The sequence below is a fragment of the Arachis hypogaea genome, chromosome 12 (assembly GCF_003086295.3).
Source record: "Arachis hypogaea cultivar Tifrunner chromosome 12, arahy.Tifrunner.gnm2.J5K5, whole genome shotgun sequence".
Taxonomy (NCBI): domain Eukaryota; kingdom Viridiplantae; phylum Streptophyta; class Magnoliopsida; order Fabales; family Fabaceae; genus Arachis; species Arachis hypogaea.
In genome coordinates, this window is record NC_092047.1 from 119091071 (window position 1) to 119146812 (window position 55742).

At 29.2% G+C, this 55742-nt stretch overlaps 5 protein-coding genes and 1 pseudogene across 7 annotated transcripts; 4 read left to right on the forward strand and 2 right to left on the reverse strand.

Moving 5' to 3' along the window:
• The first annotated feature begins 11673 nt into the window (after positions 1-11673).
• On the forward strand, positions 11674-16303 carry LOC112728851 (purple acid phosphatase 22-like). Its single transcript, XM_025779161.3, has 5 exons — positions 11674-12049; positions 13204-13498; positions 14587-15155; positions 15743-15831; positions 15946-16303. The coding sequence occupies exons 1-5, from the start codon at positions 11786-11788 to the stop codon at positions 16163-16165; spliced, it is 1437 nt and encodes a 478-aa protein (XP_025634946.2). The 5' UTR covers positions 11674-11785; the 3' UTR covers positions 16166-16303.
• Positions 16304-17070: 767 nt separating this feature from the next.
• LOC112728852 (zinc finger A20 and AN1 domain-containing stress-associated protein 4) lies at positions 17071-18819 on the reverse strand. Its single transcript, XM_025779163.2, has 2 exons — positions 18674-18819; positions 17071-18251 (listed from the first exon to the last, which is right to left on the reverse strand). Exon 2 carries the CDS (start codon positions 18115-18117, stop codon positions 17587-17589), a length of 531 nt encoding a protein of 176 aa, XP_025634948.1. The 5' UTR covers positions 18118-18251; positions 18674-18819; the 3' UTR covers positions 17071-17586.
• Positions 18820-23137: 4318 nt separating this feature from the next.
• Positions 23138-23857, reverse strand: LOC112730725 (uncharacterized). Its single transcript, XM_025780785.1, has one exon. The coding sequence runs from the start codon at positions 23855-23857 to the stop codon at positions 23138-23140; it is 720 nt and encodes a 239-aa protein (XP_025636570.1).
• A 3361-nt stretch (positions 23858-27218) lies between these two features.
• LOC112728853 (transcription initiation factor TFIID subunit 12-like) lies at positions 27219-30930 on the forward strand (annotated as a pseudogene).
• Positions 30931-32966: 2036 nt separating this feature from the next.
• LOC112728854 (uridine nucleosidase 1-like) lies at positions 32967-36940 on the forward strand. 3 transcript variants are annotated; one of them, XM_025779164.3, is made up of 9 exons: positions 32967-33172; positions 33601-33716; positions 34013-34072; positions 34618-34800; positions 34890-34994; positions 35628-35724; positions 35813-35920; positions 36022-36157; positions 36624-36940. In XM_025779164.3, exons 1-9 carry the CDS (start codon positions 33112-33114, stop codon positions 36733-36735), a joined length of 978 nt encoding a protein of 325 aa, XP_025634949.1. In that variant the 5' UTR covers positions 32967-33111; the 3' UTR covers positions 36736-36940. The 3 variants fall into 3 exon arrangements, with proteins under 3 accessions (XP_025634949.1, XP_025634950.1, XP_025634951.1); XM_025779165.3 differs by having other exon boundaries at positions 33041-33172; positions 33519-33716; XM_025779166.3 differs by having other exon boundaries at positions 33056-33172; positions 33996-34072.
• Positions 36941-49651: 12711 nt separating this feature from the next.
• On the forward strand, positions 49652-49969 carry LOC112730726 (uncharacterized). Its single transcript, XM_025780786.1, has one exon. It carries the CDS (start codon positions 49652-49654, stop codon positions 49967-49969), a length of 318 nt encoding a protein of 105 aa, XP_025636571.1.
• Positions 49970-55742: the final 5773 nt, after the last annotated feature.

Below are 55742 nucleotides of genomic sequence, written 5' to 3' on the forward strand. Positions count from 1 at the left end.
ATAAGTAAAAATTTAAATATAATAATAAAATAATAATATTATAACACATTGTGCAGTTTAAATTTATTTTGAGAAGTAAATTCGAAATTTGATCTACCAATCTATACAGTCTGTCAAAAATAAAATTCAATCAAATCTAACTTAATACAATTTTAATTACTTTTTTGTTTAGATTAAATTGAATACACGGTTTAATTTGAATTGATTTAAATTTAAATACCCTTACCAATATCTAACAATTTTGTATATTATTTTATAATAAAATTGTTGTGAGATTCGCAAATACTATATATAGTCCCCATATTTTGAAAAAGTTTAGTAAGACTAAGTTATATATTATCAAATATAAAACGATTTTATTATAAAAAAATAATTAATACAATTAATATTAAATTATATAAAAGTTTGAGTTCGATTCTCATTGTTACATGAGAAATTATTTTTTGTCATGGATAATTACTAAGTTCTTGAACAACCTCGAAATATATGTCTTGAAGATTAATAAGATGAGTGATCCCTAAGCTATCTAAGCTTTAATTTGAACAAATAAAAAAATATTTAAATTAGTCTCTAATTAATTTTAAATTAAATATTTTAATTTTTAATAAATTTTTACTTCTATCCGACAGATTAATTCCTCTATTATTTTTCATCAAATTTAAAATGCATATTTGACAAATTAAATAAACAACTAACAAATTTTATTCTAAATCAATTTGACATTTAAAATGATAGAAATATCAATTTATCCGATATAAATAATCATATAGGACTTTTAAATAATAAAAATTTATGAAAAAAACGTTTAATTATTCTTTTATTTTTTATAATTTTGTAAAATTTTCAATTAGATCTTTATATTTTTTTTAATTAGATCTCTGCACCAATTTTTTTTCAATTGAATCTCTATACTTTTTTTTTATTTGAGTTCCTATACCAAGTTTTTTTTAAGTTGAGTTCCTAGACAATTAAGTCAATTATTATCAAGAGAGAGCTAATTGAAAAAAATTTTTTGATGTAAAAACCTAATTAAAAATTTTACAAAACTATAAAAACTAAGAGGATAATTAAACAAAACAAAATGCACTATCTAGAATTTCTTGAATATGACTTTAAATATGTAAAATATATATTGAAATTCTAGGTCCATATTGCAATGATATGGGCCCTTCTTTTGACCTCAAAATGACATATATAGCTACCACCAAGTGTATGGTGAAAATAAGCAAAATCAACTCAAAGTTATAGCCTTCATGAGTTGCTATCCTAATTCCTATGATGACATGTTCAATAAAAACATATTCACTATCCCAACATGTGCTTCTGGTCAACAACTCCATATATCACATATCTCATTAAATTAATTTCATAAATCATAATAAATAAATAATAATAATTATATAGTCAAAGAAAGAAATCATAGGGAGGCAAAAGGGTATCTCTTATTATCTAAGGCTAAGGCTAAAAAAATTGTGGCAGTAAATTGGTGTAAATGCGTGAGTGAATCTAATAAAAAAGGGTGTTATAAAATCTCGTCAGAAACAAACAATGATGGCAAAGGCCCAACAATAATGGTTCTCTTCTCCCTTAGTAGTAATAATCCATTCAAACCCCCCTCTTAAATAACCCATTTTCCTTTTACCCCTGCAAAATATTGAGTATTCACTATTCACTCACCCCTTTTCTTATTTTTTTTTAATTTATTATCAATAATTCAACACTTTTTTTTTACCTAATTTAATAATCAAAAGTAAAAGGTTTTTAGGGAATAATAAAAAGATTTAATTACTCTGTTGGTCCTATAATTTCGTGAAATTTTCAATTAGGTCTCTATACTTTTTTTTTTAATTGAGTCTCTATACTAATTTTTTTTTCAATTAAGTCTTTCTTAGTAGTAATTGACTTAATTTTATAGGGACCCAACTAAAAAAAAATTGGTATAAGGACCTAAATAAAAGGAAAAAAAGTGTAGGGACCAATTAAAAAAAAATTGGTGCAAAGACTCAATTAAAAGGAAAAAAAGTATATGAACCTAATTGAAAATTTCGCGAAACTATAGGGACCAACAGAGTAATTAAACCTAATAAAAAAACAAAACAAAATTTTCAATGATGATAAATATATAAATATATGAAGTATATTGAATAAAAATTATACTTTTGAAGTTTTAACAAAAAATGGTCTTAAAATAAAATATCTTTAATTTGAAACACTTGTTAACAAAATCAATAATTTAATTAGTTAGTGTATGTTCTAAAAATATTGATTTTAAAAAATAATTATTTCAATTAGTATTATTAAGAAAAAGTTATATTTATTTATATATATGGTCACATAAATATAACTGGCACTCATGAATACCCATCATCATACACCTTGCTTATAATTACAATTATGCAGAGTGGTAATGACCCATCTTTATTTTTCACCAAAAGGAAAGAAGAAAAAAAGAACAAAAAACATTAAAAGAGAATAGGAGATGATTGCATCAGCCCAGTAGTGATGAGAAACCAAAGGAAACTATTATTATTATTATTATTATTATTATTATTATTATTATTATTATTATTATTATTATTATTATTATTATTATTTTGTGGAGCATCATCAAGCTAAGGACCAACACACGTGAATGCCTTTGAAATTTCATCACCCTTGCTTATATCTTTCTCATCATTCTTCAGCGTGTGATACTATTGGCAATTCAAAGATCTTAATGTGACCCACAGGGTAATGAGTTAATGTGCAACAAAATTAAATTAAAAAAAAATAAAAATGACGGAGAAAATTGCAATCAAATGATCCTGTTATTAAATTAAATTAAATTGTTTATATTTTAATTTTTTTAAAGTGTGTAATTTAATATTCTAAAGTTATCAAATAAAGTAAAAAACAATCTTTTGTCAATTTCTCTGTTAGAATTACCATTTAATTAAAGAACAATTTGTGTAAATTTTAAGAAAATTACCAAAATGTCCTTTTTAAGCTATTTTATAACTTTATGATGTCAAATCCAATTATTATATATTTTAAAAATTTTAAATCTAAATTAAACATGTAAAAAAAATAGTATCCTATTTGTAATATTTCAAAAAAAAGTGAAAAAAGAGAGAAAAATTAAATAATATAAAAAAAGGGCTACAATAAAATATTTAATTTGTTTAAGTAAGTGTTGAGAGTTTAAATTTCGTCTTTTACATGTAATAATTTATTAACTAAAGATAAATTTTTGAATAAAATTTTAATTTACGACAAATTAATTTTTATCTTGTCAAATTAAAAAATATCATTAAAAAAAATTAGGGCATTTAACAAGGGGAAGGGGCAAATGGCATGCATGACTTCATCAATGAATATATATAAATATTTATATTGTTGCAAAGTAGAGCTTTTAAGTCTATCCCTTCATTACTTCTTTTTCTGAGGTCATTTATAATGATTTCACATAATACCAATCCCTGCACTACTAATGATGAATTTTTACATTATTACGGTCCGTAAGTGCATTGAACCCTACACGTGAGCTTATATATAGGCCTTTGATTTTTCTCTTTTTTTTTTTGAAAAAAGAAGAAAAATTAGGGTTGGCATACAAGACTCTCTCTTTGGGGGACCACATACGTAGGAAAAACATACTTCAATATATTGTGTTCACACATGCAAATTGAATAAGTATATTTTAATTAGTTAATATTAATTTTTTATTGTATTTTTAATTATTATGTTTTTGAATAATTTAGAATTTAGAATTATGATTATTTAAGGTTTAAAAATTAGAATAAAAGATAAGTTAAAAAAATTAATTGATATTAAATAAAAAAATAATTCTCTAATTGAATTCTTCCAAATGTTACTAAGATCCTTAAGTAAATTTATCATTTGAATATTTATGAATGAAAAATGATTGAGAGTTATAATTTATTTTTTTTAATTTTAAATAAAAAAGTTTTAAATATTTTTTTAAATATTTAAAACTTTTATTTATTCAAATATTAAAAATATAATTAAAATGATAAATTAAGATTCTTAATTATTACTTTTTTATGTGCTTTTGGTTTTTAAATTGTCATTACCAAATCAAATTTAATATATAAGAGAATATTTATTGGATTAAATTATTTTGCTAAAGTAAATAAGTATGAATAATGAGAGGATCACAAAAAATTCTCTTTACTCAAAACTTTCATCTTATATTTTCTTTGTAAACAAACTACCAACTTGGTTGCATGTGTAGAAAAGAGAGTTTGTTACATTTGTAGATGAACTATCTATAAGTTCTTTTAAAAATAAAATGAAAGATAATTTTCTATATGTTTTTTGTATTTTTTTAATTTTGCATATTTTAGGTAAAAACAAAATTTTGTCTTGTTCTCACCTAGATTTAGCCTTTTCAGATATAAGGCACGCTTTCTTTCCTTCTTTAAGACATGAGCCGCATTTATAGTACAACAAAGGATTAATCTATGCATCACAATCTTGAATACTTTCTATAACTATAAGACTAAGCAATTTATAAGTTGAAATTTGTTAGAAAAAATAAAGTCCTATATTAAACCAATGAATAGGAAAGGGGGAGGGAGATGCCCGGATTTTAAAATAAATTAAAATATGAATTATTTAAAATTTTGAATTTTGTTTTATAAAAAACAAAAAAAAATATTTAAAATAAAAGTTTGAACACTTATTTTAAAGCTTTTGGTTTAAGATAGGATCAACGAGCTCAAAATTGCAAATGAACCCAACTGAGCCTAAATCCATGATACATAAATTCTTCACTCAACCTATTTCAATTCATTTCTTTCTCTTTTTGAGTGAGAGGGATGGTTAGAGAGAAGATAAGTGGGAGCAAACTCTTTTTTATTATTTATCACCATTTTCAATTGCTCACAACTTTCAAACCGTATGTCTGATTGATAAATTGTTTGTAGGTACGCGTCGTTCTCAACTTCCTCTTTATTTTTATCTAACTTTTATGGTGAGTAATTTTAAGTACCCATCTCTAGTTCTTAGTTTGCTTCCGATTCTGAGTTTGGGTTTGAGATATTGAATGAACGGTGATTTTGATGTTTAGGAGAGAATTAATCTTACGTTCTAGCGAAATTTTTGTCCAAATTTTCGTTAGAAAATGTAAGAGGACGTTCTTCCGTTGATTTATCCCATCATATGTGAAACCCTATGATGAAATGTATGAAATTTGGTATTATTAGACTAAATTAAGATGATTGGGAGATTGATTTGCAATGTAGAGCTTTAGTTGAGACTCGGGTTGGATGGTAAAGGAAGTTCAAGAGATTGGAAACCGCCGGCAACAAAGTAGGAGTTTTTTTTTAAACTATTTTATTACCAAGGATTGTTATAAATCGAAATCGATATAAAAATTATATTTTTAATGATTATGTGAGTCTCATGAATTGGTATGTATGATTGATGATGTGTTTGAATGATGAATTAGTGTAAATATTGTGTTTGACAATAGTTGAGAATGTATGTTTGATTAGTAAATAAATGTTGTGATTTGGAATGCTTTGTGATGAGCTATGAAATTGAGTTGAATGATGTTTGATATGAGAGTTTGGACCTAAGGCCAGAATAAGGTGAGAAATCTCCTATTTGATAAATCATGGTAAGTGGTGATTATCATGTGTGAATTGATTGTTAAATTAATGAGTTTTGGATGAATTGAGAAGTGTTATGTATTGTTATTGTCAATGGGTATGTTTGATGAAATGTGCTAAACGAGTTAGAATTGGGTTGACTAGGTTTAGAATGGTTTGAAATTGAATTGGATTTTAAAAATTGGTCAAAATGAGCATCGTGTGAAATTTACTAAAAATAGATTTTTGACCAACTTTGATTGGTCATAATTTGGCGCTCGGAGTATGAAATTGAGTGAAATCTATCTTAAATTAAAGCTAGTTAAATGATCTTCAAAACAGTCTAAGAACAGGTGAAAAATAAGTTTTGTACCAAAAGTTATGAGTTTTGAAAAATTGAGATTTAGAACTGAATTCTGCAGAAGTTACAGAAATTAGGGTCTTGCATACGCATGACTCATGCGTACGCAAAGCCTGCTTTATAGAATTGAATTTTTTTGTTCGCGTCCCATGCGTATGCGCAAAATTTAACTCGTGCGTACGCACGAGGCATGCGTATGCACGACTGTCATATTTTTGAAAAAATATTAATTTTAACTATTTTAGCATATCCAACCAACTTTTTGACCCATGTAACTCTTGTATGAATTTTGAACTGTTTTAAGACTTTATATACATTGGGGTTGAATTTTAATGAATTAAACTGAGTTTTCTATATGAAACTTGAAAGGTCTTGAAGTTAGTTTGAAGTTTTTAGTTGAGTAAAAATTGAGAATTTAACTTGTCTTTTTAAAAAATAAATTTAAAAATAGTTTATTTTTTAATGCGCTAAATTTCTGGATAAAAGTAATTTTTTGGTTGAACTGAAAGTGAGTTTTATTCAATTAATTCTAATTAAGAGTTATGTTTTTGAAAATTTTAAATGAATTTAAAGGAATTGATTATTGAAGTTAGTTTGATAATTCAGTTAAAGAAAACTAGAATATTTATGATTTTGTTAATTCGGAGAATTGATTTGTGAGTTTCAATAATTATAAGGTAAAGGGTGAGAATTTTAGGAGTACTTTAAGTTGAATCTGAGAAGCTTGAAAGTTGAATTTAGTTAGTCCCTAAAATGATTAATTAAAGAATGACATATCAAAGTGAATGAGAAGAATATTAAGATTGATTAGTAATGACTATGATTATGAATTGAGTTTGATTGTGATTGTGAATACAATGAGATTATGATTGATGTTGTGAGGACAGTGATTTTGTACTGCTCATGGATAGGAAAGTTGAGGATGGAGGATTTCCTCTATTGTTGTGGTGTAAATGTTGGAAAGGTGAAAAGGCACACTCCTTCGATGTGAAAAGGCACTCTCCTTCGTATTATTTTTCCAACATCTCTCTCGGGTGGCAAGGTGAAAAGGCACACTCCTTCGATGTAGAAAGACACTATCCTTCGTTTGTATTCCTCTTGGGATGTGCAATCTAGAGACAATGTTCGAATTAACTACCGAATGTGTCAGATTCTGACATTTTAACCGACATGTGAGCTCATGGCCAGTAGGACAGTAATACAACATACTGCATTTGTTTGCATTTTTTTGGGTTTAACTTGACTTGCCTAATTGACATCTTGTTAATTGCTAATTGTACTATTTGCCTTACTTGTTCTCTATGTGTGACTGTCTGTTTGTCTATTTGATTACTTGAGTTTGTGACTTGTTAGTTTGGAGTGTGGTGGCATATAATTGATTATATGTTGGGTCAGAGGTTAAGATTTGATATTACTTTGGGTTGGAGGCCGAGAATTAATATTGATGTGGGCCAGAGGCCAAAATTTGATTATTTGGACCAGAGACCGTGACTGGCTAGGGCAGAGGCCGTAATTTGGTAAGTTGGTAAAGATTGATACGCGCATTGACTTGTGGTGATTTGTGTGTTGATTGATTTTGCTTGGGCCAGGGGTCGTAATTGATTATGTGATGGGCTGGAGGCCGTGATTGATTTATGGTTAAAGCTTGGTAAAGTATGAAAGGTCAAACTGATTCAGCATAGAGTTAATGGAAGTATGAATTTGGATTTTGAATAAGTAACTGTTGGTTTTTGAAAAGATTCATAAGGCGAGCGATAATCACTGCGGTTGAAATCCATTCTTTTTTTTACACATATTCTCTTATGACAATTCTAAACTTTCTGTTGAGACCATGTGGTTAGGTTCTCACCCCCTACAGACTTCTCTTTTTAAGAAGCGGACGAGGAAGCTTATACCGTGATTTCTATACTTTATGGTTGTATTATTGTAGATGTCTTTTGCCTCGCCTTATTATTTGAGATTTATATTTTTGTAAAGAAAGATACGAGTCATCATTGTAATGATGATTAATGTTTGTAAGTTACTTGTTTAAAGGATTTTTGTATGTGTGTGTGTGTGAAGTATTGTGATTGGTATTGTATGTATGCATGCTTGTAGAACGAAAGAAAAAAGTAATTTCGGTTTTCCAAAGAAAACAGCGATACGATTTCGAGTTAAAGACTCCTATTTTATTATTATTATATATATGAAAATGGAAGTCATCATAATATTTGCTCTATCAAAGTAGTGCAGTTGAAAACGTGACATTCTAATAATAAAGATGTTACAAAAAAAGCCTAATTACTAAATCATTATGAGTAGTCTAATGGTAAAAATTTTGAATAGTAGCCTAATTAAATTTTGAATGGTATACCCGAATTATCTGATAGTATATATTTTTTGTTTTTCTATGATATTCTTTAGTTTGATAGGTCAAAAATTAATCTGTCGCGGATTGAAATTTCAATAGACTGTTGCATGCATAAGACAAGATTCAAAACCGCAAGACTTACTTAAGTGAACTTGTAAACTAACTATTATATCAAGTCAAATTGGTTGATTTTATAGCGTATATAACATGGCTAAAAAATTAAAAAATATTAGTATATGTAAGATTATAAGTTTGAATTTTTGTTAAAATTTAATTTTTTAATACATTAATAATTTAAATAAAATATTTCTCATATTACTATATAAATAATATATTTTAAATATATTAAAATTAAACTCTTTTATTATTGTGTTTATAGATTATCTGTATATGGATAGGCTTATCCATGCCCTAAATAATTATAGTTGATGTGGGACTTTTTACCATGTTTATTTATTTCAAGAGAATATTCTTGCTTCTTTGAAAATGTTGTCCCTATGCTAGTTCACCACCAATTAATAAGGGTATATACTATATACAAGAAGTCTTTGGAATTAAAGTATCCTAGAAACGACCATGGTAGGAGTTTCCAAATGAAAAAAATATATATATATTTATAAATTATTGCATCTAAAATAAATATTACCAATGCTTTTCTATTGAAGTATATTGATGCCATAGATTGTTGTAATAATTAAATAATATCCTCCATTATATATTATATATATATATATAAGCCATGCATATGAGGAGGAGGAAGAGAAAATCACCTCTCTTTAATAAAAATGATTCACCCTTTTAATATTATTATGCTTTCGTCCATAATCATCAATGAAAGGGGTCCAATGCAGATTATAATGTTACATTTTTATCCAATTATATTTGGTAGAGTAAACTAGTTGTCAACTCAAAAAGATTTAATGTCACATCAACAGTTAAATAATGCTCAATAACAAAAACAAATTGAAGAACAACAACAATAATAATAATATATATTTGACTTATTTGCAAAACAACATCGTTATAGTACTAAAAGGAAATTTACTAGTGTTTTAGGATGCATAAAGAAAGGAACAAAAATGCCTTTAATTAATTACCACATGGGAAATTATTATTGCAACCCTAGATAGCTATGAATGAATGAATGGCATAGTATTACTAATAGGGAAGCAGGGGAATTATGCTTTATCAACTAGAAACAGTAACTATATTGATGAGAATAATTAATGAGATGAGTAGTGATGCTTCATGTTTTATATTTTAGGGTTCAATAATAATAATGCTTCATTCTTCATTGTTTAAAGGGATTGATATGCCATTTGCTAATTAATGCTTTGAGATATGTTAATTGCTCTCTATCCAAAAAGAACAGAGAAATAGTGTATATATCATCTTTTTGTTGAAGTCAACTCATTTTAATATAATATTATTGGAGAGGATGAGAGAACATTTACTTAATTTATATGTCACACTTTATCATTTATTTTATGTCAAATCATACAATCACCTTTAAATTTACCCTGTGAACAATAAATTAAATATAACTTCGTGCACAGTAATATTTGTTATATATTATTTTTTTATGAATAATAGATTAAAGAGAATATAAGTTAGACTTTCAAAAAAATACACTTTATTGTTATCTAACAGACTAAGGACTAATCTATCGCATATCTTAACTCTATTTGAGAGTCTGACCAAAAGATTGTTGTACACACAAGACAGAATTTAAATTTCTAATATTTGTTTAAAATTTAAACAGACGAGTGAACTGACTACTCGATCAACCTATATTGATTAAAAAATACACTATTGCAGTCTTGGATATCTCATCTATGTTGAGAGGGTTTTTTTTTTTTGTTCAAAATTTCCTTTTTGGTCTGGCATTTTTTGTTCAAGATGATTAGACCTCACCTTTATGCTATAAGTTGTATTTGGGCTTTTACCAAAAATTAAATGTCATGACAAATTATTAGGTTTTTGTTTTGTACACAACCATGTCTATACCAATATACCTATTCATTATTGGTAATACATACCGAAGAAAAAACATTATTTGTTATCAGATATAGTTTTGTTTAAATTGGATTCGTCTAATAATTAGTTTATTAGTTCATTTAAACAAGTGTTGAAAATTCGAATATCGTTTTGCGCTTATAGTAATCTATTGACTACCAACAAATTTTTAAATGAAATTCAAATTTACAACGAATTAATTTTTTATCTATCAGGTGAAAGAATACCAACAACAAAAAAAAAATAATTTGTGCAACAATATTCTCCTTTTCAAAATGTGAACTCAAGATTTTAATATATCAATATTCTAAATATATTAAAATGGACAATTTTCTACTCTAGCTCTTAGTCTCTTTCTGAATAACCATGTGTTTTTCCGGTTATTTATTTCTTGAAGTATATTCGGAAAGATATATGGATATTCCAACAAAATAAATAACGATCTTGTTGAGATTATGTTAATTAACATAGAATTTCCAAAGTCTTTGTTTACATGATACGTAACATGATCTTAAATACAATATTTTACAGTCTTTTTGTACATGTGCTATTGCTACTTAAGCTAATCAAGTAACTAATTAAAAAAAAATAACTAACACAAACTATCACTATATAAAAGAATTATATTTTAGCGACGGTTAAAACCGTGGCTAATATACATTAATAAATATATAAAATTAATTTTTAATTAGTTAATATTAGTCAGTATTTTTTTATCATAAAATTAATTTTTTAACTCTAAGTTTTTTTATAATCTGTTATTTAAAATTTAAATTTAAAAATAAAAAATAATTGATATTAACTGAAAATTAATTAATTTCCTAGTTATATTCATTATAACTTATTTAAAAATGATAAATTATTACATAACCTAATACTTTGGAATAAATCATATTCCTGTTTTATTTTGGTATATTTATATTTAAATAAATGGTCATTTATACTTATAAAAGATAAAAACGCTGACATATGTATTCATATTAAATCGAAACTAAACTTATACCCACGCAAGATGCCTTCCGTGTGACAAAAGTACCCTGCATGTCACTCCAATCCTCCAAAGATAAGGTACTTTTGTCACATGGAAGGCATCTCGCATTGGTACAAGTTTAATTTCGATTTAGTGTGGGTACATATGTCAGTATTTTCATCTTTTATGGATACAAAGGGTCATTTATTCCTTATATTTTATTAATCTCCTTGCATTAAAAGTTAGGGTTTAATTTACAGCAAAAGAAGAACATCATCGTTGGCATTGATTGGCATGCATCACATAATGTTATGTGTGCGTGGAAGAGAAGCAAAGAATAGTAACCCAATGAGGATTATTGATCTTTGCTGTAAGATTATCCAACTCATTTCACCATTTTTTTTTTCAAATTGGAAATTGCTTGACGCCATTGCAATCACACACCCTCCACACAAATTAAACTCAATTTTCAGTTACATTATTTTATTAATTTGATGATACCTTGTATCACTAATACAAGACTACTACAACCTTATATATATACATACAAATTGAAGAGAAAGAATTGGTTAAACAAAATGGAAGGCCAAAACAACAAAATGATTAGGAATAATAATTCTCTTCTCCTTCAATTATTTTCCTTCCTTTTATTATTATTCCCACAGATCATAAAATCACAGGAGAAATCTTTTTCTCGCCAACCTTCTGGTCAATTTATTTTCACTCCTCATGAACGCTCAGATTCTGAACCTCAACAGGTTGGTTTTAATTTATTGTTAAAATCATAAACGATAATTAATCAACATTTCATGTGTCTCTCCAATTTCATGCATTTTTTTTGCTCCCTTGGGTGAGAATTATAGTTTTTAGTACTTTATGCATGTATGTATATCAATTTTTGACATGTGTTACTATATTAATTGTGTAAGTTTGTTAAATTTTTTCTATCTCTTACCTCTTGGCAAAAGTTTGCATATGTCAAAAGATTGATTTATATGTCTAAAGTAAGAAGTGTATTTCCAGTTAGGATCGGATTTTTTTTATATAAATAAATAATATATAAAATTGATTTTTTATAATATATATATAAGTTATATATATAAGTTATAATTTATAGATTATGTTTCTATTATTTGAGCTAACTCATGAGCTTTCGTTGAACCAAACTTGAACTTATAAAATAAGCTCGATTATTAATAAGGCGAGTCGTGAATCAAGCTTAATTTTTTTTAGTTGAACTTGAACTTAATTTAGCTCGACTCAGTTTGCCTCACTTCTAGTCTAATTATAGCTGTTGTCTTATTTCCCATCAAATTAAATAAGATTTTGATTGATTGTGAAGTCATAAATATATCAACATGAGAAATCAATATGTCTCTTCTTTTTTTTTAATAAATATGGACTTTACACAATACATTAAATATTTTTATTTTATTTTTTATTATAATATTTCATAAAAGTGAGAGGATGAAGACAGTATTCTAATGAATAATGTTTAAATAAAATTAATCAAATTACGTATTTTTCAAATTTTAATTAAAAGACCGAAAATATTTTTTTTTCCGTTTTAAAATAACTGTCTCTTTTACTTTTTAGGTTTATTTAAAAATTAGTGTATCTAAATAATAAACATTGATTTTTTAATAAAATTCAAAAGTGGAAACAACAGTTATTTTAAAACAGATAGAGTATTTAAATAGTCAAAAGTATTGGTAAACTATATGAAAGAGCAAGGATACTAAAAGATTACAATAGTATTCTTAGTATAGGCTTGAATCTAGGCAAATAAAAACCCTAATTGAACAAAACAAGAGCAATACACTTTTTATACACTTTAACAATTTATGAACAAACCAAACTTGAATAAGAACCCTAATTATTCATCATATTGTGATATTGATATATGTTGTAGGTTCACATATCATTGGTGGGGAAAGATCACATGAGAGTGTCATGGGTAACAGAAGACAAGCATGCAAGATCAGTGGTGGAGTATGGAACAAAACAAGGAGGAGAATATGAAGCAAAATCAAAGGGGGAACACACTTCATACAATTATTTCATGTACCAATCAGGGAAGATCCACCATGTGGTTATTGGGCCTTTGAAGCCCAATACCAATTACTTCTATAGGTGTGGTGGTTTGGGCCCTGAGTTTTCCTTCAAGACTCCTCCACTCAATTTCCCCATTGAATTTGCGGTTGTAGGTAATTTAATTGCTTCATCCACACATTAATTTGTTTTTGAATCGTGTTATTTGTATTTTATTAGATCATAAAATTATTTTTACAAATTTAAATTTTTATAGAGAGATATATAAATAATTTTAAGAAAATAATTTTTTATTCTTTTATTTATCAATTTGATTTCATAGGAAATAATAATTTTGTTTTGTATGGAATTTTTTAACATCTTCTTTATTTTTAACATGGATAATTGTTAATATAACAATTAAGCCTTTTTTTCTTTATTCGGAGATCAAGCACTTAAATATTCCATTATCAAGTAAAGCTCCTAAATTTGTTCCCTCTAAAAAATAGTTAAGCTCCTAAGTAGCTAAGAAACTTCTTTTGTTTTGTTTTTTTTTTTTGAAAAAAAGGTTTTACGATAATTCTTAATCATTTAGATTCCTTAGAAGGGAGGTGATCAATGTCTGCTTAAATCCAAAGCAAATTAAGGTGGCCTTGGCATTTCAGAAAGGTCACTAGCTAGGACATAGGATATGGTCATCAAAGAATAATAACACTTTAAAGGCTTTAAGGTATTTGTCAGATCATAAAATTAGATGCGGCAAGTACTATATATTACATACAATAATCAACTACTATAGTCATATATAAGTTTAATCCATTTAAATAAATATCATAAATTCAAATATTATCTTATATATACAATAATTTATTAATTAAACTTTTAAATAAAATTTAACTCTACAAAAAATTAGTCATTAATTTACTAAGTTCGAGATATGCTGGTGAAAAAAAATCTATATGCTACTATTTTTGTCTAAGATAATGATTCATTTAGATAAATTAATATAAATTTAATTTTAATATACTATTAGTAATTTTATATACGTATTCAATCACGTAATGTCACATCAGTAAAAATAATTATATTTTATATTGACTGCGTGAATGATCATAAAGAAACATATTATATGAGAGTGTAAAATGTATAAAAATTAACCTCAATTAATATATTATAAATTATTTCAAATGTTTAACATTTTTTTAAAAGAAAATAACTTGGATTGAGTAACATTGAGAACAAAATATTTTCGTGCATGATGTAGGTGACTTGGGACAAACAGAATGGACAGCATCAACCTTAAAACATGTTAACAGCAAAGACTATGATGTGTTTTTATTACCGGGTGACCTATCCTATGCTGACACACAGCAACCACTATGGGACTCCTTCGGTCGCCTGGTGGAACCATACGCCAGCCAGAGACCATGGATGGTCACTCAAGGCAACCACGAAGTTGAGATCTTACCGATTACCGAGCCAACCGGTTTCAAGGCCTACAACTCCCGATGGCCCAATCCCCACAAAGAAAGTGGGTCCAACTCAAACCTCTACTATTCCTTTGAGGTATCTGGGACCCATATTATTATGTTGGGGTCATACACTGATTTTGATGACCAATCAGAGCAGTACACGTGGCTTGTAGATGACTTGGGGAAGGTTGATAGGAAGAGGACTCCATGGGTGGTTGTGTTGTTGCATGCACCTTGGTATAACACCAATGAAGCACATCAAGGTGAAGGTGAAAGCATGAGAAAATCCATGGAGGTCTTGCTTTTTGAGGCTCGTGTTGACTTGGTCTTTGCTGGCCATGTTCATGCATATGAACGCTTTGTAAGTCATAATAATCATACATATATTTCATATGCTCAAAACTCAGGTGAAGTCGACTTCAGATCAGGTAAAGTTGATATTTAAGAGTCGTTAGATGATTTGATTGATTTGACTAAATTTTTATCCAACGGCTCTTAGATATAACTTTATGTAAAGTCGACTTCATCTGAATTTTTACCATGTTATTTCAATATAATCAAAATAAATATAATTTTTGTAATTTTTTTTAATTATTAGTTAACAATAGTCAAACTTTTTATTATTATAAACTTATTTTTTAAATACAATTTACTAATATTAACAAAAAAAGAGTAAGCTCTTTAGTTAAACTCATATAATATTTATTTAGTAGGAAAGAATGTTTTAAAATGAGAAATTAATAAAATAAGAAGTTACTCACCATTAAATTTGTGATTTTTATTATGCGAGATTCATACAATCTTGACTCAAAGATGATATGATAATTAGAGTCTTATTTTTTTATTTTACTAATTTTTTCGAAGGAGCTTGATTCTATATATATTAATACCATAAAAAATTTTGTTGAAATGCCTTTAAATTATGTTTGGGTTATTATTTGTTTACAGACTAGGGTTTATGACAATAATGCGGATCCATGTGGTCCAATGTACGTGACAATTGGAGATGGAGGAAATCGTGAAGGACTTGCATTATCGTGAGATATTGGCTACTACTCTTGATTAATTAATAAGTTAATTTTCCGTAATTTCAAATGATTATTTTTATAGGGTTGTTAATTAATTGTGATTTTTGATGGAATATAATACAGGTATAAGAAACCGGTAAGTCCACTCTCATTGTATAGGGAAGCAAGCTTTGGTCATGGAAGGTTGAGAATAGTGAACGAAACACATGCACACTGGTCATGGCACCGCAACAATGATTCTGATGCTTTTGTAGCTGATGATGTTTGGATTCAGAGCTTAATTAGCTTTAAAGAATGTTGGAACACACAACAACATCACCTTGTTGCTCATCAAGAGCTATGAAAAGATATATACACATAAGAGTAATTAATTTTAATTCTCTTAATTGTATTATACACAGCTAGCTAGGACTTAATTTATTATGTGTATTTTGTATATACACATCCATTTTCCTTCAATAATCAAACTTAGCTTGTATAACTTTCCATATTTCTTTTTTTCTTTTTTATTCTAGCAATACATAGTTTAGAATTGAAGAATAATCCTACCATCCTTGTGTGCCCCAACTAACACAATTTCTTCCTTTTTTTTTCTTTTTGGGATAAGTAGAAGAGTTCTCCTTTCTCAATCATTTGAAAAATTAATGTATTTCAAGTATTTTTACATTTTTTTTCAATAATTCAAAAAATAAAAAAGACACTTTTTTTGTGCTAATATAAAAAAGAAAACATTAGATTCAAAAAAAAGGAAATACAAAAATAGGTCAATCATAAAAACAAATAAAAAAAAATCTACACATACATCAAAAAATCATAAAAAGTTCAAATCAGATAGTATGAAATTTCTACATAAAAAGAGTCATCAAGACATCATATTTGATGACATTTCTTCATGTTCTTAAACTCTAACTAAATATCTCATATTTTTATTATTCCTCTTCACTTGATCAAATTGACTCAAAAATTTTGACTATTGGTAACTGATTACAAATTAATTTTTAAAAAATTTATATTTATTTTGATTATGTTCAAATAACATTGCCAATTTATTACCATCAGTCAAATTTTTGCTATATTGGGAAAGGGGAGCACTAACCCACCAAGCCCAAGCCCAACAACATTTTCTCTCTAAACTTCTTTGTTCAATCCAACATTGACCGCTAACATAGTTGTGAATCGTATTGTATCATAAATCATAATTAACAAGGATATAAAAGTGATGAAAAAAACAAGCCACTTGCGTGCAAATAGCCAAATATGATAACTTCACTTTCGCATTCATTATAGAAAGCAACACAAAACGCTCCACTGGGCTTTTGCCCACTTGTAGACCCAACAACAAAACCACCAAATTCTCATTTTCAACTACCTTTTTAATCCCTAAAGATGGTGGTAGTAGTGGTGGATGAAACTACAATCTTTCATTCATTTTTTTTCTTGCTTTTCACACTTTACAAAAGCTAATACCACATAAATAACCTATGACTTATTCAACCTTTCTAGTCGAGACAGCCAAGCAAGCAAAGCAACCAAACTGCTATTATTATAATATTAAAATTTAATAATAACAACAAAGATAAGATCATTACATCATAATCATATTTTTTTATAGTACATCCCGACAAATCTCTCAGTTGCACCGGATGTCCAGGTGGACGGCCACGATTAACTCATCTAAGAAGGACTTACTCAACAATAACCATCTGCTTTGTGTAGGCCCATACGTCTGATCCAACGGCTGAGAAACAATTCCCATATTTCCCATCAGATCCTATCGAGTTTCTCCGCCTTGATCACGGGGTTGGCACGTGCTATCTCCTCCCTTCCCACCGTCTTAAAATCGAAAGCGCACGCGTGTTTTTCCGGGTACCTGTGGGCCCCGCAGAACGTGACACCGCACCTGCACTTGAACCCGGTCAACCCGACTCGTTTACGGCATGTAGCGCAACGGTTCGGCTGAATCGGAGCTCCGGGATTCGAGCTGGTCGTTACAGAAACCGTTACGGAGCTCGAAGCTTCTAGCTCAACCGGTTGAGGGACAAAGAATTCGACGGCGGCTGGCGTTGGCGCCGGAGAAGACGACGTGGACGGTGACGGAGATGGAAAGGCGGCGACGGAGGAGGTTGCGGTGGCTGTGGCGGTGGAGAGAGCGTTCTCGATCGTAGATTTTGCGGATTCTTGTTCTCTGAAGCATTTGGAGCAGAGATTCATGGTGGCTGAGCTACCGAAAAACCCGCAGTTGTTGACACAGAGCCTGTGACCTTCAGGAGCTTGGCATGGATGTTCTTCCGCCATGGTTACGTTTCTAGATCTGAGCTTGAGCTTTTCGAATTTCTGCTTTTTCTTGTTTTTTTCTGTTTTAATTTTTTCCTCGTCTCCTTTCTTTGATGAGAAAATTCACAATCAGAACCGCTGTGAATGTTTTGAACCTGATCGGAATTTACAGAAGTTCATAAGAAACGTTAGCTATCTAAAATTTAGATTCAGAAAAAAATTGAAAAATCTTATTGAGATTCAGAGACTAGAAATATGATTTTGGTTATGGAGTGTTGGAAATATCTTGAAGATGAAGGAAATTTATAGAGAGAATTGAAGAGGAAAAACAATTGAAAACGTTGAGTTAGTTTGGATTCCGAGAAAATCGAATGGAAAAAATTGGAAAGATAGTTAAGAGTTATAACGAAAAAATACGGTATAAAAAAACTGGAAAAAACAAATACAAGTTGCAAAAACCATATACGGTTTTTTCTTTTTGGGTTATTTTTGAAAATTTTGTGGCCCGTAACCAAATACAGAAAATAAAGAGAACAAAAAACGATATAAATTTAAGAAAAAAGGGAAATTGCGATACCTGGTTGTGGTTTTGTTTGGGAAGAGGTTGAGAATTGAGGTTGAGAATGTGGAGAAAGAGAAGGGAGAAGGAGAAGATAATAAGAATGGTGTGAGAAAGAATCTTAATGGAGAAGGATTATTATTAACCGAGTGGGAAAAGGATTATGAGAGAAGGAGGAAGAAACGGCGAAACTAGACAAAATTGTAATAATTATTTTTAATTTATTAGTGTTAGTATTATTTAATTCTGTTTATATGATGTAGAGACTAGAGAGAATGGTTGATCTTATCAAAATAAAAGAAATGATAAAATAAAAGAAATGGTTGATGATGCTGAGGTGAAGAAAATATGCATTATTAGCAATTTTTTTAATTATACAGTGTAAAAAAAAATATTTTTATTTGAAAGAAAGGGACAGGCTGGTTGTGGTGGTGCTCAATATGGATTTGGTCGCCACTTCAGCAACTTTTTTCTGATTCACAATTTTCTTTTTCTTCTTATTTTGGTTTCTAGAATAAATTCTGCTTTTCTTTATATGCTAATTTTTTTAAAGATGGGTAAAAGTTATAAAATTAATAAAAAATATGATTCTCAGATTTTATAACAATTGAGTTATAGATTTTGTAAATATATAAATTGAAGAATCTGATTTTTGTTAAAATTTAGTGAAACATAAATTTAAAAATCAAATTTAAATACTTATAAAAATTAAAAATTTAAAACCATAAATTTAAAAGTTAAATTTGTGTACTAAAAAAAATCTGATTTTATAATTTGTTGATATTCAATACACATCATGATAAAATATATCAAATTCTAAAATAGCTGAAAAACACAATTCATAGTTCAATATTAAAATTGAAAAGTAGTGTTCTTTATACATATATGACTTTTTTTGGTACAGAGTTAAAAAAGAAAAAGTATATAATTAATTAAGTATTTGAATAATTAATTCATTATTATAACAAATATATTCTCATTGTTCAAAGTAATTTGGAACACAGAAACAAATGGAAGTGGTTGCAGCGTGTCCGTGTCTGCCGCGTAGAGAGGCTGCGATAACGAAAGGAATACCAGTTACTATTACTCTGATGGTTCTTAGTTATTTATTTTTGTTTAAAATATTATCTTTCTAGACATAACTCATTTTATTCATACAAAATTAATTTCAAATATGTAATTATTATGAAAATTTCCAGATCATAGTTACTATTATAAATTTAATTTTAATACATGTCATTTATCCTTTATATTAATTATCTGTATAAAAATATTTTATACTGCTAATACATTAAAATTAAATTTTACTATTATATAATGTCTATGAGTATATTTAGACTTAGTTTAATAAAATTTTTATTTTTTAAAAATAACTTATAAAAATTATTTTTTAAAAGATGACTTTTTAAAAAGTGTAGCATCTATATTTAATGAATTAAATTAAAAATAATTTTTAATAAACACAAATAACAAGCTAACAACAATTATATTTGGTAAAATAGTTTTAAAATTTAAAAATATTATAAAAAACATAAATTTAAGCATTAAATTTTAAAAATTAATTAATATATAAGATTAGACTTTTAAATTTTAAAAAGTACAAGCTAATTTTAAAAAATTTTATCTTAAATACTTTTAAAAATATCTTAATTTTTTAAAAATAAAAAATATAAATACATAAATTTTTTATTTATTAAATACAAAATAAAAAATTTATACTTTTTAAAAATATAAACATCTTTTTAAAAAATGTTACTAAACCAAATCTTAACTTTGTTTGGTTTGGTGGGTGAGAGTGAATTGTCAAGAAGAAATGGAAGTGTAAGGAGGTTGAGGTTCGATGAATACTGCTGTTGTTAAAGGGAACCACGGCTTTGGGTTTAGTTGTGCTTAGCTGGAAGAACGGAACCACATCAAATGCATCCACTTGAGGTAGTGACCCACACCTGTTTCTAACATAGTGTCTATTTCTCCTATTTTTATAAATAAATACCTCTATTATTTTTTAAATTTATTAAAAATTTATCATATAGAAAAATCTTAGATAATTAATATTTTTATTTTTATCTTATATTTAAATTAATACTAATAAATTCTTTTTATTTTTTTATACTAAAATCTTTTATTGTGTAATTTGACAGCAAAATTACTTTTAGTTAATTAGTTCTAATGGATTCTGATTATTTATATTTTCATATTACACCTTTTTAATATAGATTTATGTAAAAACATTACGATTATATAAAAAACAAAAGATGTTTTTGAGATAGATTTAATTAATTTATTAGTTTCTATAATTTTATTGATTTTTTTTATATCTTTACAGTTTAAAAATTTTAAATTAAATTTTTTATATTAGATAAAATTTATAAAATAAATAATAATTCTAGATACTTATTTCATATTATTTTATAATTTTTTATAGTTTATTTTATATCAAACACAAAAATAAATATTTCAAAAATTTTTATTTTTAACAAAAAATAATTAAAAAATATTAAATTGGAAATTTTTAATTTAATAAAAAATTTAATTACAAATTTTTAAATATAAAATTTAAACTAAAAATTTAATAAAAATATAAAAATCAGAATAATTAAACCTTTTGAATATTCATAAACAAAAAATATAATATAAAAAAGTTTTTAAATATACAAGTACATCAATATTTTAGTAAATTTTAATTATTGATCTTAATTATATATATTATATATTTTTTTATAATTAAAATTAATAATTAAAAATGACTGAAACATCAGTATATCATAGATTTTAAAATTTTCTTATAATATAATTTAATCCCAAGTGTTTTATAAAAGAAATAAAAAATTATATTAATATGATCAACTATGATGCATATCATGATGATCCATGTGTCATGTGTGAGGGATGAAGATGGATCATGGGCTTTGGAATTGAAAGGGAACCGCACCTTGTGACTCGTGTTGTGTTCTTTCTGTGGGCTGGGGTCGGCCACCGTCTCCTAAACTTTGCCGCACCCTGTCTTCCATACCACCATGTCATTTCATATGCTTTCATTTTTCTTCCAGAAATAGCATGTTCATGTATTTGTCATCCAATAGCAATTTGACAAATTGTGTTGTCACTATTTAAAAAAAAAATCTCCACGTATGATATATAATTATTTAACACAATATATATGATGGGTTAAGTTAGTACTTTTTTATTAAATGATCATGTGAAGTTTCTTTAATCTGATTACAAATAATTCAACGGAAGGTCTTTTTTTTTTAATTGCAAAAATATATTTTTAACTTCATTACGAGATGAATTGTTTTTTAACACGATCTTTGCTTCTGTTTTTTTTTTTAATAAAATATTATTAATTTTCAAAAAAATATTTTTTTACAAAAAATACATTTATATATTTAAAATTTAATAAAAATACTTTATTTTTTATATTTTTTTTTACTCAAATTAATCCAAACCAATACTAACTAAGTACATGCAACTATATGAAGGGTGGTACAAAAGTTCTACATTAAGCCATTCAACTATGGTTATGTGAAACGAATCCTATTAATCGGTTTAATCGGATTAATTAATTCAAGCAAAATTTGATAGGTAATAAATTGGAATACTCAGTTAAAGAACCAATTAATTTGACCAAATCGGTATTTTTTAAGCGATTAACTGGTTTAAAATAATAAAACAATATATATAATTTTATTATATTCGATTCAATTTAAATTAAATTTTTAATTCTATTAATTCAATGATCGATTTGATTAAGAATTTTGATTCAAATACATAATTAACCTATTTCGCAAGGCATACTTCTTTGCACTAGCTTCATGTCAAATTGGCCAATTCTAATATAAAAACTTGTGAATTCTGTTAACCATGTCATTTTCTTAATATTTTTAAGTTTGTAATTTAAAAAATACAAATATATATATATATATATATGACCATAGTTGTCAAAATTGTATAACTAGAACCGTGAAATAAACTCATAATTATATCAACTAGTCTCCATTTTTAATCATACATTTTAGAATTAAATTGAAAGGTGAACTTAGAAATAATCTTTATAATTATACAAAATTACTTCTGGGTTTGTAGAGAAGAAAATTAGTCAAACAAAAAATTGAAGTCTTCAAAAAGCTTTAGGATATTTATGATTTTTTCCTTCAAACATGTTTACCAAATACACTCTATGAATATCTAAACGTAAGAATAACTAAAAAAAAAATTATAAATTACCAAAACATTTTATTTGAATTAAGGCTAATCTATTTTTTTTTTTCTTTTCGTTGCCCTGAAAAAGTTAGCCATCCAGCAAAACCCTAATTAAAAAATTCAAATACAATTAAAAACTGTTAAACGATATAACAAGTTTAATTAAATCATCATAATATCAACTTCAACTCAATTGTGAGTATTCATTCATCTTAAAAAAATGAACAAAGATTAAAAACTAAACTAAAGTGAATTTGACATATCATGCTACAATGATTTCTAATCGACTCGAATGAGTTGTTTGAAGATTTCAGTGTAAGCGTTGAAAACAAATCTATCTTTAGCTGCAGTTCTATGCAATTTATTGTACTTGCAAAAATACCTCAAATCTTCTAAAGTGCAAAACCCTATGAACTCACCTAACCAAAGAAACAACCAATTAATGGAGTGATCCTTCCAACTTCCAATAACAGGCTTCACACTTTTTTCTTGGCCGCAGAATTTGCATGCAATCGGATTCGGATTCATCCACTCTTTTGGACAGCGACTATGCATGGAAGCTCTGTGATCCTTCAAGAACTTTCCATGCTCTGTAGCCTTTTTCTTTAAATCGAACTCCATTTCGAATTTTTTGCGACAGCTTCCACATTGAACGTCTCCTTTGATTGTTAAGATCTTGTTTTGTTTCAGATATTGGAGTGTGTGGACTTTCGCCGGACGATCAGTGGCCCATGGAAAGGGAGGAGTGATGACTATGTCAAGGTCATCGACGAAGGCCGGTGCCGGTGGTGGTTGTGGTGGTGATGAAAGCTCTGGATCCTGTGAATGATTGGAAGAAGGTGAAGATTGGAATAATGGTCCGGTAGGGAAGAGAGGGAGTGTCTGCAATTCTCTGATTTCTGGATCTTGAGGCTCTGGATTGGGCTTCGGTTTCACATTGCGGCGGTGGTGGTAGTTGGTGGAGGCTGATGAAGGTTGATCCTTTCTCTTGTTCTCCATTGTTTTGGAATTCTTTGATTGTTCTTGAGTTTTCTATGAACTTTTTTTTTTATGATTTTGAGTTTGCAGAGAATGACGGTGTCTAATTTAAAGTAATTAATTTGAAAATTGAAATTTGAACTCTAAAATCGTTTGTAACAACTTTTTAAATTTTAATTTAAAAGGATAAAATGAATAGAATAAGATTAATTACATTTAGTCAATGAATTATAATTCAAATGACATAGTTTTCGCATATTTATTTAAGAGGTTGCGGATTCGAGTCTCCTATTTTAGTAAAAAAATGATTAATTATATTTAGTTATATATGTTATTATTCATACAAAGCGGGTAATAGTAATAAATAATACATTAACTAGATAAATTAGATTTATAAGTTATGCTTTAACAATTAAGTTGGCGTATCTTTTGTAAATTATATCATAACTGTACATTATTATCTAATTATTTAAAATTTAAGTAGTCTAAAAAGATAGAATTAATTAAATAAGTCAATCAATTTAAATTGATTTATTGGTTAGTTCATTTTAAATAGATATCAATAATTTGAATTCAAATCTAAATAATATTAAACAATTATATAATGACAACAAATTTTGTATTTAATTTTTTAAATATAAATATTAAGAGATAAGACTTATTTTTTTTTTATTAAAACATGCGTATGTTACCGATATCATAAAGCAGGTGGATGTTACAAGGTGGATGTTACAATACTCCCTTGATGTTTGGAGTTTTAAAACTCCATATAATTTTAACAAAAAAAACATTATTAAAATTTAAAATTTAATTTACTTTGCGTTGATTTAAGTTAACATTTAATGCATACTGACGAAATCAATAAACAATTAATATTTTTTTTTTGAAAAACTACAAATATATTAATTACAACTTATAAAATATATTTTTAATAAATAATAATTATAATTATTATAAAAAATTTAATATACTCTATTAGTATATAAGTTATTTAATTAGTTAATAAAATCTATTTAATTAATAATTTTATATTTTATTTATTTTAATTATTTATTTAAAATTATAATTTATTTCATAAAATTTATTTAATATACTATCTTTTTTTGTTCATTAAAAATAATGAATTTGTTTACTGACAAACTTATTCCTATTTCTATACAATTTGAATCGTATTCGTATATTTTTTTATTAATCTAATTTTATTCACATATTTTAATTTTAAATTTTTAAAATTTTTTATTTAAAATTTAGATAGATATAATTTAAATTAATAATTTAATTTAATAAAAATAAATATATTCGTATTATTTTTATTATCTTAAGCAAAAAATATCTCTAACTATATTTTTTAGATAAGATTTATTAATCTTTTCAGATATTATGTATTTATATATACACTCTAATATTATTAATTTGAAAGATTACATATATCTATCTCTTTTGTTGAAATATTTAAAAATCATGTTTAATCGTTTTAAAAAAATAATATGAGAACATTTATTTAAAATAAGATGAATATATTTATTTAAAATTTAATTTATTCATATTAATTTTAAAATAATATGAATATGTTTGTTTAAATAAAAAAATTTTAGAATAATAAGAGTATTATATCTTTTTAATTCTTTTAAATTTTTATTTTTATCATAATTTTATAATAATTTAATATTAATTTAAAAATAAAATAAATTTAAATTAAAACAAAAAATTTAATCCAAATAGAATTTAATGTTAATTTTTTTCTCTTTCCTTAATAATTAAATGATGATTCTTCTCTCTCTTCTTAATTAAAGAATACTAAAACTACAAATACGTTAACTTTTGTTTAACTCTTTAAAAAGAGTTTTAATACTCCAAACCTTCCAGGAGTATTGAATCAGGCGCCTCAATTTTGTTTGGTAAAATAGCTTTTAAAATTTAAAAATACTATAATAGACATAAATGCAAACATTAAATTTGAAAATTAGTTAACATATGAGGTTATATTAGACTTTTAAATTTTGAAAAGCACAAGCCAACTTTGAAAAGCTCTATTCTAGGTGCTTTCAAAAGTACCCCGATCTTTTAAAAGCTGCAAGCACAAGCACATGATCTTTTTGATTTACCAAACACAAAATGAAGAGCTTGAACTTTTAAAAGGTACAAGCACATCTTCAAAAAGCTTTACCAAACCAAGCCTATGTCAATTGAGTTTGGGCTTTGGCAAAGAATAATAAAGATAGAAATTAAGATATCGTGGAATAATTACTCAATATAATATCTGCATGCATATTTGGTGCATGTATACTATTTTTTATGCGTTGCTATAATGTCAAACATGATTTAGATTTTTTTTATCTACAAATAAAATAATTTAAATTATAAATATTAATAATAATTTATATTTCATCGTGTATATATAGAGCTAATAATATATACTCGGTATTTAATACGAATCAATTTATTTTTAGTAGGGTTGTTTATCCGAACCGCTACAAATAAGATGTCGTGCGGTGTAAATATTTTATGAATTTTTTTTAATGATTTTGAGTTTTTGAAAAATGAATGTGTCTAATTTAAAGTAACTAATTTAAAATTTAATTTAAACTCTAAATTCATTTGTAACAACTTTTTAAATTTCAATTTGAAAAGATAAAATGAATAAAACAATTAGTTATTTTTAGTTATATATGTTATTATTCATACAAATCGAATAAAATAGTAATAAATAATACATTAACTAGATAAATTATAGAGTATATTTTAACAATTAAGTTAGCGTATCTTTTGTAAAGATAATTTTGTCAGAATTATTATCTAAACCAATTATATCTTAACTGAAAATTGGTATCTAATTATTTAAATATTAAATTAAGTCTAAAAAATAGAAATAATCAAATAAGTCAAATAATTTGAATTGATTTATTAGTTAGTTCACTTTAAATAAATACCAATAATTTGAATTTAAATCTAATGATATTAGACAGTTATATGATGATAATAAATTTTGTGTCTAAATTATTTAAATATAAATGTTAAGAGATAAGAATTACTTTTTTATAAAAATTAAAACGTGTGTATTTTAATTTTTACAGAATCATAAAGCGCATCATAATAAAGATAGAAATTAAGTTTGGGCTTTAGAAAGAATAATAAAGATAGAAATTAAGATATCTTGGAATAATTACTCAATATAATAATATCTGCATGAATATTTGGTGCATATATAATGTCAAACATGGTTATCGTTTAGATTTTTTTATCTACAAATAAAATAATTTAAATTATAATTATTTGATTATTTATTAATAATATTAATAATAATAAGAATTAATAATTCATATTTCGTGGTATATCAATAGGCAATAGTCTTTCTTAATGCTTTTGAAATTCGGTTTCGAGTAACTGCAGCTGCATCAACCACCATGGATCCTCAACCAGCGGTCCCCACAGCCCCAACAACTACCGCCCCAACCGCTGCCGAACCCTCGCCGCCGCAACCTCCTCAACCATCACCATCACCATCACCATCACCATCACCATCACCATCACCACCACCACAATCACAACCTCCACCTTCTCCTTCTCCTTCTTCGTCTCTCCCTCCATCTTCTCCTTCAGCTCCCCCAAATCCAAACCCTAGCTCCGTACAAATCCCAACAAAACCTCCAACCCCTCGCACCATCCCCAGCCCCTCCTCAACCTCGCCACCCTCCTCCTTCCTTCAGCCGCAACCCGCCACCGCAACCGCCGCAGCAGCATCAGCCTCACTCTCACTTCTCGTCACTCCCTCCATATTCCTCTGCCGCTGCTCCTCCTCCTTCGCAATCCTCTGCCTCTCCGTCCGTTTCTGCCGCTCCGCGTGGCGGCATGGCGATCGGTGTGCCCGCACACCACCAGAGCCCTTCCCCTCCGCCATTCTCCTCTTCCTTTGGTCAGCATTTCGGTGGTTTGGGCCGAACCGAAGTTGGCATCGGAGAATCTGCCTCCAATAATGCATCTTCTCAGGTATAGGCCCCAATTTTCCCCCCAACTGTTTGGAAATTTTGGTGTAGAATCTTCGTGAAATCAATGCTGGTTTATTGATTTTATAGGCACATAACTAGTTATAGTTAGCTTGTTAGTTATTAACCGAACAGTTAAAGGATTGGTTGAGTAGTTAGTACTTAGTATTGAGTGGTAGTTGAATAGAACAACTTTGAATACACTAGTCACTGGCAAGATCAAAACTCGTAAGTGTAGTCCTCAATAATTAGAGACAGTATCGTATTAACCCTGTTTAAGGGCTAATGTATTTGGTTATTTGGTAGTTAAACACTCAAAAGGATTGATTCAACCTCTTTGTAGAAAAACAATCAAACTTAGAATGGGAAATAGTCACTGGATATAGATTGGGGAGTTTAGTTGGATAAATTTCACAAAAGTAGAATTAGGAAACAATGAGCTCTTGCTTTTCTGGGAGCATATAGAGTTGCTTGAGCTTGAGTTCCTGCATTTTACTTATATTAAAAGATTCTTTTCCCCTTTCCGTATTTAGGAAGTTGATCTAAATGTGCCCCATTCTGTTTCACTAGTTGTTTGAAATGTTTAGGTGAGAGTGAATGAGACCACCAATGCAAGGAATGGGAATGTTGGGTTCGCTTGGATCCGGATCACAAATGCGGCCAGGTGGGATACCTGCACATCAACATAGACCTGTTCAATCATCTCTCAGACCACCACCCCCTGCACAGAATAGTCCAACTACTGTTTCGCAAGTTAGTCTTTGCTTTTTCGCTACATTCCTCTGCAACTTTGTAAAAGTAAATTTTATGACTTTGAGCATGCTTGTATGCTTTTCGCTTATTTGTTTTGGTAGTTTTTGCTTTTTCTAGTCAGAGAGATAGTGGCAACGGGTTTTGAGGAGTGTGATATGTTTCAAAATATAAGCAACTGATTGATATTTTACTACAGTGATTTGTGAGTGTGCGTATAGCTATATATTAAGAATAAGAATATCTCTTTTAGCTGTTTCAACTCATGTTATTTAAGAGGATTTCTCACTTCATATGTCTTCTGTTGCAATGCCTGAGCTTTGTATGTAAACATACAGAAAAATAATGTTGGTCAGTGATTTTGCAATTTGTCATGTTTTCTTTAGAGCTTCCAAGGGCATGGACTTATAAGAACCTCATCAGTGGGAACACCTGCAACACCATCTCCAAGTGTACCTCAAAGTATGTAGTCACTTAATCAGCCGTGGTTGTCATCTGGACCACAGGGGAAGCCTCCTTTGCCGACCTCTTCTTATAGGCAGCACCCGCAGCAAGTAAACCCACCAGCATCCTTGCAGCAAAGGGCCCACATTCCTCAGCAGCAGCAGTCTACACCAACAGCATCACAGGCGCAACCATCTTTGCCATCTAATCAACCACAGGAGCATTTTGGGCAACAAGTTCCCGCATCAAGGGCTCCACACGTCCCTCAGCAGCAGCAGGTTACAAGGCTACAGGTCCCAGGAAATCAGAAACCTTCAACTCTTGTGGCTGCTCAATCCGCTGCAGCTCAACCAGGAATTCAAAGTAGATTAGCTACTGTGGATACTGATGAACCTTGTAATAGTGTTCTCAGCAAAAGAAGCATCCATGAGCTAGTAAGTCAGGTCTGCAATGCTTCTCTATTTTGTTCAGCGGATAAGTCAAAATTTGAATTACGGAATGCAATATGGCACAAGGCAGTTCAATTTTGATAATTTTACTATAAATCTGTTTGGCTGTCCAATCCCTAGTTTCATGAATGTGTTACTTTTGTTTCCTATATTTACACTTCTACTTTATTGGCAGGTCGATCCAGCCGAGAAGTTGGATCCTGATGTCGCAGACATTCTTGTCGATATTGCAGAAAATTTTCTAGAGTCTGTGAGTAAATTACCTTTAACTCAATTGTGTTCAGTGAACTGTTGGAAAACTTTGTCCAAATTTTTGCAATTCAATAAAATTTGTTAAGTCTATCTGTTATTATTGATTTATTTATTTATTTATTGTTCTTTGGTTTCTCTATAAAGCTGATTTTTTCATCTCATTTACTTGAACCAGGAGTTGTACAAGATTTCTACGATATATGCATATGAAAGTAGATCAGATATTTGGTTTTGCATTACATATTTATAGAAATAAACTAACCACACAAGCAATCTTGTCTTTTTCAGATGATCCATTTATCTTGATTCATTTCCCTCTCCTTAATACTAGTTTTATGGTTTGGACTAATGATTTTCTATCCTTTCAATAGATAACAAAATCTGGTTGCTCGCTAGCTAAGCATCGGAAATCAACAACTTTGGAAGCAAAAGACATACTTTTACATCTAGGTTAGTGATTAGAAATTTTTTTCTTGCTCAGAGTTTGGTTTCAGCACATTTCACATTTAACTCCGCATCTTCGTCTTTGTAGAGAAAACTTGGAATATGACACTTCCTGGAATAATTATCCTTCTTTTGCAGGTTGCAAGTGATATTCACAAGGAGCGACTAGCGGCTGTAAGTGTTTTTTCTTTCTTTCACTTTAATCTAGTAATTATATTTTTTACCTGTTAGATGAATAGTTGTGATTATTATTATAATTATTTTTTTTTTATTTGTTATATGTTCAACAGATGAAGAAATCAATGGTAGCAGCGGAGGCAGCACATGCTAGGGGCTCTGCTGGCAAAGCATCTGGTGGCGCAAAGGGTAGCCAGGCAAAGACACCCTTGAATGCCCTTGGCTCTCCCAACCCTAAAAACTGACGAGAGGTGCAGAGTGTTTATGTATTACAAAATCAAGGAGAAACCCCTTCGGAAAGGTAACTAAAATTTATATTGAATTGAACCAAGCAGGTTTTCTTGTGTGCATTGTAGTCACAAATGACGTTTATAATCATTATTATCTTGCCACTTGAATTGTAGTTCTAGGAATGCTTTAAAGGGGTTCTACACTTTTACTCAACCAAAATTATGGCAAGAAAAGTGTTGCTTTTTATTTCTTTGATCATGAGGAACACCATGAACTTTGAAGCATTTGAGTATTTCCAATTCCCCATCTTTTGTAAAAAAGATTTGTTCCCGTTGAATTCATGTCTTGGATCTAATTTTTGTAATTTTGTTCCAAGTGTCTTGCTCCAAGAAGCGTCGCAAAAGCTAAACTCTAAAGTCTAAAACCTAAACCGTAAATCATTCGCTACTCTTCCACCTCATGGAATCAAATCATCACAAAAGTTTATTTTATAGTATTTATTTATTTGATTTATTTCCTTTTTGTAAGCATCATATGCCCCCAAAAAGAATCTAGAAACATTTCACAACATTTGTTACCTAAAATGCTCATCATCCACTCTCCCACTTCATGGCATCAAATTATCACAAGAGTAAAAAAAAAAAAAAGATTTCTTCTAACTTGTAGTAAGCATTTCCCCATCTGTACATTCTCCTTTTAACAAATATTTTAACATTCAAATCACCTTGAAATCTTGAATAGTTTCTTCTGATTTTCTGTTCATATAAAGTAATGTTCGTACCTCATAACCTGTGTGGAAAAGATCATATATAAATAATCAATTTTAAACTTTTTTTTGTTCAACACTAAGTTTAATAAACTAATTAAAACGGATCGCACATGGACAATGTTAAACTATGGTGCACTCAAGATAATTATTCGCTGTCTAAATTATTGCTTCATTATATATTATTATAAATTTATAATTTCAAGTGGGATTGGATTGTAGGATCATTTAGGATCTCAGCTGGCATCGAAACAAAAATTGATAATTTGTACTATCATTTTTTAATTCCTTTCCAAATATTATGACACCACAAGGATCCGTAATTAGATTTAATTCTTATCTTCCAAGTCATCCTTGGCATGGAACGGCCAGAAGCTTATGCCAAAAATAAAGCAGTTAAAAAAAAAGCCAAATCTAAACGAAACTCCTATACATTTTGTATTTTGGCCACAAAACAAAATTAATTTAATTTGAATATGATCCTTGAGTTATCTGTATAAAGTTTTTTTTTTCCCACATGATGATCATAGAAATAGTCATTCATCTAATTATGTATAACTATCCCATAAAGAATTTCTTTTTACTATTACTATAATCGTCTAAAAAGTTACAAATAAATATAAAACTCGCTACACTTGCGTCAAAATTAATCTAAATTAGATTGAATTATATGTTTACAAGATATTCGACTTTTCAACTTGATGAATGAGTTGTTTCACTTTTATGCTTCTATTATGTGTAAATTAATCACATCATCAAATTTAGTAAAGCTTGAGAATCAAAAGAAAAGCTTATATTAGTTTAAGAAAAAATAAAATAAAGAAGCTTAATGTAAAAGCTGTATCTTTTCTGGGGAAAGATTATCATTAAACTTCTGAAATTCAGATAAAGTTCGTTGTCTTATCGTTAAAAAAACCAGAGAGAGAGAGAGAGAGGATTTGTTGAATGCTGACAAAGCCCATACTGTCACCAGCTCAAGATATTAATACGTTAAAAGCTTTTCCATTTCAAGACGAAAAAAAAAAACTTTTCCTTTTCGGGTAGCAATTTTAATGTTTTTTTCGTGAAAAAGAATAAATAAATTTAATTATTCTATTAATTTTTATAGTTTTATTAAATTTTTAATTAAATTTTTATATTTTTTTATTAGATCTCTATACTGTTTTTAATTTTATAATTATATTTTTTTATATTAAAAACGTTAAAATTAACATAATGTTTCTTTTAAAATATATACAGTCAAAGATCTAGTTAGATTTTTATTTATGAATACTTTTAATTTACGAAAAAATATTCAGTTAACTCTAATATTTTTTAGATTACAAAAAACTTAATTATAAAATTAAAAAAAGTATATAAACCTAATAAAAAATTCAGTAAGACTATAAGGACAAAAAAAAGTAATTAAACCTTACAAATATATATAACATTATGTTATCTTCTCTAAAATTTTAAACATAAATCTAACCTCTTGTTAAGTCCATAAATTATATTAATATTAAATCATATTTTGATAGAGATTTGAAACCAGCATCATAATATTCAACAACTAACATATCTTCACATGATTGATCTAAAGTCTGTAAAGGAAAATAAAATAAAAGGCTAGTGACCTAAGTGCCTAACTTTGTCACTACAATACATCCTCATTTTCTTTTCACCTTTTTTTTTAATTATAAATGTCACTACAATATATATATTCATTTTGCTTTGTGATACACACATACAAATCATTCCCACTTTCCTTCACAAATTATCATAAATCTCTTACCAACTCCCATGGCGAATTCTCTACTCCATGAACCCCAGAAGCTCATCATTGATACTGACCCTGGAATTGGTGAGTTCATTTCCTAATTTCTATATATATCTACTCAAAATTAATATTTCATAAATATTAGCAAATGATATATAATTTTTGGGGAAAAGATATTTTACTACACAACTCACTTATTATTAGATGGACGATGTAGTAGCATATTTGGTTTCGATTAAAAATTTGCAAAATTTCTAATCATGATTTGAGCAAAAACTTTCACCATAGTACCACTTTATATATATGATTATAAATAATTTGATTGATCCAATAAATTAGTGACTTATGTCCAATTCTTAGACCAAAATAACAATGTTGTTCTTATGATAAGTAAAAAAGTAAATAATAGAATTATTTTTGAACTTGACAGTTGGTAGACCAATTATAATATTATAAGAATCCCTCCAAATAATTGTCATGGTGAATTTTGGCCCCTTTTTTTTAATATGAAGATGATAGCATTACAATTATGATGGCATTTGAGAGTCCAGAGGTGGAGATCATAGGCATGACCACCATTTTTGGTAATGTTACCACACAAGGTGCCACACACAATGCTCTTCTTTTGGTATGTCTTGATTTATTTTTAGCCTCTAATAATTCTGAAACAGATCATAATATAAGGTGCATGTTATAGTGGTTATATCATAATGTTTTGTAATATTTTTTAATATTTAGAACTACTTTTAGTTTTAAAAAAAATGTTATGATAAAAAGGTAAAAAAATATTACTTTAATTTTAGTAACACTTTTTTAAGTGTTATAAATTTATGTAAGCATTATAACCACCATAATAATAGTTACTATAGATTTCACCAATATAATTAATTAATTATATTTTTGATAGTAAACAAAATTATGCAGTGTGAGCTTGCAGGACATCAAAATGTTCCAGTAGCAGAAGGCAGCCCTGAACCACTTAAGGTGATTAATTATATTTTATAATTCATATATTTGGATTGGAATTTCAAAAGGGATATATAATTAAGTTTATGGATCAAATTTTATACTCACGCTAAAACCCTTGATATATGGTAAAAACTCAAGTGCAGTCAACTTCATGTAAAGTTGATAGTTGAGAGCCGTTATATGAAAATTTAATTAAATCAGTCAAATCATTTAACAACTCTCAACTATCAATTTCATGTAAAGTCGACTGCATCTGAGTTTTCACCTTGATATATAGGTTTCATCCTTCAGACATCTACTTAGGTTTGCATAATATAATTTGTATAATTATTTTATTTTATTTTCCTTTTTGTTTTTCCAAATTTAAGTGAAAATGAAATATCACACCAATTTGATAATATTAAGTCTTTTATTGAATTTTGAATACTAATGTCGAAACCTTTTTTTTTTTTTGGTAACATTATTATATATATGTGAGATATAGTTTGTATTTCATCATGTCCTATTTTTATTATTTATTTTTTAGTCTTAAATAATGATTTATTATATTATGATAAAAGGGTGGAATTCCTAGGGTTGCTGATTCAATTCATGGTTCTGATGGATTGGGAAATATGTTCTTGGCACCACCAAAAGCTAAGAAAATTGACAAGTTTGCTTCTGAATTTTTAGTGGAGAAAATTTCAGAATATCCTGGTCAAGTATCTGTTCTAGCACTTGGACCTTTAACAAACTTAGCTTTGGTAATTATTGATAAGTCATTAACTAGTGAAATTTTTTATGGCCCCTGAATTTTTATTTTTATTTTTAAAAATTAACTTTTTATTTTCAGGCCATCAAAAGGGATTCTTCTTTTGCAAGCAAGGTGAAGAAAATAGTTGTACTTGGTGGTTCTGTTTTGGCCTTAGGGAATGTTAATCCTGCTGCAGAAGCAAATGTGAGTGATCATATATTATATCTATAGTTTTTAGAGTTTAATTTTGATGCACTAACAACATAAATAATTATATACGACCATTTCATCAGATTCATATATTTTAGATTATTTTTTAATTAATAAATTTGAGAATTCGTTATTTTTGCTTATATGTCAATATTTGGTCAATTTTTTTTTCGATTTAATTACTCTGTTGGTCTTTATAATTTCGTAAAATTTTCAATTAGGTCCCTATATTTTTTTCTTTTTAATTGGTCCCTGCACTAAATTTTTTTTCAATTAGGTCCCTCTTAGTAGTAATTGGCTTCATTATATAGGGACCCAACTAAAAAAAAAATTGGTGCAGGGACTCAAATAAAAAGAAAAAAAAAAGTGTAGAGACTCAATTGAAAAAAAAAATTGGTATAGGGACTCAATTAAAAAGAAAAAAAAGTATAGGAACCTAATTAAAAATTTTGCGAAACTATAGGACCAACAGAGTAATTAAACTTTTTTTTTCATAAGTATAAATTTTTTTCATATTGTCTATTAATGCAATGGGTATTTATAGGTAAATCATCATAAAAAATAAAATACACAAAAGTTAATTTGGTCAAATTTCATGTCCTCCTTATTCTATTTAATTATTTGAAGATCTATGGAGACCCAGAAGCAGCAGATATTGTGTTTACCTCTGGAGCTAACATTGTTGTTGTTGGATTAAACATTACAACCCAAATCAAATTCACAGGTGATGGGATCATATCACAATAATCAATATATAATTTATTTTCTCCAATTTAATTTGTATGGATCAATATATATTTTTCACTTTTCAGATGCTGACCTCCTTAAATTGAAGGAATCCAGAGGAAAGTATGCACATTTATTGAGTAACATGTGCAAATTCTATAGGGATTGGCATGTTAATTCTGATGGTTTCTATGGTAATTTCACAAATTATTTTGTTTTGGTGCTTTTTTTTTAAGGGACAATATATCTTTAATTTATTCATTAATAATTTATTTATTTTGTTATATGGTTTCAGGAATTTTCCTTCATGACCCTGTCTCTTTTGTGGCACTTGTGCACCCAGATTTATTTACTTATAAGAAGGGGGTAATGAGAGTAGAGACACAAGGCATTTGTGAGGGACATACAATTATGGACCTAGGACTAAAAAAGTATGATCAAATTTTTTTCTGGTCTTGAAATATGATCAAATTTAAAACTAGTTTACACTTGAATAGAGTGGGCCTTCAATTGGGCCTGCACCTACAGAGCTACAAATTTTAAATTTTAGGATTTATAATTTAAGATTTAAATAGGATTACATATAGTAACAAAGATAACTAATTTGGGTTGGTCGAGTGGTCAGCTCATTTGTCTGCTTAAGCAATTGTCAGATGTTCGAATACTAGACAAACAAGGAAAATAATGGGCATTTTGGAAAAATATATTTAAATAATTCATTCATTACGTCTAGATTAAGTCAACTGAATTTCTGATCACTTTAAATTGAGTCCTTATTTAGAGATAGAAGTGTAAGTTGACCTAATATAAGATACAAAATAAGTACAAGTATCATTATTTTTTAAATTTTATGATAAATTTTTTATTTTTTATTTTTTATTTTTTTCTTACATGCAGATGGAATACAAGTAATCCATGGACAGGTTATTCCCCAGTTTCAGTTGCTTGGACGGTGAATGTTGATGAAGTTCTTCGTTTTATTAAGGAAAGACTCATGAAATCATTATGATTCTATGAAGAATCGATCAATATATATATATATATATATATATATTAAATAATTGGAACTACTTCCCTTCTGACACAAGTTAATTGTAGCATGAGGATTTTGGACTCTAACACAAAGATGAGCTAATAATCACTTTTGAGTTTTAATGTGACAAATGACAATGAATCTTAATGTAATGACTTCTAGTGATTTTTTTCTAAATTAATATTTGTTTAGGGTCAATCAAATTTAAAAAAAAATTGACACTTACATTATTATTTGAGTGTTTGCGAAATTAATAGAAAAATATAAATAAAGAAAATGTCAAGGCTAAGGTAACCACTTAATTATTAATTATTGCAAAAATGTTGTTTAAGGTCATCATTTTTGTTTTGTTGCACTTATATTTAACTACAAAAATATTATGCGTACACACAAATTTAGACACTAACTAAATTAATCATCATGTGTATTTGTGTTTAAATATACAATCATACAAAATATATATTAAAAAATAGTTATTTATATAAAATATATATTAAAATAAAAATATATTAAAAATAAATTAAATTAAATAATATATATTTATATATAAATATATGATAATTGATTCGATAACTAATTTTTTTACGTGAACATAATAATTAATAAATGTTATTTTTTATATTTTAATGTGTTTTATATTTTAATTTATTTTTTATATGATTAATTACTTTAGTAACTAATTTTTTTGTGTAAATATAACATAGTTGATTGAAGTCAACTAACCTTAGTTCAAAGATGTCAAGGGTTCACTGATGGTTCTCACCCTTTCAATGTCAAAATTTTCTTGTAATAATAATAACAATAATAACAATAATAATAATAATAATAATAATAATAGATTACTTAAACAATAAGTAGGTTACCTACAAAAGAAAGTTGTTCCAACCTTCAACAGAATTTTCGGACTAGTCATAAATTTTTGAAAACTCTTGCCTTTAGTAAATAGTAACTATAACTATTAATAATGAGTACTATAGATTCAAACCCAAAATTTGCAGCTAATTATTCTAACAGAATCTAGCTCTAATTGCGATGAACTAATAAAACAATTGGAGCATATAATTAAATTATAGTCTTAGTTCAAGTATAATATTATGCAAGATTTAGAATAATAATGGAGTCAACGATGCTTATGGAAGAGTTAATTAATTGGGATACCCTAAATTGTGATAATGTCATTTTCATCCAAGTTCCATTAACCTATCAATATGGTTACAATTAGAAATATTTAATGTGTACTTTGAAATTGAAACACATCTTCAACCACTGCACTAGCAGTTGGGAAAATAGGTTTTATTTTATGATAAATGTTCCATAAAATATATATTTTTAAAGTTGTTTCAAAATTTTCTTTGATAATTAAAATTTGTTGGATAAATATTTATGTATCCTTATCACAATTTTGATAAGGATACATAAATATTTAAATTTGACATAAATATTTAAATTTTGATCATTTAAATAATTAAAATTTGTTCCATAAATATTAATTATTATCACAATTTTGATGAACCAAACATTTAAGCTTATTTTCTTTCTAAATTTGAATTTGTATGTATCCTTATCCTAGCTTTATGGAAGACCAAACCATTTCTAAATAAAGGTTTTTTTTATTTTTTATATTTCTTTTAAATCAAGATTATTTTGGTGTATATATTATTATACAATAGTTGACCATTTTGGGTAAAAATGCAATTAATATAATATGCAGAATGTTAAAAGAAAACATAAAGAACTTATCCCATAATAAGCACCCTTAATTATTCACTAATCATAGTTAGGAGTATTGCTATATGATATTTTCATATAGGTCTTGTCTTAATGGAACCTTTATCTTTATTTGTCAATGCCAACATTAATAGCTACCTCCATTAGACCTACCACTACAAGTAGTTTTAAATTTTGTTGGAACTTTACAGAAAATTATTCAATAATTACTTCTGTAATAATTATTTATTATTTGACTATTTCGTTCAAATTCATATATGGCGCTTCTTAATTATTTGATCTTTTTCCTTGGTAGATTTCATGTCTCAGTCATTGTTTGCAAATTTAAATATTAAGATTTTTTATTATGCATAAGATTCTCTGTTTAAGTATTTTTTTTTAATTTATTCTTAACGAAGTTAAGAAATTTGAGTGATTACTATTTCATAACACAAATTTTAATTTTAATTACGGTATACTTTTCATGTGTAATAAAAATGGAATAGCAAAATCTAGAGTGATTAGAATAAAAATGTAAGGTTAAAAAATTTGGATTTGGATCCTCTAAATTTTGAATTTTACTTTAGAAAATAAAGGATGATTTCTTACAATTTATTTTATAGGTGGAACAAAAAATAAATATGAGAGAAAAATTATTCAAGGGTAGAAGATCACACTTTACCTTCTAAAGTACAAATTCAAAATTTAAAGGATCCAAATTTAAATAATTTAATTACGATAAGGTAATTTATTATCAGAAACACGCTAATGACTGTCGAATTTTTTCTACTATAATTATCGTTGGATTTATCAACGTAAAATTTGATCGAAATTGCTCAATTTACTTTTTTTTTGCCAAATATTATCATTCGATTGTAATTTTTTACACTAAATCCGTTGCAATAATGTGGCGTAAAACACATTTAAATAAAATGAAATATCACTGTTGAATTTTCTGTAAAAAAATTTGGCGACAAGACATTTAATTGAAACAAACTGTTTCATTAAAATGATTTGTCCTTATTATTGAATTTATCGTAAAAAATCTCACAACACGCTACAACAAAAACGCCATTTAGCGGCGGTTCCTGGGAACGCCGGAAGATAGGGCGCGGCAAAACGGATTGCGGCGGTTTTAATCAACTGCTGGAATAACCGCCGCAAAATGCCATTTAAGTTTAGCGGCGGTTATTAACCGCCACAGTATGTGAAAGGAATTGCTATTATCCAATTTGCGGCGGTTACAAACCGCAGCTAAATGGCGGACTAGAAAAAAAAATTTATAGTGTTGCGGCGGTTTCAAAACCGCCGCCAAATTCAAATTTTCCATTAAAATTTTAAATTTTCTATTATTTTACCTATTTTGATAAAGAGTGTTTATTAAACCTTAATTTTTTTACTTTTTAACTAATTTAAACCAAGTAAAACAACTCAATTAACATAACAAACCAAATTAAAGTTATGCAAAAATAACATATATAACGAAATTGTTATAATATCATCCAAAATAAAGTAAGAATGCTCAAGTTGGATAAAATAAGCCTAACATACTAAACCAACTTAAATGTAAAAGGTATCCAAGACCATTAATTGAAATTCAAAGTTTTTGTTGCGGGTCGTGGTTTCCAGATGAAGATGGCCCTACTCATAACGAGTCCGGTGTACCGCCCACAAAAGCCAGCTCTTCAGCAATCTCAACTGGCAAATTGCCTCCTAACTGTTGGACTACATATCCCAAGACCTTATGTCTTGATTGTCTCTTCGCCCGCTCTTCTTCTAGCTTAGCCGTCAATTCTGCAATCATCCTCTTATCCTCTGCATTGGACTCTACAAAACCCGATGGTATTCCAGCAGCGTTACCAAAGATTTGGGTGGGACATGGTCCAGCACCTAGGGCACGAACTCGTCCTAGGTGCTCCTTTCCGAGAACTTGTGCTAACGAGTCATTCTGTGAAAGCTGCTTAGGATCCATCCTGCCTCTCAACATTTGAAATTGCTTCCTAAAAATATACAGCATTGGAAAGGAAGAAGTTAACAGTAGCACGATATATACAGTAAGCTATATATTGCTTCAAATTTTCAAACATGACTTACACTAACAACACGCGCATCGGGGTGGATATACGAGCCATCTCTTTTCTTATGAGTCATGATAAACAACTCTCCTCTACCAACGGGCCTTTCTTGCTCTCTCTCCTATATCATTGATATTGACACAATTTAGTAAACAATAATATTTTTCAAGAAGCTTAATCGAAATCTTAATGCAAAGGATGACTTATTACCACTTCGTCTTTTTTTCGTGTCAAGGTTTTGGAGCCTCCAGTATGTGTGTAAACTTGCTTGCTCTGATTTAAAGTGTTCTGTTCACACTTTTTCTATGAATAAGTAACAAAACAAATGCAAATGAAAAAGATATGATGAATATCAAATGTAAGAGAATTACTATGTATACACATGTTTTTTTAATAAAAATAAAAAAGGACGCCGTTTAAGGAACATTTCCCAAACCAGGCAAACTAAAATCAGTGGGAGAAATTAAGTGTAACATTTCACAAAATTAATAATTTATCCTTATAAGTAATGTACGTTATTAGTAATCTCTATTACATAATACCTATGAATAATTAATAATTATAAATTAATAATGTTTATTATTCTAATAAATAGCTATTACTATATTTATAATACCTATAAATATATGACAATCATAAAATCTATAAATATAATAATTATATAAATAAATTACAATAATTATTAATCAAATTATTATAATAATTGCTTATAATAGCTCTAATTTATAGTAACAGTTGTAAATATTTATAGAGATATTAATATCCTCATAAATAATTATAAATAATATCCTTATTAGTAAACATAATATCATAACAATAAACATAATTTATTTTATAAGATTTATTATAAATATTATAAGTATTAATATCCTTATTAATATAATTATAGATATTATAATGATTTTAATTTATTATAATAATTGCTTATGATGTATAACTGTCGAAATATCCGTTTAGTAATTTATAACATATAGTATTATTATATTATAAGGATAATTTAATATTAATAGTATTACTTATTATATTAATTAGTATATGGTATAATAATTAGTAACAAAGTTAGATTCCAAAACGGCGGAGAGCGTAAGATTTGATGAGAGTATTCATAAGAAGTAATAAAATATATTATTTTATATGTTATTTTTAATTTAATGTATAAATATTAATTTTTATTAGAAAAAATTATAACAGACTAAAATATAATTTTATAAAAAATATTATATAAAAAATATACTAAAAAAAAGTATTAAAACCGATTAAATATACTAAAAACTAATATTATAAATTAATATTATATTTTTTTAGTAATATACTAATTCTCTATCTAAAGGTAATTTTAACTAATATTATCAAAACAAATTCATTTTATCAAAATCAATTTTAGTATAGAATTGCCAAACATAAATTATGTTGGCACAAACTCGCTTCTATCCAAAATCAATTTTACAAGATCACTTTCATTCAAAATCCAGTTTGACCAACTCTAATTAAAAATGGTATTTAACATAAAAACGTATAATGTTTGATAATCAACTAATGCACCATATATCTAAATTAAGACTGTAAGGGAGCTTTTATTCTAAATTAAAAAGTGGCTGAGAATAAAATATAATTTATTGATTTGAATTTATAATTTCTTGTAACATAAAATTTGAAATCATTATTGGATTGTAATATCTAATTTTTTCAATGATAGTTAATATAAAACCAAAACAATTTCAACTAAGTTGCATGACACCTACACAATAATTTAGTTAAAACAAGTAGAAGTAATGGCATATTTAATAAAGACATTAGTTACACGGTGTTCACTTTAAGGTAGACTCACAGAAACTTTAAATTTCATATCAACTATAATTTGCTAAAACTAAGTTGCTAGCTAAAACTATATCGTCATAGTTATGATGGATGCATATTTTTACCAGTTTGTCTTCTCATATCTCGTACGTCACTAATAATTAGTTCGATATATTTTAATACTATACTAGATATTGATAAAACCTGGATTTCAAAGTCACGGGGTAGTGTGGAATATAGGCAAGGACTGAACACTTTTTTAGACTTTGCGTTTGCGAATGCATCCTCCGATGGCATGATAAAGTGTCCATGTCCTAAATGCGGGTTTCAACTTATGCAAACAAGAGAGGAGGCATACGACCATCTGTTGTTACGACCATTTTCCCTGGATATACTATTTGGGTGCGTCATGGTGAGAAGCCGGTTGAAGAGAGGCCTGGATTGGGACGAGAAGATGAAAATCTGATATCCCAAGTGAATCAAATGCACCAAATGGTCAACGATGCATTCAATTTCACGATACAAAATGAGAGTGAGGACATCACAACAATCGAGCATGCAGAAGATGATGAAGACGTGTTACCGAGCTTGTATGAAGGTCCAAGTCGCGCAGCGCGGGATTTTAATGATCTACTGTCAGATGGAGAGCAGGAGTTATATCCCGGATGCTCAAAGTACTCCAAATTATCATTTTTAGTGAAGCTTTATGATATCAAGTGTATGTGCGGTGTGAGTGATAAGGCAATAACAATGATTCTTGACTTGCTGCGCGACGCATTCGAACAAGCAAAACTCCCAAAGACAGTGTATGAAGCTAGGAAGACTATAAGAAAGCTGGGTATTAAATACACCAAGATAGATGCTTGTCCAAATGACTGTATGCTGTACCGAGGTGATGATGAGAACCTGACTAGGTGCAAGAAATGTGGATGTTCAAGATGGAAGCAGAAGCCTAAAAAGGATCTATTATTAGGCTCAACGTACCAGTAAAGAGAAAAGGAAAACCTATAGCAGCCAAGAGTCTTCGTTACTTTCCCCTCATACCACGACTGCAGTGGTTATTCATGTGCAGCAACACATCGAGTGATATGTTATGGCATAAACAGGCGTCTAATAACGATGGTTTCCTTAGGCATCCAAGGGACGCTAAAGCATGAAAAAAGTTTGATGCAAAGTATACTAATTTTTTTGTGGATCCGCGCAATGTTCGCCTAGCCTTGGCAAGCGATGGATTTAATCCCTTTGGGAATATAAGCACAAAGTACTCCATCTGGCCTGTGATTCTTATTCCGTATAATCTACCACCCTGGATTTGCATGAAGCAGACATCTTTCATTCTATCCACGCTTATTCCTGGGCCGAAAATGCCGGGTAACGACATAGATGTTTATTTGCAGCCTTTGATAGATGAGTTGAAGCAATTATGGGATGGCATTGAAACCTATGATGCCAAAGAGGGAAACACTTTCAAGATGTGTGCGGCACTAATGTGGACTATTAGCGACTTTCCAGGATTGGGAAACCTATCCGGCTGGAATACGCACAGTGGGTTAGCCTGTCCTACGTGTAACTTAGATGCTAAGCCACATCGGCTGAAAGACAGTAAAAAATGGTGTTCCATAGGCCATCGACGCTTTTTAAACCAGGGACACAAATACAGACTATACCGGAATAGATTTGATGGGCAGGTCGAAGGTAGAGATCCGCCAAAGAAGTTATCCGGAACAGATGTATTGAGGCAGCAGTCTAATATGCACGTTTCATTTGGGAAGAGTTCAAGTGTGACATCTAAAAAAAGACGCAATGGCCAGGATGCGGATGAAGATGATTCACATTGGAAGAAGAAGAGTGTTTTCTTTGACCTCCCGTACTAGGAGGATCAGATGTTGCGTCATAACCTCGATGTGATGCATATAGAGAAAAACGTGTGTGACAATGTGGTATTCACTATCTTAAACGATAGCAGCAAATCAAAGGACAATCTAAAAGCTCGCAGAGATTTACAATGCATGGGTATAAGGCCTGAATTATGGCCGGGGGAAGGTGGTAAATATCCTTATGCAATATTTGCGATGTCGAATTCACAGAGGGATGTTTTCCTGAAGACTTTGCAGAATGTGATATTTCCAGATGGTTACTCTAGCAACGTTGCTCGTTGTGTTGATTTGCGACAGCGCAAGTTATTTGGGTTGAAAAGTCATGACTGTCATATTCTGATGGAACAATTACTCCCAATTTTGGTGAATTTTTCACTTCCAAGTCCGGTGTCCAATGTGATTGCAAATTTGTCCTCATTTTTCCGAGAACTTTGTGGGAAAGCCATAAACCCTATGCAGCTTGCTGAGCTTCAGAATCATATTGTGCAAACCTTGTGTCAGATGGAAATGATTTTTCCTCCATCCTTCTTCACCGTCATGGTTCACCTCACCGTGCATCTCGTTGATGAGGTTACTCTTGGTGGACCCGTACATTATAGGTGGATGTATCCAATAGAAAGGTTAGCTTACTGATAAACCCCTTTAGTACATTCAAATCAATTAATTGTGTATATACTGAGTATTTTATTGTATTTATATAAAAGGTATTTAGGACGTCTGAAGCAATATGTTCGTAATAGAGCACAACCGGAAGGCTCAATTGCAGAAGGCTATTTATCTGAGGAAATCCTGACTTTCTGTTCTAGGTATTTGGATAATATTGAGACTATAATTAACCGACCAGGGCGAGTTGACGATGAGCCTGTTGACGTTCCTCACAATTCAGAGGAGAGTATCTTCCCAACTATTGGCAAGGCATTAGGGGCAGTTTCGCATTTCGAACTCACTCCAATGGAAAAACATCAAGCTCATCGTCATGTGCTAGTCAACTGCGATGTCGTTGTTCCGTTCCTTGAGTAAGTATACGCATGTATTTCTAAAACACCAACGTAACTCTTTTACCCTAGTTTCTAGTTGGACTAATTTTCTTCTCTACAATAAAGTACATTTAGGGAAAAGACAAAGCGAAGCATGCGTCATCAGACAAGGTCCCCAGCTAAGATTGATAGTGTCGTCCATGCAGAATTTCTTCGGTGGTTCAATGCTCAGGTTGACAGAATACTAACCTGACCAATGTTTTTTTAGCCTGGAATTAGTACATTTTTAAAACCGACTTTAATATAAAGCGTGAATGTTATGTGGTTTCAGGTTCTTCTGGAAAGTACTATTCAATCGAAAGAGCTGAAGTTGCTTGCGTGCAGTCCCATGACTCAGGCCAGACGTTTTGGGGCATATAATGTTAACGGGTACAAGTTTCGAACTGTCACAAAGGAAAATGGGATGAAAACACAAAATAGTGGAGTATATGTATCATCTAATACGAGAAGTTATGCAAGCATGCGTGATAATAGAGTGGCTGTTGGTGGCGTTCCGTATTACGGAAAAATTATAGACATAATTGAGTTGAATTACAGTTGTTCCTTCACAGTGGTATTGTTCAAATGTGTTTGGGCTGATACCACTACCAGTAGAGGCATCAAACAAGACCATTTGGGGCTTACCAGCGTTAATTTCTCTCGTCCAATACACACTGGTAATCGTGAAGAAGATGAACCGTACATATTGGCACCAGAAGCTCAGCTTGTATACTATGTGGATGACGAAGTAGCTAAAGAATGGAGTGTTGTGGTTCATGTGAAACCAAAGGATTTGTATGACATGGGAGAAGAGAATGAAGAAGCTGAAGTTGGTTTTTCTCCACAGCCAGGGTTGAACATGTCAGCGGAAGGTGACATTGGAGATTTACTGTTGACAAGGGAGGAGGATATAGAAGACCTCATAGAAAATGCCTCAGAGAATTTCGATGATGTCGCATAATGCTTTGTATGAAGCATTTTAATGTGTTTTAAAAATGATCTTTTTGTCATTAACTAAGTTAAATAAACTCAGCGTTGTATGTTATTTTCTTTGGTTACTTTACACTTGTGTAGTTTTTTTTTCCAGTTAAATAGTTATGTTATTGTGAATCCTCATGAGTAAAAGCCAAATTTTTGGTTCTTTCATCGATTTTAGTATGGAAATATTAGTATACGTTAAATCTTTATTCCTTCTACAGTTGTTATTAGGGTTGCATTTTTTATAATCTTGCTATGTATTACATAATATAATTTCACTAGTGTTACGTTTTGAAAACAATAGTGAACATAACATGACGGTGGAACAGGATCGATAAAAAATGAGGACTTGTTGTCATCCTCTGCAAGCACAACAATTGCTACAGAGCTTATGTTTAAGAAAATTGCACAAACTACTAACAAGGGTGATGGTAATTGTCGAAAATTTGCGTTTAGTAATAAAATTGTCTTAGCATCTTGTAGTTTGGTTTTTTTTCTAAGTCAGTATTTAATAACTCAAGAGTTCTCAATTCCTTCTATGTATACTCATTCTGTTATGTGCATGTTGATATTTTCAGTCGTACCTGAATATTCCGGAGAAATAGTTCCTAACAGTCTAGACGGAGAAGAGTCTGATTCAGAAGACATTTTAGATGATGTATCCTCTGTCGCAGTTGATAGATCCATGCAGTTTGATCTGAATAAGGTTCCGGATGAAGAGGATGAAACTTTAGAAGACCAACAAGATAAACAAGATGATATACATGTTAAGAAAAGGTGCTTTGATCTGAATAAGATGCCATGGTATGGAGATGAAATATCAGATCCTCTGAAACGTGAAGCCCATAGATTCATAACAGAGTTTTTTTCGCCAGATCAATATGATGTTGGAGAGAAATTTTGATCTTTTATTATAACAGTTACGCTGATTTTCTTAGTTTAATGATTTGGGTCACAGTTGTACATGTTTATTCTTGGTTTAGGTTTAGTAAGGCATAACTTCAAAGAGGAGTAACTTTGATGTATGCTCTCTAGAACTTTATTTTAACTTCATAAATATCAGAGTTTTCCTTTATTTTCTACTTTTACATCCATGATTGAATGCAATTTTTAAATGCCAATAACGTATTCAAGAAAATCTTAGTGGTAAATTTGTTCACATGAGTTAACATATAAAGGTTACAAGTAACTTGTGAATTTTTTATCGTAAACCGAATGTAAAAAAAGTGTTACGAGTTTAAGTAAGAATGATTTAAACATATGTAGCTTCAGAAAGTAGTCTTCATTTAACTATATTATACCCAGATGGTTATTTCTAAAGAGAACAATGCAATATGTGGTAACACGCATTTTGCGGCGGTTTAAAAGTAACCGCCGCAAAATGCCTAACAAGAAGTCACCGGCGGACATATCGCGGCGGTTTTCGAAAAGAAGTCACGAAATACAAACCTGACCGGCAATATAGCGGCGGTTTGAAGAAAACCGTCGCGAAATGTTAACCTTACAGCAATATAGCGGCGGTTTTAGCAAAACCGCCGCTAAATGTCGTCCTGACAGCCCCAACCTTTAACCGCCGCTATATGTGCCGCAATTTGTCTTTTCGCGGCACATTTACAAAACCGCCGCAAAATAACCGTTGCTATCTTAAGGATTTGTTGTAGTGACAATAGCAATCTCATTATCATTTTAATTTTTTTTTTTTTTTGCGTTAGAAAAACCCAACAAAAAAATGAGTGAGAGTTAGCGTTGGATCCAAAATATCTGACGGTAAAATATTTTTGTCAAAAAAATTTTTTGTCGGATACAATCTGATAGTAATAATAATTTTCTTTGGATTTATATTGAAAATTCACCATAAATCAAACGGTAATTAGCAATTTTTTTTTGTGATTGTAAGAAAAATATATAAGTTCAAAAAAATAAATTGTATCACTAAATGCATGTCATTATGTTATTTAAGTATGTTACCGGTATTATATATCTATGTTAAAAGTTTGGTAATCATATATTTGATGTTTCACTATTTCCGAAACTTTCCTAAGTAATCATATATAGGATGCATAACACAACATGTTATTCCTCCACATCAAATAAAAAAAAGGGGAAAAAAAAGAGAAGAAAAACATGTTGTTCCTAAGTTGGTATAATTCGATGCATTTAGGGCTTTCTGTTGGTTTTCAAGCTAAGTCAATTTGTCTATAATTATGGTTGAGAAATTGATGGTGTTATTTATATATATCTTAATTAAGAGCATAGTATATAATCATTTTTTATACTAATAAGTTTGAAGGACAGGTGGGTGGATGAATATTATTTGTGATATAATCTATATACCTCCTACTTATCAGTCATTTCGGCTATAGGCTCAACCAATTACTAATGATATGATGCTTTCAAACTACTTCAAATTATATATATGCTTTAATTTGATTCAACCTTCTTTTGTTCACACATTCATTAATATTGCACTTAATTATATAAATTTAATTTCCATATATACCGTTGATATAAAAAAAAATTATATAAACAACCAATTATGTATTATCATTAGTAAAAATAAATAATTTTTAATTTTATTATTTAAAAATTCATCTAAATACATTAATCATATTGAATGAGTATCTAAAACTTAATACATCAAAATTAAACTCTAAATATATTTCAAATTCTACTAAATCAAATAGATACATACCTAGCTACCATTAATTTTATGCTTTCTCATTTAGCATAAATGAATATTAATTATTGAGGGTATTGAATTTACCTTAACATTAACAATTAGCCATGTTTAACTTTTGCAAAGTTATCCATATATATAGTTATATATGGATATGATCATCAATTAGTAAATATAAAGTATAATTAAGTGGATCCAACTTTCAATTTGTATATTTAGAATTTCAATGAATTATGTGATGCATGTTAAAATTACTAATACAAGTTGAAAAACTTAGATGATTGACACCCATATACTTAAATAAGAAAAGGTAAGTCAAACCAAAAACAATAACCAATTTAATAAATTAGTTAAACCAACTCTTTCCCATTTTTAATTAAGTACTTTGACAACAATCACAAACTTCACTTAAAGTACAATTTCAATTTTCAACACCCCCCACATCATAAAACTACTTCACCCACCCCAACAACCAGATAGAGGAAAACCCTATTCTCCCAATTTAATTAATTATATATATATATATATATATATATATATATATATATATATATATATATATATATATATAATTTCATCTAAAACCAATTAAGGATATGGCATTGTGAGAGCTGAGGGATCTTTACTAAAACACACAAACATACATACATATATGCATGCATATCCTATAGAAAAATATTAAAGAAATTGAGCTAACAAGAAGAAGAAGCAAAATTAGGGTTTGCACCAAGTTGTTGTTGTTATTAATTAGTATTAGTGAGATTGATGGGAAGTAGAATGAAGGGAGAGAAGATTTGTTGGAACATTGGTGTGTTTGTTGCACTAATGCTTGTGTTGATGAGTATGAATGAGTCAAGTAGTGGTGGTGATGAATTGAACAACAACTTCAACAACAAGTTCAAGATGAAGAACAAGGTATGTGATGAAATATATGTGGTTGGTGAGGGAGAAACACTTCACACAATAAGTGAAAAGTGTGGTGACCCTTACATTGTTGAAGAAAATCCACACATTCATGACCCTGATGATGTCTTTCCTGGCCTTGTTATCAAGATTAACCCTTTCTCTAATTCTAGATCATAGAACTACTCTATTTTCAATTATATATATGTAAATTACTTGTCTTGGTATATAGGCCTAGGATGAGCACATATATACACATACATGATTTTCTTTACCTGTTCTTTTTTTTTTTGTGACAATATACAGAACTCTTATACATGCATGAATGAATGAGAGCTTTTTAACCAATGTTCTACATTTATCAGAACTTAGTATTAAAATATCACTCTTTTAAAATTAATTATCTAAATATCACTCTTCTTTTATTATGATAATTAATTATGGTAAAAATAACTTCACGTGAATTTGATAACTGATGATCGTTAGATAAAAATTTAGTCAAATTATTTAAATTATTTAACAGCTCTCAACTATCAACTTCACGTGAAATTAATTGCACTTGAGTTTTTACCTTCTTATAATAAATTCCAACAAAATAGCACATTAGTAAAAAAAAAAAACTCATGAATGAGTCTATGTTAAATAAAGTTATTAGTTAATGATGATATAATTTAATTTGATTATGAGTGAGTCTGAACCATTTTATTTTTTGTTTTCACTCGTATTCTATCATTGGATATTATATATATTTATTTAAAAATGCTTCGTACATGCTAAAAATTGGCAACTACGTGCTTATATATATATTGATTCATATATTTTTCTACCTAAATAATTAGTCATTGGAACAATTAAATATGTAGTAGAATAATTAAATCTATAAAAGACGAATAATTAAATTTATCTGAAGCAAGCAGTATAATATATTTTTTTATAAGATGTCAAATATATATTTTTATACGCGGTGACCAATGATTAATAATCGATTTTTTGTGTACACACATAGTATGATTGATTTTTACTTTTAGTTTAATTACTACAATGATATTTAAATTAAAAGCTCATATCTATTAAATACACTAGCTAACATTATCTAGCTAGCCTCTTGAGTTTGAAGTATGAATTATATCTTACATTTTTTTCTTCATTTAAAAAAAAAAAACAAGACAATAAGGATGGAAGCAAAACCTTTTTTATGATAGAGGAAGTTATCGCTAATTTCAAAATCTTAAAATCTTAAAGCTAAGATAGAATTTTTTTTTTGGACATGGCCTAAGGCCAAAAGAAACGACCCGGCCCACATAACTAGAACTCAATCCGACCCGAATGGACTTGACCCTTTTATTGGTTAGAATGTTGGGCCGAGACATAACAAAACAAAACTACAAAATTAAAACTATTCGTGATGGGTAAGGTATTTCGGGAAAGTTGAGGATCCAACATAATAAAGAGAAATAAGGTCCAACAAAACACATTAAAAAATATAAAAGATGAATTTCATAATTCTTTGAGTAATGAAATTCAGCTATTTTGCAAAAAACAAAACATCCGCATTCCAATATTAATTAAAAAAAAAGAATAAGGTTGGGAGTCTTGTTTTTATTGTGTTTTTCGGTATATTCTTAAGTTTGGTTTTATAATGCAGCTTTTTTTTTTGGTGAATTATAAGGTACAGATGTAAGTTTACAGATGTTTTCTTTAATAGGATGAAAAAAAAATTGATAAAGGTAGGATCCACATTTTGAATAATAATAAAATAATAAAAAATAACTATAAAATAAATTTATATTCTCTCTTTATACCACCCCAATCTATATAGTAGAGTGCTTTTTTTTAAGTAGAACTTGCATTGTCAATAGCCTTGATTCCACTCATGATTTTTAGTGAGGAAGCGATTGTGACTACTTTACTTTATTCTAATGATTACATCACTATCAAAAAAATTTATTATACTTATTAATTAGTAGTCTAGAACTCTTTCAAATTTCAACCGCCTAGATCTTACTAATATGAGAGCCCTAATTAATTAACATTAGCTTAAACATACATACTTAATATAGTATCATGTCATCATGTGAAGCTTTAAATACATTTAAATTAAACATGCTTAGTATTTTTAATAGGGTTATGCTAGATAGTTAATGACTTTTTTGAACAATATGAACAACGAGTTTTAAAATTGACCCAATCTAAGTAAAACACATTACACTCCAAATTATTCACCTAAATCTTAATATTAGAATAACTATTCGCACACCTAATGAATTGAACATCCAATATATCCATTATTCATATTGTTTAATATTTTTATTGAATATTTTTTCTTTTTAATTTATTGATACACAACGGAAGAAAAGTAAAAAATTACACGTGATTTTTTTCCCATCTTGTACGGTTGTACCAAATATTCTTACAAATATAATAATTTATATGCTTTTATTTATCTCTCGGTTTAAATTTTGGGTTTTTTACTTAAATAAATTATATGGGAGTCAAAATTACCTGATTTCCCCGAAACAGATTTTGCAACGTGATTACTCTTTTTGTATTATTATATAAATCGTTTTAGGCTGCAAAGGGTTATATAAAACATGAATCATCTCACCCTAGGACGATTAATGCATGACCTTGTGAGGCAAATTAAGAGTAAATCGTGGCAGGGCTTCTTGGGTTAGAAGTAGAGTATAAATCGTCCCAAGGTAGTAGGTTTCACGTGTTTATGGGCTAAATCAAACTGGGCTGTCACAATTTATGTGTTATTGGGACCCTCTTCAGCCTGGGACGATTTATGTGTTACTTTGTAACACTAACTGGGATGGGACGATTTATGCCCAAGTTAGTAACCCTAAGGACTCAAGTACGAGTCATCTTTGTTGTTGCTGCGGCGTAAAGGGTTTAGGGAGGTTTGGGAGCCACCATTTTTTACTGGAGAGGAAGTTTGGGGGGAGAAGTGTTTTCGGGTGTGGGACCAGCTGGTGGCGGAGGTGCAACTGGTGGTGGACAGAGGCGTCTGAGTGGCACCGGTGGTGGTGGCAGTGGGCCGCCGGTGGCCGGCTGGTGGAGTTGGGGAATCTCTCCGGGGGTGATAATGGCCGCGAACGAAGGAGATATGTACCGCCTGAACGGCATTGCGCATGTTGCTGGATTTATCGATCAAGAGGTAAGTTTTTAAATTTTGTAATGTTTTTAAATTTTGGATGATATAGTATGTTGGATGATATTGTATAGGGTGAATATGCATATTAGAATATTTTTTTATTAAGACGTTGTCGGATACCATGTATAGTGATTTAGTTAGTTTTTGGTTTAGTATAAGACGTTAAACATCATTGTTCTTAATAGATTATGGAGTTCGCTCATGATAGGTTGATGGTTCTGATGGTAGAATCCCATAAAATTTTCTGATTTTACTATTGAGTTCGTACCGGACCGGACTGAACCGGACCGGACCGTACCGGACCGATTCGAGGGGAAAACTGGGCAATCGGGGATCCTGAGTCGGTCCAATATGATGATCTGACCGGATAAGGCAACCAACCGGTCGGGTGTGGTCAAACCCGGAATGAGGGGGTTTAAATTGATATCACTCGGTAAGACCGGTTCGACCGAACCGCTTGAGTTTCAATTTTTTTTAAAAATGTTGAAGTTGGATTATTAGTGAAAAATATATATTTAAATTTTAAATTTTAAAATTTTTAATATATTTTATTTTTTAATTATATAGGACCGGGTCAATCGGTTCAACCGGTGAATTTCCGGTTGAACCATTAACCCGGTGAGTTGATCGGTTCGGTTGTGACTTTTATGGTTCTTACATTATATTGGTAATGTCAATTTGAACATGAAATGTTATTATCAACATATCCATTTTGATGGCATCTGTGAGTTGGATATTTGTCTTGGACTAAGTTATTTTCTATGTGTGTGTGTTTAAGGACCCGAAATAATTATGTGCTTATGCTTGCGTATTTTCAGCCAACCCGGTGCGTTAGGAGCGTGCATCGGCAACAGAAGATGATACTGCATGATCGTATACTCCCGTACTTAGATCGTGCGAACCTATTACATGTTGCTCGGTTGAATGATTATTGGTTCAAGCTTGATGAGCCGCTGATCAGTGCTTTTGTGGAGAGATGGCATCCCGAGACACATACGTTCCACATGCCATTTGGGGAGTGTACCATAACACTACAAGATGTGGCATATCAGTTTGGCCTTCCAATTGACGGTCATGCAGTGAGTGGGTGCCTCAGCGACTTCGAGCAGTTGATGGAGGGTGGCAAACCTGCATGGGTGTGGTTTGGAAAGTTGTTTGATGAACTCCCACCGGAGGACTGCATCGATGACTTCACAGTGGGCAGATTCGGAGCAGTTCCCCCGCTGCTGCCCTCCACGTCAACCATTCTGACAAACAACTCCAGCGCGCCTAAGTCGGAAAATCTTGATTGACTGTGAAATATAACTCGCATGTCGTCATCACCCAACATCGCATACTTCCCAAACTTAACATAACCTGGCTTCAATGATATCGGAATACGAAAAAATAATTGCTTCACGCGTTTTTTACCACACTTTTCAGCCTTCTCTAATATACTACTGTGCAAATCCATCAACGTCGTTGATGGAGTTATAAACACACCTATCTGCTTTTTGCTAGAAAAAGTTACACCCTCACTTGTGTTTTCATCTATTTTTCCCCGGTGGTGCACTAAAAAGAAAATACTCTCCGCAATCTCTCACACCCTCAACATATGTCCCGTGTGACTCGTCTGTTTGAAACTCGTTTATTTATAGAGTTTCTGCCTGCATAAGTCGTGCTTGAGTCCTTAGGGTTGCTAACTTGGGCATAAATCGTCCCAGCCCAGTTAGTGTTACAAAGTAACACATAAATCATCCCAGGCTGAAGAGGGTCCCAATAACACATAAATTGTGACAGCCCAGTTTGATTTAGCCCATGAACACGTGAAACCTACTACCCTGGGACGATTTATACTCTACTTCTAACCCAAGAAGCCCTGCCACGATTTACTCTTAATTTGCCTCACAAGGTCATGCATTAATCGTCCTAAGGTGAGATGATTCATGTTTTATATAACTATTTGCAGCCTAGGACGATTTATATAATAATACAAAAAGATAATCACGTTGCAAAATCTGTTTTAGGAAAAGGTAATTTTGACTCCCATACAATTTATTTAAGTAAAAAACCCTTAAATTTTAGTGTAAATAATTTTATAATATGATATTAGAATTTCTATACCTTAACGATTTAAAGTTCGATTCATGTTATGTTTTATAGAAAAAAATATGAGACAAATAATGATATATAAAATTCTCATTCTCTTCTTTTTTTATTATTACTATAAATTTTGTATTATTAATATTAAAAAATATATATATATAGTTAACCCTCACTTGATCATATCATAAACTAAATTAGTGTGGAAAGTATATAATACATAAAAGTAATACTCATTAAATTTTATATATTTATTTATAAATATATGATGTATTATTAGCTCATTTTTATTGTATATTTTATATTTATTATGTATTTTATATTAGTAACTAATAATTTACTAACTAATTTTGTATCTACACGTAATGTAAATATAACAAGAAACAAAGGAAAAGAAAGGTGAAAAAAAAAGAGAAATTATTTGATGAGTGTATTGAAAGCGCGACAAAATCAGTTACAACCTACATTGTTATATATAGTTTTTCATTAAACAACAAACTAATATATACAAATTTTTAATTTGCCGTGAAACTATTTATCACAAAAGCTTAATATTGGGTCAGTAACTCAGTATATGAATATCTAACACGTTTTCTTAAGCGATATTTATATCTACTTGCTAATAATTAAATAATTAATTTGCTCATCATATTTATATATGTAACAATAATTTAATTAATTATAAAATTTTCATGGGATGCATGCAACTAAGTA

Excerpts from the sequence above, each read along its gene's own strand:
- LOC112728851 (XM_025779161.3), top strand. The coding sequence starts at position 11,786 with ATGATACCTTGTATCACTAATACAAGACTACTACAACCTTATATATAT. Across the intron at positions 12,050-13,203 it reads CAGATTCTGAACCTCAACAG|GTTCACATATCATTGGTGGG; the intron begins GTTGGTTTTAAT and ends TATATGTTGTAG. Across the intron at positions 15,156-15,742 it reads TTCATGCATATGAACGCTTT|ACTAGGGTTTATGACAATAA; the intron begins GTAAGTCATAAT and ends ATTTGTTTACAG.
- LOC112728852 (XM_025779163.2), bottom strand. The coding sequence starts at position 18,117 with ATGGCGGAAGAACATCCATGCCAAGCTCCTGAAGGTCACAGGCTCTGT.
- LOC112730725 (XM_025780785.1), bottom strand. The coding sequence starts at position 23,857 with ATGGAGAACAAGAGAAAGGATCAACCTTCATCAGCCTCCACCAACTAC.
- LOC112728854 (XM_025779164.3), top strand. The coding sequence starts at position 33,112 with ATGGCGAATTCTCTACTCCATGAACCCCAGAAGCTCATCATTGATACT. Across the intron at positions 34,801-34,889 it reads CTTTAACAAACTTAGCTTTG|GCCATCAAAAGGGATTCTTC; the intron begins GTAATTATTGAT and ends TTTTATTTTCAG. Across the intron at positions 35,921-36,021 it reads TAATTCTGATGGTTTCTATG|GAATTTTCCTTCATGACCCT; the intron begins GTAATTTCACAA and ends ATATGGTTTCAG.
- LOC112730726 (XM_025780786.1), top strand. The coding sequence starts at position 49,652 with ATGGGAAGTAGAATGAAGGGAGAGAAGATTTGTTGGAACATTGGTGTG.